The 72,089-nt window shown below is 35.7% G+C and overlaps 4 protein-coding genes and 2 long non-coding RNA genes across 6 annotated transcripts; 2 read left to right on the top strand and 4 right to left on the bottom strand.

Moving 5' to 3' along the window:
- The first annotated feature begins 7,817 nt into the window (after window positions 1-7,817).
- LOC109154696 lies at window positions 7,818-8,639 on the top strand. Its single transcript, XM_019302431.1, has one exon. It carries the CDS (start codon window positions 7,818-7,820, stop codon window positions 8,637-8,639), a length of 822 nt encoding a protein of 273 aa, XP_019157976.1.
- A 6,404-nt stretch (window positions 8,640-15,043) lies between these two features.
- LOC109154670 lies at window positions 15,044-19,968 on the bottom strand. Its single transcript, XR_002049766.1, has 4 exons — window positions 19,629-19,968; window positions 19,139-19,523; window positions 16,979-17,294; window positions 15,044-16,086 (listed from the first exon to the last, which is right to left on the bottom strand). It is a non-coding gene; the product is annotated as an uncharacterized LOC109154670 (long non-coding RNA).
- A 27-nt stretch (window positions 19,969-19,995) lies between these two features.
- LOC109154671 lies at window positions 19,996-21,074 on the bottom strand. Its single transcript, XR_002049767.1, has 3 exons — window positions 20,741-21,074; window positions 20,350-20,471; window positions 19,996-20,058 (listed from the first exon to the last, which is right to left on the bottom strand). It is a non-coding gene; the product is annotated as an uncharacterized LOC109154671 (long non-coding RNA).
- A 4,484-nt stretch (window positions 21,075-25,558) lies between these two features.
- On the top strand, window positions 25,559-31,540 carry LOC109154720 (WAT1-related protein At5g40230-like). The gene is made up of 7 exons (XM_019302452.1): window positions 25,559-25,872; window positions 26,644-26,706; window positions 26,830-26,943; window positions 27,854-28,091; window positions 28,188-28,346; window positions 29,111-29,262; window positions 31,123-31,540. The coding sequence occupies exons 1-7, from the start codon at window positions 25,694-25,696 to the stop codon at window positions 31,313-31,315; spliced, it is 1,098 nt and encodes a 365-aa protein (XP_019157997.1). The 5' UTR covers window positions 25,559-25,693; the 3' UTR covers window positions 31,316-31,540.
- Window positions 31,541-34,201: 2,661 nt separating this feature from the next.
- LOC109154640 (WAT1-related protein At3g28050-like) lies at window positions 34,202-44,788 on the bottom strand. Its single transcript, XM_019302375.1, has 7 exons — window positions 44,561-44,788; window positions 43,548-43,613; window positions 40,347-40,460; window positions 38,193-38,418; window positions 35,853-36,011; window positions 35,074-35,225; window positions 34,202-34,407 (listed from the first exon to the last, which is right to left on the bottom strand). Exons 1-7 carry the CDS (start codon window positions 44,734-44,736, stop codon window positions 34,260-34,262), a joined length of 1,041 nt encoding a protein of 346 aa, XP_019157920.1. The 5' UTR covers window positions 44,737-44,788; the 3' UTR covers window positions 34,202-34,259.
- Window positions 44,789-51,524: 6,736 nt separating this feature from the next.
- On the bottom strand, window positions 51,525-55,699 carry LOC109154641 (uncharacterized protein At1g04910). Its single transcript, XM_019302376.1, has 11 exons — window positions 55,614-55,699; window positions 55,091-55,399; window positions 54,903-55,001; window positions 54,609-54,705; window positions 54,422-54,510; window positions 54,238-54,326; window positions 53,887-54,007; window positions 53,672-53,815; window positions 52,685-53,016; window positions 52,344-52,587; window positions 51,525-51,990 (listed from the first exon to the last, which is right to left on the bottom strand). Exons 1-11 carry the CDS (start codon window positions 55,650-55,652, stop codon window positions 51,682-51,684), a joined length of 1,872 nt encoding a protein of 623 aa, XP_019157921.1. The 5' UTR covers window positions 55,653-55,699; the 3' UTR covers window positions 51,525-51,681.
- Between the last annotated feature and the right edge of the window lie 16,390 nt (window positions 55,700-72,089).

The raw sequence follows: 72,089 nt of genomic DNA, 5'->3' as shown, positions 1-72,089 counted from the left end.
TATTTAAATAAAACTTGTAAATAAAATAACAGGCGATATTCGTCGAAAATCTCCACAAAAAATTTATTCATTTGAAAAAAATTATTTATGTAAGAACTATATTTATTTTACTAATTTTACACACGCATTGCGCGAATTAGTTAATGCTCAATGTTTATAATTAAATAAATATTTGAAAGTATATCAACGCAAGATTATATATGAGAAGTTCATACATAAGTAATTTAATGTCGAATTTGTTTATTTAAATATGTAACTCATAGTATATGAATACAATGTAATATAGGAGATTCATTATAATTGTTACTAAACTTTTTTTAAATAGTAACCAATTATTTTTTGTTGCAAAGGGTTCTAATATATTTAATGAATGTACATATATACAAGATCAATGAATTAATCAATAATATAACTAACGAAATTATTTCTCTTATTTAATTTATTGATAATGAATAATTTTTTTGAATAAAGGCATTGTAAACACATAATTCTAAATTAAAGAACTACATATGTATTCTTTTTTTGTTGTAGCTACTATATTATTATTTTAATATAATAAGAGTAAAATAGAGTATTAATTATGACAACTTTGATTGGGATAGGTTCGAACCTAACACCTTTCTCATTGAAAAATGAGTAAGTTAACGTGAACTAACAGAAATTAACGAAACAATTAACGAATAATCATATTCATTAAGGATAAATTAGGAAATCTTAAAAGAAAAATTAAAATATGATCAATCTGAGCCATTCATTTGATTAAAAAATTGACCGTCATTTTTTTTACCCATTATAGGCCTAACTCTCTTTGGCTCTTATTAGTATATACTAGTTTTTTAGCGCGATTGGGATAATGCCCAATGTTTTTTTTAAGTACTTTAAAGTATATTAAGGCAAGATTATATTGGAATTGTTCATGCATAGATAATTGAATGTTGAATTTGCGTATTTAAATAGGTAATTCTAAGTTTACAAATGCAAGATAATATAGTCAAGATTGATTATAATTGTCAATATTATAATTGTATTGGTATACTTTCAAAAAAAATAATTGTATTGGTATGGTTGAAACGAACAAATAAAAATTATGTCCTAAAATATTAAATACTCCGTATATGCTAATATTGAAGAGCTAACCGCTGATTGCCAAACGAAGGACATTGCGAGGTAGTTTCCCACTTCAAATTGTGGTGTGATTTGAATACTCTTTTGTCAATAAATCCCCCAAGTAGTTAATATGATTGGCTTAATTATATTTTTCTATTTTTTCTATTTTTAATTTTTAAAAACAATTATTATTATTATTATTATTATTATTATTATTATTATTATTATTATTATTATTATTATTATTATTATTATTATTATTATTATTATTATTATTATTATTATTATTATTATTATGTATACCCTTAGGTCATTTTACATGTTAATCTAAACACCTAATTTTTTTAAATATCTTTTTATCAACCGTTGATATAATTCGCTGGTCAAATCCGCTAACGCTAACCGCTAACTGATGATTGTCAAACAAGGACATTGCGAGGTAGTTCTCACTTCGATCAATTTGTTGTGTGATTTAAATACTCTCTTTGTCAACAATCCCGTAGTTAATATGATTGACTTTATTAATTATATTTTTAAAATTTTTTCATGGTATTAATAAACTACTTGGTAAATAAATATATAGCATTATTTTGTATTATAACTTTGATATTTAATTAAAAATAGTGCACAAAAAAGATAATAGACTATGTAGTGAATAAAATCAATTGATGAATTTGAATGTAAAGTATTTTTACATTGGAGAAATATAAAGACAATATAACTAATAAAATTATTTCTCTTAATTAATTTATTGATAATGAATAGTTTTTTTTTTTTTTTTAATAAAGACATTGTAGGGACAATGCAGCGAATATAATCAATTGATAAATTTGAATGTAAAGAATTTTTATATTGGAGAAACTATTGAAAGTATTTCTCTTATTTAATTTATTGATAATGAATAATTTTTTTTGAATAAAGACATAGTAGACACATAATTCTAAATTAAAGAAATGCATATGTATTATTTTTTGTTGTAGCTACTAAATTATTATTTAATTTAATAAGAGTAAAATATAGTACTAATTATGCCAACTTTGATTGGGATGTGGTTCGAACCTAAGACCTTTTTTTTATTGAAATCAATGAGTAATTTAACGGTGAACTAACCGAAATTAACGGAAAAAATAATATTTAACGGAAAAGCTAACGGATCGGATAATCATATTCATTAAGGATAAATTAGAAAATTTTAAGGAAAAATTAAAATCTGATCAATTTGAGCCATTCATTTGATTAAAAACTTTGACCACCATTTTTTCTACCTATTATAGGCCTACCTCTCTTGGCTCTTATTAGTATATATATATATATATATATATATATATATATATATATATATATATATATATATATATATATAGTAGATGAATGACTCAATTTATAAACCTAGATGGGCTAAATTGATTAAAATGAATAAATTAGGACCAATAACACGCGTATTGCGCGATGGGATAATGCCCAATGTTTTTTATTATTATTTATAAGTACTTTAAAATATATCAAGGCAAGATTATATTGGAACTGTTCATGCATAAATAATTGAATGTTGAATTTGCGTATTTAAATAGGTAATTCTAAGTTTACAAATGCAAGATAATATAGTCAAGATTGATATAATTTTCAATAAAATAATTGTATGGGTATGGTTGAAACCAAATACGGGACATAAGGGAGAGCAAATAAAAATTAAGGCATAAAATATTAAATATATACTAATATTGAAAAGCTAATTGTTGATTGTCAAATAAGGACATTGCGAGATAGTTCTCACTTCAATTTGTTGTGTGAATTGAATACTCTTTTTGTCAATAAATCCCCCAAGTAGTTAATATGATTGACATAATTATATATTTTTTTATTTTTTTTAAAACAATTATTATTATTATTATTATTATTATTATTATTATTATTATTATTATTATTATTATTATTATTATTATTATTATTATTATTATTATTATTATTATTATTATTATTATTATTAAGTCATTTTACATGTTAATCTAAACAGCTAATTTTTTTAAATATCTTTTTACCAACCGTTGATATAATTCGCTGGTCAAATCCGCTAATATAATCCGCAAACGATAACCGCCAACTGTTGATTGTCAAACAAGGACATTGTGAGGTAGTTCTCACTTCAATTTGTTGTGTGATTTGAATACTCTCTTTGTCAACAAATCCTCAAGTAGTTAATATGATTGACTTTATTAATTATATATTTTTTAATTTTTTCATATTATTAATAAAAAAACTTGGTAAATAAATATATAGCATTATTTTGTATTATAACTTTGATATTTAATTAAAAACTAATGAACAAAAAAGATAATAGATAATGTAGTAAATACAATCAATTGATGAATTTGAATGTAAAAAATTTTTACATTTGGAGAAATATAAAGAGAATATAACTAATGAAATTATTTCTCTTAATTAATTTATTGATAATGAATAATTTTTTTTTTAATAAAGACATTGTAGGGATAATGTAGCGAATATAATCAATTTATGAATTTGAATTTGAATGTAAAGAATTTTTATATTGGTGAAAAATAAAGACAATATAACTAATGAAATTATTTCTCTTATTTAATTTATTGATAATGAATAATTTTTTTTTGAATAAAGACATTGTAGACACATAATTGTAAATTAAAGAAATGCATATGTATTATTTTTTGTTGTAGGTACTAAATTATTATTTATTTTAATAAGAGTAAAATAGAATACTAATTATGTCAACTTTGGGATGAGATTCGAACCTAAGACCTTTCATATTGAAATCAATGAGTAAGTTAACGGTGAACTAACAGAAATTAACGAAAAAGATAATATTTAACGGGAAAGTTAACGGATAATCATATTGATTAAGGATAAATTAGGAAATCTCAAGAAAAAAATTAAAATAATGATCAATCTGAGCTATTCATTTAATATATATAGAGATAAACATAGAGATAGAAATAGAGCTATAATAATAAAATATAATTTATAAAATATAAATACATATAATAACTTCAAAAAAAATATGTATAACTACATCTACCCACGCAATTAATGCATTCATACTTGCTAATCTTGTTTCTATCAAAATGTGCTAATCTTGTTTCTATCAAAATGCATTCACACTTTGGAGGGAAAATTTTGTGGCTAGATTATGCTTTATTATATATAAAGATATAAAGATAAAGATAAAGATAAAGATAAAGATAGTGATGTAACAAAACTAATTAGATTGTAAGGTTGATGAATGTCTAAAACAGTAAAATTAATGCTTTTTCCTCGCATATTTTGGTACTTTTTGCTTGTTATTCATTATATTATGGAGTCATTTTGGTCACTTATGGAATTATTGCGTGTGTTAGATGATTTGACAAAGAAATGATGTTTCGAGGCATTTAATGAAGTATTTGATCAAGTTTTTGGAGCCACATTAACATGAGAGCACAATTGGATGACCAAAGTAATGATTTTTGGAGTTTTGGGATGGACCATGTGAGACCCGCAGCCGAAGAAGGCACCGAAGCATTGCCGAAGACCTTGGAGGCCTCCCCTGCTAGCCACAGGCGTGCCCACTCCCGTGGCTAGAAGACAGTACACACTGTCTTGTAGGCACGGGTCTGGGCACGCCCTTGCCTGCACCCGTGCCCACAAGTCAGTGGGCATGGTTATGCTGGGCACAAGCGTGGCCAAACCCGTTCCCGTGCTTGTGCCCATCCTCTGTAACTTTTTAAAAAACACTCTTCCCTTGTTTTAAAGAACTATTTTCACCCCAAAACTCATCTTTCATTTCTCTAGTTTGGGTTAGCATAGTATAGCTTAGATAGGTGTACATTTTTCGTTCCTTTCCATTTCCAAGCTCAAGAACATTGCAACTCTTGGATTTCAAGCCATTAATAGAGAAGTTTTATTATTCATATTTTTCCTTTGATTTCCTTTTATGCTTTCAATTACTCCTTTAATATTGTATATATATTATTATATTATGAGTAGCTAAGTGTTTTAGGACTAGGATTTGATTTGATTTCTTGCTATTGATGCCTATATGAGTTCTATTGCATAAGGGGGATTATTTGAGTGTTCTAGGGTTAGTTGTGTGAATTGGGTTTGTTGAGAAATTGTGTAGAATTGTTGGATCCCAATTATATGCTTTATTTGGAGTGTTCCTGTTGCTACGAGAGTAGAGCTTGTACACTAGCCACACGTTCACACACTTGATGCCCAATACGAGAGTATTTCGGGTGTTAAGGAAAATTTATGCCTTGTGTTCTTGTTTGGACAACCTTGGGTTGATTTGCCATGAGAGTGGAGTTCAAGGTGAGGTTGCAAGTCCAATAGCTACGAGAGTGGTATTTGGACACTTTTGTGCATCTCACTTACCTTATGCATTGATTTAATTTCCTAATCTTTAGTACAATATTTGAAGCAAACGTCTGTTGTGACTTCATCAACCTTGTGGAATATTGAAGCAAACGTAGGGATGAGGGAGTGGCAACAATTGGTTGAGCCTCACCAACCAAGATTTTTTATTCTTAAGACATTTAATTGGCCTGTACTGCTTGCCTCTTCATCCGATTCCATCACGATAAGGGGTTGCTCCTACTTACTAACAATAATGTTTCTGGTTCAATCCCCCTTGTTCTGGCAAATGTAAAAAGTTTAGTACAATTGCAGCTTCATACAAACTAGATTTCAGGATTGAATCCACTAGAGTTGGGAATTATATTTGTTGAGCCTTCAAGTGTTTTTTTTTTTTGGGTGAATCATTGGCACCCTTTAGTTTAGCCCTCTCCTGGATATAAGTGAAAAAGATACGTTGATAATATGATTTTGCTCATTCTCTATAATTTCTTTTGATATATTTTCAGCATACAATTTGTGCAAGTAATCCATACTCATTCTTCTTACACAATTCATGTTTGCAATTCAAACAACAAATCCAACACCTTTAGATCCAATATAATTATGAAACTAAAAAACAATAACCAAAAATTAACAATAATATTCGTGATCTATTTTAGATTCAAATATGTTATTTTTGCAAACAATAGCACAAGTAACCCAATTAATTGCACACTACCAACAAAAAAAAAAAAAAAAAACAAAAACAAAAAAAGCAATGAAGACAGAGACAATGACAAACTTATCCAAAAGTGAATTAACAAAACTTAGAGTAATTCCAGCTAAAAATAATATCAACTACCTAATACCATACTTACTACAATAAATATTTAAATAATTATTTTTTAGAAAAGTACAAACATTAATTTTAATTTAGCGCCAACTATAATAAACTTTTCATATATAATCAAACTTTGAATTACTTATGCATAAAAAAATCATTGTCTTAATTACACCATAAAAAATAATAGCTCAGATTCTCATATCATATGCAAGTGCATATACCTTTTTTTTTGGAATAAGGGTCAAATAAGCCATCGAACTATACACGATAATGCAATTAGGCCACTGATGGGGTGTGGACCCCGGCCCAAGAAGAATAAGTACAAAAAGAGAAGCCCAAAAGGAAGGGGGAAGTCCAAGAATGACGAAGAAGCCCAAGAAGAATAAAAAACGGTCCAAGGGGTGGGGGTCTGAATAAATAACGAAGACGAAAGCCAGGAAGAGACTAGGGCCGAGTCCAAGAGTTGGCCCAAGTCCAAGGAAGAGGCAAGTACTCGGCCGGATCAGTAGAGAGCCGTTGCGCATCATTTATGACGGCATTGAAGAGCTCGGTCAAGGAGCCGTTGGGAGGCCCGGTAACAGCAGCCCAACGGCCCTACGACGTAATTAGCATTTAAGACCCTTTAATGTACTTAAAGTCGAAATAAAGGAGGGCACCTATAAAAAGGCTCCTTCGAGAGTGTGAAGGGAGGCGAGTCCATGCCCAGAGAATAGAGAAACACTTTTCCACTTTTGTTTATTCCTTTCCATTTTGTCAAAGCTTTGTTGAAAGGTGAATCCATCGACCAAGGTTGTGTTGGACCTCCTTGGGCCAAAAAACCTTAAAACCAACACTGACGCCGTCCGTGGGGATCGAAATGAAGGGTCACGTTTGCTCCTGAGCAACAGAGTTCACAAAGGAAGAGAGACGAACGGGCGAGAGAATGTCTGAAGAACGAAGTCGTGCCCCCGACCGCCACCGCGAGCCGGAAGCCGACTTGAAAGATCAGCTGAACCAACGAAACGTGTAAAGTCAAGAAAATGATTCGGCGCCCCGAAACCGACCCCCGTCGATGATATCTCTCACCCCGGAGCAGCTTAGGGCCATCAGACGAGCTATTGCTGCCGAAAATCGGGAGAGAGGAGAACCGTCGGTTTTGCGACCATCGCCGTGCAACCAGTAACCGCCCCAAAGGTCGGACGGGGATATAAGAGAATATCGGCGAGCGAAGGATCCGCCGGCATGATCAGTCCATTCGAGATTAGGCCCGAATGTGACGCGACAATCGGCGAGAGAACGGCTGGGGGAGAGAGAAGCCAGCCGCGCACCGGCAAACCAACGAAATCGAGAGGTCACTCGAGAGAAAACCCGCACCAGGAAGACTCGAACTCGGGCGCGACAGACCGAGCGAACTACTCGCAATGAAGAGCGGCATGCCGAGTCACAGGTCGGTGAAAGCACCGAGTCCACAGGAAATCACACCTGAAACGCCGAGGATGTGGCCCACTTGGCCCAGGAGCTACGGAATTTGAAGGAGCAAATGGAAGGTCGAACCAAGTCCCCGGGTCGGACGTTGCTCACCGCCTTGCCCTTCTCGGCCAAGATTATGGCGTATAAGATACCCGGCGACTTTAAGTTCCCCGAACAGGCCACCTTCGACGGATTCGACGACCCACGCGAGCATCTTTTGAGTTATCAAGCCAAAATGAAAGTGCTGGGGGTTCGAGATCCCGTCATGTGCCGCGCTTTCCTGCTGACGCTGAAGGGATCGACGCAAAGATGGCTCGTGAGCTTGCCCCCGGGCTCAATTCGCAGCTTCGAAGAGTTGGCCGACCGCTTCATGAGTCATTATGCGGCTAACATCAAGCCGCAAAAAGATTTAACACATCTCGGGGATATCCATCAAGAGGAGGGCGAATCTCTCAAAACTTACCTGGCCCGGTGGCAAAAGGAAATTCAGTCCATTGAGGAAGTAGAGGACCAGACTGCCCTCACCTTCTTCATCGAATCGCTGCGATCCGGCCAATTGTATCGCGACCTTCGGGACAACCGGCCCGCCACCTACGCGGAGGCTATTCACATGGCCAACAAGCGGGCCAATACGGAACAAGCCGTAAAACATAAACGACAACGAGAAGTCGGAGGATCTTCCGGGGGAAAGCGAACCCGGGCAGAGGTACGGGAAAGATGTCCGGACCCGGCCCGGCGACCCGAAGCTCGACGTGTATACGGCCGCCGAGTGCAAGTGAATGCCAATGCAACCCTCCGGCTGGTTGTAGATCGGCTGGCCTTCCGGCGGGAAGAGGGTGGCCGAAGGACCAAGAAGGAAGGCGGCCATATTGAGGTCCGCCTCAGAGACTAACGACGGAGACCCCGCCGGCCGGGATATGGGGTCAAACTTGACCCTCGGCCGTTGGGAACCATCGGGAAGTGCTGCCACCGTCGTGAGAGGAGCCGGGCTCAAAGGAGTAACCGCCCCCGAGGAAGAAGGGGCCGGCTGAGACGAAGACGCCGATGGAGGATCGGACGGGATCTCCATACGGCGAGGCGAAGAGGAAGAAGACGAAGTCGAGGAGGAAGAAGAAGAAGAAGAGGAATACATGAGCACCAACCTGGAAGGGCTCCGGTAAAAAGGGAAGGAGACGAAAGCTGAGTTCAATTTAGAGGATGTTGCAGAATTTCTGGGTGGAGTGCGTAAAAGAGGGAAGAAGATGTATTTAAACTTGGGAGAATCCCAAGGGGTGGCCACGTGTCGATCGCCTGTTGGAGGATAGAGAGGGTCGATGGAATGTGATGGGACGGCTGTAATAAATGCCCTTGGGAAGCGGAACGACAGTTGGACCTAGGGTTAGTCTAAGACGGCGTGTCTGTAAACCCTAGGCCTAGGACGGGTCGAGATGACCCGGTCAACGGACGTAAGGCCCATCCTTGGCCATGGCTTCTGGGCTGCCCGGGTATAGGCCAGGTCATCCGTAGATAAATCGTTGGTCCGAGCCCGTCATTCGACATAAAACGACTTTGGGCGAGTGAACAAGAAGGCTGAGTCCATCGGTCGACATAGGAGTCGACGCCGATTTCACGTTATAACGAAAGGCTAGTTTGGTGACAGTTTAAGATAAACAAGAAACAAAGCCAGACAATTTTATTGATCAAGGATAGATAAAAGCCTTCGACTCGGCCATGTTACAAAATAAAAGAGGAAGTTAAAGCGATAAGTTAAGAACTATTCTTCTCTTCCGCCGGGCGGACAGGAGGTGGACCCTTTAGGAACAGCTGAGGGCGGAAAGGAAGTGGACACGGATCTGGTTCCGGCGCATCGTCCAAGTAGATGGCAGGCTTCCCATCATAGATCATTTGGAGGGGCTTCTCGAGAGCGCTGGGAGACATGGCCACCCCGAAGAGAGGAGGAACCTCCCACACCTCTTCCTCGTCTAACGCCGATTCTTCCACTACTAGCTCCACTCGACGTTCAGTCAAGTCCACGGGAATCAAGTCCAACATATCTGGTGGCACGACAATGGGATCTGAGGAGGAGTCGCCCACCAAGCGGCCACCGTTGGCCAGCCTCTGTTGCCTTAGCCTTTCCAGTCGAGCATGTTCCTTCTGGCGGATGGAGAAACGGCGATCACCGATTCGATAACTCATGATCGAAGTTGCTGAATCAGAAAGCGTGAGGAGCATGAGCGAAAGTAAGCCCCTTTATATAGCCTAAAACGGGAGCGAATATCCAGGCAAAAATCACGGAAGGGAATCGTAACTGACCATCCCCGGCCGAGATTGGACAACGTTCAGGAATCTCTGTCAGAGAATAGTTCCGTCAAATCCACTTGGGAAGAACAAAGAATCACACTTTATCTGAAAATGTGAGATCTTTCAGGATATTGGGGGATCACAGTTGTCAGACATCAGGATAAGGCGTCAGGTCGACTCAGAGATGGGCTGACTATTGAACCCAGTCGAGTGAAAAGGAGAATTCTAAAAGGTGAAAGTTATGTAGATTATTATTATTCAAAGGGGCGGTACATTAAGAAAGGAACTTATTACATCAATAGAAATATACGTTCCTTTGGCGGCTCTCCCTTGAAAAAAACTTCACTCGACGTTACCAGTAGACCCCGGATGGCACAATCACTCGTCGGGGGAAGAAGGCTCGTTCTGAAAGGACATCTCCTCCGATGGTCCGGTAGGAGAAGGACATAACGCATTCCAAATGTCCGGCATAAGCAGCGGAACAATAGGCGGCTCGTCATCCGGATACAGCTCAAGGTAGCGGGCGAAGTCGGCATCAGTCATAAGATCAGTCGCCGGCCCGTCAAAGTCATAAAGGGGAATGGTGAAAGTCATTCTGAAGGCCAGTTGCTCTGGGACCACCACCTCCACGAATGATCCGTCCTGAGCAGTGACACGAGCTACAGTCGGAGGTGGGGGGTCGACTAAGGACGGAGTATTTGCCACAGGAGACGGAGCCTCAGTCGACGGTTGAGAGACAGAAGACGTGGCGCCGACGTGATGCCTACTGAGGAAAGGACGACGGACCTTCTTCTTGTCCTCCTTCTCCGATCTCGGCCTCTTAGAAGGAAGGGGGTGACGCGACGATCCGAAGTCAATCTTTTTCCCTTTCATAGGGGAACGACCCATGGTTGACCAAAGGGAGTGAGGAAAAGACACAAGGAGCAGGGCGCTATTTATAGGGTCTCGAGAGAGGATAAAGGAATCTAAACGGTTACGGCGAATCAGGAAAATCCCAAGGAATTTGGGCGTTACTCGGACAATTAAGGGCGATAGATCGAGAAGATTTGCGGATGGAAGAAATAAACGTTTCTACTTTCCGATATCCGCGTTAGAGGACCGGATACCGGAAAGTGAGGGACTAGTTGATGGGGTGTGGACCCCGGCCCAAGAAGAATAAGTACAAAAAGAGAAGCCCAAGAGGAAGGGGGAAGTCCAAGAATGACGAAGAAGCCCAGGAAGAATAAAAAATGGCCCAAGGGGTGGGGGTCTAAATAAATAACGAAGACGAAAGCCAGGAAGAGACTAGGGCCGAGTCCAGGAGTCGGCCCAAGTCCAAGGAAGAGACAAGTACTCGGCCGGATCAGTAGAGAGCCGTTGCGCGGCATTTATGACGCATTGAAGAGCTCGGTCAAGGATCCGTTGGGAGGCCCGGTAACGGCAGCCCAACGGCGTAATTAGCATTTAAGACCCTTTAATGTACTTAAAGTCGAAATAAAGGAGGACACCTATAAAAAGGCCCCTCCGAGAGTGTGAAGGGAAGCGAGTCCATGCCCGGAGAATAGAGAAACACTTTTCCACTTTTGTTTATTCCTTTCCATTTTGTCAAAGCTTTGTTGAAAGGTGAATCCACCGACCAAGGTTGTGTTGGACCCCCTTGGCCCAAAAACCCTAAAACCAACAACGACTTTTAAAACACATAACATATATTTACTAATACTAGATTAGTTTTGTCCCCAAAAAAAAAAAAAACTAATACTAGATTAGTTAATATAAAAATTTTATTTGTACAAAGTGTAGGAAATAATGAACCAAGTAGAGTTACCAAAAATAATATATATATATATATATATATATATATATATATATATATATATATATATATATATATATATCAACCAAAATGAAATTTATAATCCTCCAGATTATAATTCCAACCAAAGGAAACGAAGTAGGATTTATTGCTTAAAAGCATAATCCCAAAACCGAAAGAAGAGAAGAAGGGAAGAGGGTTAGTATGAGTCGAGCGAAACACTCTTTACTTAAAACCTTATTTGCTACCTTTCCAAAGTACTAGGAGCATTGTACCCTAGGTTTTTCAGGATAAAACGTACTACGGTTCAACGTTTGAGCACCCAAACGAATGAATCCGGTGAACTAGAGCAATGACAGAACACAATCCGCAAGAATGGAGTAGGAGCAGAGTTTAGAGAGAGAAAAAACCTGTTGTGTGTGTTGTGTCTCTTGTTCTTCACCTTTCCACTACTTGAAAACCTACTACCCCTACCACACTCTTATATAGGAGATGAAGTACTTAATAGCATTTCAATGGTGGCATTCAAAACACATTTGTAACTCTTGAAACAGCAAGCCATTACTTTGGGGGGGGGGGGGGGGGGGGGGGTGTTAACTTCAAAAGTTAAAATTGGAATTAATTAAAAATTAATTCCGTAAATGATGAATTTGATCCCAAAACCAAGAACGAATATGGTTACTAAACATGGCCAACCCCAATGATTCGTTGTGCTATTCCATGACTCGTTGTGCTATTCAATGGTGGTATTCAAAACACATTTGTAACTCCTGAAATAGCAAGCCATTACTTTTGGGGGAGGGGGGGGGGGGGTGGGGTTAACTTCAAAAGTTAAAATTGGAATTAATTGAAAATTAATTCCGTAAATGATGAATTTGATCCCAAAACCAAAAACGCTTATGGTTACTAAACATGGCCGACCCCAATGACTCGTTGTGCTATTCCATAATTAGAAAGACTCTTCCATAAATAGTGGTGCAAATCCTCTTCCCAAACCAATGTGGGATAAAAGCTCATCTTTTTCCCTTCGAATCAATATCTCGTTCACCCATTATCCGTTTTGAGCGTACAATATATCAATCTCTTCGTCTCAATACGAAGAACCCGAATCCACTTTGACCCAACCCAAATCGAAAGGGACCACACTGATAATTGTACCACAAAATAGCCACTTAAAATGCCATTTTAATACTATTTTTCCAACACAAAAATCGTAGTTAATTGTCATTAATTAAATCATATATTTAAAATGGAATGATTAGAATTATATAAGCATATAAGAGCATCAAAATATTATAATTAAACAATATAAAACTTATAGATTTAATTAAATTAGATGGTCACATATGAACCTGGAAAAATAGAAAGATGAAAACTAGACTGTTGTGAATTCCTTGATCTTTTGGTCAGACAACGAAGTATTATGATTCATGAGCAGACCCTTATCACACTCAGACTAATCTTCATTCACACCAGGCAGACCATTCTGGTTTTTCTATATGAGAGGGAGTCTCCTGACCTCTTTTAAATGACGAGAATGCACAACCACTCACGCGAACTAAGTTGGTTGGTTAGAACCCTTATGTTACACTATAATGACACGTTTGGTTCGCGGAATAGGTCTAGAATGGCATAACATTCCCAGTAATAGACCTATTCTTTTGTTTGGTAAAAGTTTTTATTCCCAGGAACATTGTTCCTGGTAGTGACCTATTCCCCTTACAGGGGGGAATAACTATTACTAGGGGGCCTCCTGGTATTAACCTATTCCTGAGAACTCGGAATAGATTTTATATTTTATTTCTTTTTTACCCTTTCTCTCTCTTTGCATTTCTTTCAACGCTTTGGATTCTTTCTCCGAACAGGGTCGAAGTTTTTCTCTCCGATCGGGCACCACCACTGCATTGGCCGGAGTCTCCAAACCATGTAAGGCCCTCTCGCAATCGCGCTCTCTCACAGGTCAGCAAGTTCATCGCCATTGCAATTATAACAACATTTCACTTTGCTTGGAAAAATTATAACAACATTGCATTTTGCTTTGAAAAATTATAACAACATTGCACTTTGCTTTGAAAAATGAAGTCCTCTGATTATATTTGCAACTTCATAAATGGAGGCCAATCTAAAGCTTTCAACATCCCCATCTGTAAGTGCAACAACGAAGAAAACATATAAGCTTACAATCCCTGCATCAATCAATTTATTATTTTCATCATCTCTGTGGACATAAGAAATCAGAATTTGATTAATTACCTTCATCACTAGGAAAAAAGCTTTTGGGAAGCTTAAGATCATAGCCAAAGAGGACATCTCTCTTGAATCTATATCAATTTATATCCTTGTATGACATAGCCCCTACTGGTATAGCCCACAGTGGATTACTCAAAAACTCAACATAACTCTGAGAAAGTGGCGATCCAACTTGAGAAATAGGAACCACTACCACCGTCTGTTCCATTGTTAATGGGCTGTCGAACAGAATTCGGGGGACGCCGATCCACCATCTGATCAGTGGGCCATGTTCGCGACACCTCCCCAACACCATCGCCACCCTCCGATCGTCCATGCAAAGACACCATCGCCGGAAAAGCCACCAACGACGAATATTGATTCGGGACACGCGACTTCGCAGACGACAGCCGATCCCCAATTTTACGATGGCGATCATGTTGCTGAGGCTTGGCGAAGGTTCTGGAAGGTCATGGAGGGCCGTCGCCGGCCTGGAGGCGTTTGACCGCTTCATCCACCAATTCTGGACGAGGTCGCCGGACTCCAGGGATGAGATCGCTTCTGGTGAGAAGACGAACAGAGGCTTGGAAGGGTTTTACTATTGATATTGAATAATAATAATAATAATAATAATAATAATAATAATAATAATAATAATAATAATATCTCTATCTCTTCTCTATATATATTAAAGCAAAATAAAGGGAGCAAAAAATTCCCGCCCAAACCCAACGACGCCGTTCCATAGATGGCCGAAAATTTATTAGGCTTTGTGTTAAAAAACGTGTTACCTTATCAGTTCCCTAGATTTTAGCCAATCTTTTTTATTTCTAAGCCAATGATATTAAAGCATTCTATTAAACCTATTATACTCTTCAGTTTCCCATACGAAATTTATTTACATAATTAAACCCATTAGCCGGATTCTTTTTTCCAAGATAATTAATTACAACTGATCGTTTGAAACCTTTTGTTAGTAAACGAAAGGGCAGAAATCAGATCTAAAGTCCTATATATACATCACATTCTCTTCAATACAAACACTAACAAGTCTCAATATTCAATACAAACTCTGCCAAGATTAAAGCCCTGCGTATACTGAAGAACAATGCTCATTCTTGCCACTTGGATTTCTCTAATGAACACAAGCATACGACATACCTGACAGTAAAAGCTTCATCGCAAATCAAACAGAAAAAGCTTCATTGCAAATCAAATCTAAATAGGTCGTTTCATGACCAGGAGGTGAGTTTTATGAATAAATACTATTCTACTATTTTGGTATTGAATCGTATACTATATCTCATATTCTAACATATACATGGCACCTTCTTGCACGCACACTGCCTATCACAATCACACCTAAACTGTAGTTGTAACACTGCCTATCACCATCTATAATAATCACCAATGGTCTGTATTCTTATACCAACAAACCGTGACCTTTTGAAGCTGGGGAGATCAAGATTTGTAGTTCCTATGATGCCCCACAACTTCTTTCCAACCACGAAACTCCGGAATTCTTTGAATTCAGAGAAAGGTATATTTTAAATCGTCTATTTGTTAACTAAATTATTTCTAAGTTTTCTAAATTACTCCCTAATCTGTGTTTTTATTTTTTGTCTCACAGTCTATGTCATGAGCACACTCCAAGAGGAGTATTATCTCACAATCAAGCTTTGGGGGTGTATGGAACTTCATGTTGTTTCTGAAGTCTATCAATTGAAGGGGGTAATCTTTCAACTCATTTACAATAAAAAGAGTTTTTTCCCAAAATGGCCCATCGACTATTGCTCATTCTCAATTTTGTATTTTGACTTTCAATTGCACCCAATGTGGTCCCTTGACTTTTAAAAACTACCCCAAATTGGTCCTCCGTTAGGTTTTCTGTCAACTAGGCGTTAAGTTTAGGGGTATTTCGGTCATTTCGTTGTGTTTTGAGGGTTTTTGTTCTCCAGACGATGCAGGAACACCAGACGAAGCCACGACCCCACCAAGAGGTGTCACACTGCCAACGCTTGCAAACAAATTAGGTAACCTGGGATTAATTCCAGTGTTAGGCAAAGCAGATATAGCCGAGAAAGAAGACTGACTAATACCATTAGATGAAATAACACAGTAGTTAATCCTCATAAAACATTGGCATTCTCACGAGCTGCACCAACACTAGAATTAAACACAGAATTGGCCAAAAGATTAGGAACATTTGCAGCAACTAGATCATTTTGTAAACCAAAACCAATTCTATTATTGAGTGTATGTCCACTTTCATTAGGATTGACAGTGGACACATTCAGAGTCTCAATATTAGAATCAGAATTAGTTTCTTGAACATACAAACCCATATATATTGTTACCAAATGTTGGATCAAGAGATTGAATATTTTGGACCTGAGACCCAACACTTAGCATGGCCGCCGAATTAGAAACTTCAGTAGCACTAATGATAGGGAGTCGAATGCTATCAGTAGGGAGAAAAGATGGGTTCACAACACCTCTACTCCCACTGTTAGCATTCGATGAAATAAAATTGAAATCCCTCCTCATTTAATCAAAAACATTAACATCAGCCACGGTTGAAACATCAAGATTTAGCCTTGGTCGAGAGATAGTGATACAGGGAGCAAATATACTCACACTACTAACACCTCCATCCAACGCCAAACCTCGATCAGTAGAATGAATGGTTGGTAATGTATGTCTAATAGAAGTTTGCACATGAGAAACCGCCACATTACCAACAATTAGAGGCGGCAAGCCTTCGTGAACCCGGCATTGGAAACCATCGGTATTATGGGAGCTATGACTAGCCAAGTTCGCATGAACCGGCCGATTAGCAACACCATGAGAGGACAAGCTCGCATTACCCGTACGTGGAGTCTCCAATCTACTATAAACTATCCCAGAAACTTGAGGAATAAAGAACTAACCTTGCACCATAGAGTCAGATGATGAACCTTGGCCAAGATCAGTCTGAACCCGAGAGTATGGAGCCTTGGTTTTGTGACGTCTCCGCCTGCCATCGTCGATGGCTAAACTCTAGACGATGGTGGCTTCCACACCAACAGAGACGACGAGACCACCAGTTGTGGCATTATGCCAGCCGAGACCTGGCCTGCATTGATGTTGACTGCTTTACGACTTGAGAGTTCGCAACAGGTGGGCGATCAACAAATTGGCGATGGCAATCAACATCCCTAGCATCCCTGACTCCAACGGTGGACTCCGATTGCCCATGTAATCAACCTTTGCAATCAGACATAAGTAAGGCATTTGATTTCGGTCCTAAATTAATGCTCACAAATTTTTATAACAGTAGTGACAGCTCCAATTACAAACACGGAAATAATATATCAAGTCCCCAAAGTGAAAATGATAAGTACTGAACAACGCCAACCAACGATTGACGCCAGCCATGAGAGGCCGATAACGGAACGATCACCACCGACATTACGACACGGTCGGCGTTACATAAAGCCAAAGCCAAGGCTAACATAGCCACCACTTTCACTCTCTCCTAAGTAATGAACTCTACGAAGCTGGGCACTCACACTCCCCCTCTGTCTCTGAACGAACCGCCAGCAACCGACCGAGCATCGATCGACGAAGCTTTAATTGCGGTCAATCGGAGATTCCGAGTCGAGAATTCGCGTCTAAGAATACTGTTTAGAGTCAACTCAGCCAAGAACTCAGAGAAGCTTCGGTAGTCCGGTTGGATAAGGCCGACAATAACTTTACGTTTGGGGTTAATTTATGATCGGAAGACAAAAGGAACGATGAACAACGAAGAACAGTTGTGATAGGCAGTAAATGGACAAAAATACCCTCACACTTAACACTCAGTTGACAGAAAACCTAACGGAGGACTAATTTGGGGTAGTTTTTAAAATTCAAGGGACAACATTGGGTGCAATTAAAAGTCGAAATGCAAAATTGAGAATAAGCAATAGTCGAGGGACCATTTTGGGAAAAAACTCCAATAAAAATGAAGCAGATCCACAGCAATAAAGGTTCCAGCAATGGTTTTCTGTTATTAATCTTTTTTAATCTTTAAATCTGTAAGGGATGAAGTCTTGATGTCTACCTATTGTTCAAAGTCAAACCTTAATGATAACCAAGACAAGGATCTTATATCTAGGATGATTGAAGAAGATGATGAAGGAACGGAAGATTCTGCAGAGGTATTAAACATGGATATGCTACTTTAATTGTAGCATATGCAAAACATCTTTTAAAACAGTATATGAAAGTTGACTGCTCTAATTATCTATGGTTTCAGGAAGGCTCTAATTATCTATGAAAGTTGACTGTTATCCATTCCCATATATCATGACTAGGTTTGGAAGAATGTTTTCTAAACTGTGTTTCTGGACCACAGTGGTCGAAAATGGGGTTTTTTCGATGAACAATTTTGCCTAATGGCCTGAAAATATTGAACTATGATTGTTTTCCTTTACAATGGACATTTGTGATATTTTTTGCTCTGCCTTTTTGCAGGAACCATATTTCATTAGCATGTTCACATTTCAATGCCATATCTATGAGGACTTCTTAATTTGGTGACACTTTGACATTGATTTACAAAGCCGTTTATACTCACTGTTATGGGTTTTCTTTTTCCTTTTGCAGGAAAATGACCATAGGTTTGTGCAAATGTAATAAAAAAGAAGTAATGTGTACACAAGAATGGAGGGCAGAATCAGACTACTTTTGCCCTAAGAAGTAGGTTTTTAAGCTTACTATTGTAACAGTTTGATTGGTCTATATGTTTGTGCAAATGTAATAAAAAAAATGTATGGGTTGAAAGAATCTCTATGCTCCCTCTATTAGATCATAGAGATGTCTAATAGAAATACAGATATCAATATCATTTTGATATCTCTAAGATCTTGTGCAAATGTAATAAAATAAATGTATGTATTAGAGCAATATACATTGATAAGTCATCAGAATCAATTGATGAAGCTTGACCTCCTACAACAATTTAACCACTAACTGCTGTGCAAACAAACTCATAACAGATTAAATCAATAATTCAAGCTTCAAAGATCAGTGACCTATAACTATTAAGTAAATAAAAAGTCACATACCTATCAGGAAGTGGAAACTGCAACCCTAGGGCAGGAAAACAGCACTGGTATTGTACGAACTTTATGTTTGACTTGGACACTGAAGCTTCTGTGCACTCATACACTATAGGTAGTCTTACTCAGTATGTATAACACTGCAAAGTTTAAAAAATGACAAGTTAGAAAGTATGTATAACACTGCAGAGTTTAAAAAATGACAAGGCAGAAATATACTTAGCTTTTCATATATTTACTCCATAACAATTGCCGGAGCACATGGAAGCCAATGGAACTATCAGTGGAGGAGAAGCATATACATAGATGGGAAAGTTATACACTTGATTGTATGCATTTTTACTTTCTTTGCTATTTCTGAAGATTGTGCAGGGTGCTGGATGCAGTCTGGCTGAAATTAAGGTTTAAATGAAGAGTTTCACAAGTACATGAAAGACTAAAAGCACATGAAGAGTAGCAATTCATCAAAGTGACAAAACAATAACAAGTATAGTACCTGCAAAGTAAACAAAGAAGGTCTGACCAGCAGTAGTTGCTGCTGCAAAATTTGGGCTGCAGATTTGGTAAAGCTTTGCAGCAGCTTTCACTTTTTCTAGAGCAGAAATTGTTTTTTTTTTCTTGGTAAGAAAGAAAAGCTTATGACATCGGGGAAGATAAAGGAATGGGCACAAGTTAGTATGGTCAAGGCAATGCTATCTGCAAGATTTAAAATTTAAAATAAAAAATAAAAATGGTATTGGCCATATGCCCAACTGGCACATGTAAAAATTCATTAAAGCTGGCAAGTGTATTAACAATTCATTTGGTCAAATGCAAGATGAGGTGCAGAAGAAAACACCGAGATATAATCAACATTAACAAACCTCCATTTTTAATCCATGCAGTAGTGACAGCAATTATATTCCTTAGGAGACATGCAAACAGCCCTGCTGACAACCAACATATTCTCAGAGCATGTACAAAAATAAATAATAAATAAGAGTAAACATTAAAAAACAGTTAAGCAGATCAAAGGAGCAATGAAAATAGCACAAAAATCTGTAATCCAGCAGGATAAATCTCTGTGACAATGCATAGTATTTTATTGTTTAAAGCAACTCAAGCAGCCTAATTAAAGAGAGTTGCATGAAAGGCAAAGGGAAAAAACAAACAAACAAACAAAGGAAGTAGATCCTCATTACTGAAACTCCCAGGTAGTACAATAAAATATGGCATACCTATGAAGGTTGTAAAAGCCAGTATTGCAGCCTCTACAGATGAATTGGTATTTCATTCGCAATATCATGATGGATTATTGGGAAGACCAGTGGCCAATTCTTTGCCTCAAGAACAATACCGGCTGCAAAGCAACAAGGATGTTTGGATTTGTTAGTCATTAAGCAAATAAATAAGAGACCTAGATTAATGCTTTATTATCTTACATTACAATCCTGCAGACATGTTATATAAGATAGAAAATACATGAGAAGAAAAATGGGAACAAGAAAATTGAAATAATGAAGTTGAGGAAATTAAAAAAGGAAATACTGAAATTTATTTAGATCTAACTGATATTAGCAATAAAAGGAGCACAAAGGGGAAAAGAATTCAAATAAGAGGATAGAGAACCTCTTGCAGCAGCATCTTCCTTCCGCTTCAACTCTTGCATAGTATTAATGAACCAAGAAAAAAACCAAGTAAATACTATAATTATCATAAGGTTGGAGAGAATGGAAATTTTCATTAACTCCAGCTGGAGACAAGTTGAAGATAGAATAATGGGATTTAGATACAACGATGTATAATATATCAATTGAAATTTTGACCATGCTGAAACATTTTTTTGCAAAATAACCAAACATTTGAGGTTCATTATATGTACCGTACTGCACTAAACTCCATCTAAGAATATGAGGGAGGCACACAGCTGAGTCTATCAAATGCAGTCTTGGTAGCAGTTTAAAAAAAAAAAAAAAGTAACAGGACAAAATTATATAGGAAGATGGAATTAATTTATAATCCTATCAATAAATACACTTATTTAAATAATTACATTATTTAGTCTAATCTTTAAGTAATACAAGTAATTACAGTATACGAAGATAGCATTAAAAAAAAACCAGTATACGAAGATAAGTTTTTTTTTTTTCAAAGGTAAAGTGTGAAAAGGATTTTTTTTTTTTAACTGTGCAAATGTAAAATATATATATATATATATATATATATATATATATATATATATATATGAACAGATACTACAATGTAATAGAACCAGTAACTTTCAAAATATATATATATATATATATATATATATATATATATATATATATGTATGTATGTATGTATGTATGTATGTATGTATGTATGTATTTTAATTTTGAAAAGTCATTCCTCCGAAGTCCGAACATAATGGCCCTGTTTGGTAAAAAATTGGCCTATAGTCCAATTTTAGCTTATTTGACCACTATTAATTGTTTGATTTAGTGGTTTCTGTTTGAATTAGCTGATTGTATAAGTGTTAATTAGAGTGTATACCACTATTTTAATTGGTAAAATGCCTTTGTTTCTGTTTCTATTTTGCAGTGTTCTGGACTAAACTAGAAGAATCTATCACACGTAACTAATGATAGAATCAATGCACAGAGCATGATTCAACCTATTAGGGAGTGACAGATATGAGCCATGAAGAAAGAAAAATAGTGTAGATTTTTCTGTTACGTTTCCAATTAAGAGGTATATCCTACAGGTATATCCAGTTAGAAAATATAACAGATTTACAGTAACAGGTATATCCTGTAGGTCATGTAATAACACACATGAATCTGTATAGAAATTATGTATACAAATCTTAGTTTTTAGCAAAATGTAATCTACCAAAACATATTGAGAACATATTAAGGAGAGAAATGTATATCAACATCACATCTAGGTGTAAATTAATTAACACTACCAATAAACCTTTTGGATGTTATGTGGACAGTATCATGCATGCTTAGAAATCAGTTTAATTACGAAAATAATCTACTAAATTGATACCAATCTGTATAAAAAAGTAAAAATGAAGTAGATTGAAAACTTAGCTCAAAAGTGAGGGTTTACTGAAACGATTTGAACTCAAGTCACCGATTGCCACTTCTACCATGGTTAGCGCCAAGGTTAGCATATATCTCTTTCCAGAATCGCAAATCGGACAAAGGATTCGCTAAAACCCTAGATTCAGATTCATTTTCCCCAAATTTTTTTGGGGAAAAAAACACTATCGCAAATATAGACCACATAAAAAACCAGATAGAGAACTGTTACACAGCTCAATCGGGAATCGGTAAGCATTTAAAGTAGTCGTGAAAGCTCTGCACTGAAATTGCGACATTACCTGTTTGCATGTCGCAATCCGGTGTTCAAGACTTAGTCATCTTCATAGTGAAGGTGTTTTTAGCCAATCCTTGTCCGATTGAAAGCAAGAACCTAAACATGGCTTTCTCAGAAATGAAAGAACAACAAAAAATAGGATGAAATTACCAGAAATTGCCTCAGATTCCCATATTAACAACAGGATCTGTAACCTCTCTATAGAAAGATAGGGTTTCTTCACCGTGCCATAGTTTAGAGAGGGAGTACAGAACCATTCCTGAGAAGAGAGAGAGAGTAGCTCACGGAAAGATAAGCTGAGGAGCAGAGAGTGAGATAGCGATTAGATTAGGCAACCAAAGTCGTAAAAAAGGCGCACTGAACTGGAGTATCACAGTCAACCAAAACACTAAACCAGATTAGGCAACCAAATTAGGAAATGAAATAGCAAATAACTCACATATTTGTCAACTTAATAATGTTTGTATAATAATATTTATAATTTACTATGATTCTTTGCTCAAACTAATCATAAAATAATTATTAGCCCTCTATAAAATGTAGACATTTATATAACAAGTAGTACCTTACATGAATATAACAAGTAGTACTTATTTTTGTACATGGTCAGTTGTACGTAGCTGCATCTCGGGTTAACAATCCAGATGGTCTCAAAATATTGATAGTAAAAGACTCAAGTTCAACTACTACATCAACCACTAATGTTGTATATCATGAAGTTTTCAATAATTTGTAATTTTGTAAACTTTTCTTTTTTTAGTACCATATCATTAATTGCAACTATTTGTAATATACCATTTACATATTGTTTTTGTTGAATTCCTAAACATATTTCATTTATATGTTATAAATTATAACGCATTAGTTCATACAATGTATAACATAACATCCACACAATTAATACTTTTTAATTTACATACCGTGCATCGCACGGGACAAATACTAGTAATAATAATAATAATAATAATAATAATAATAATAATAATAATTATTATTATTATTATTATTATTATTATTATTATTATTATTATTATTATTATTATTATTATTATTATTATTATTATTATTATAAGGGTAGTTATGTCTTTTACACATATATTCTATTTCTATTCCTTCAACAAACCAAACATGAAAATAACATTCATAAATCTATTCCTTCACCGAACCAAACAATAGAATACAATTTTTATTCTATTCCGTACCTATTCTATTCCCTACGAAATACTATTCCTATTCCCCCAAAATTCATTCCGCAAACCAAACGTGCGGTAAATGATAGAGCAGAACGGGGGTTCATTCATCGACTGAATAGTTTCATACAAATATATATATATAATAGAGTTAATACCCAAAATAGTCCCTCGACTATGTCGTAATTACCAATTTGGTCCTCGACTATCATTCTTACCCAATTAAGTCCTCAACTATATAATTTTTACCCAATTTAGTCCTTTGTCAATTTGACTGTTTGTTGACTGTCAAAAGTGGAAATAAAGTTGTAATTTTACAAGTTTTCTCCTTCCTCCTCATTTAGGAGCGCCAAACCATGTAGCAATAAGCTCCGGTTGGGTTCTAAACCTGTCAGTATCGAAGTAGTGGTTATGCATCGGATAGCCAATGAATTTGATTTCCAACGATTTTTTGACGATCGAAATCTGATCGGAGTGTATTGCTGCATGATTTGGCGCTGCTAAATGGAGAGGAAGGAGAAATCTTGTAAAATTATAATTTTATCCTGACTTTTGACAGTCAACAAACAGTCAAATTAATACAGAGGACTAAATTGGGTAAGAATTGTATAGTTGAGGACTTAATTGAGTAAAAGTTACATAGTTGAGGACTTAATTAGGTAATAATGATAGTTGAGGACCAAATTGGTAATTATGGCATAATCGAGGGACCATTTTGGGTATTAACTCTATATAATATATCCCTAAATAATAGGAAATAACTAACCACTAAGCTAAAATAATAGCCATACACCAGAATAATTATAACATATACAATTTTTTTCTCAAAGTTGAATGGGGTATCATGGATACCCAATTGGAAGCCCATGATTATGGAGGGCAAATTATTGTATGGATCATGATCCATATAATGTTACGTGGACCATAATAAAATGTACATTTTTAATATATTGAATGTACATTATTTTTGTAATGAATGTACATTATACAATATAATGTACACTTCAAACAAAAATAATGTACTTTCCCTGAATATAATGTACATCGTTTTTGTACTGAATGTACATTATTTTTGTACTAAATGTACATTATTTTACAGTAGACAAAATATGGTCCACACAACTTGTATGGACCATGGTCCATATAATAATGATTGATTATGGAGGCCTAAAATGGGTTAAGCCCATGTCTTGCCAGAATTGGACACCCAATATATATAACTAAGAAGTTGTGTCGTAGTACTGCCATCGGTAATTTATATGTGGACTAAGGTCCACAGTGTCAAATACACATAATTTGACTTTATAATGTACATAATTCATATTTATAATGGGCATAATTTATGTTCACAATACCCTTACATATAAACAAGAAATAATGAAGCCTTATAAACACTTAATATAATACACAAAATTCATATTCATAATATTCAGAATTCATGTTCATAATGCACAGAATTCATGTTCATTATATTATGTGTATATATATGTGTATTATTAAACATAAATTCTATACATTATGAAGTCAAATTATGTGTATTGAATCAGAGTCCACAATACACTATGGACCCTTATTGACTATATAACGATTGACTGCCATCAGTACCATGTTCTCCCCCATCACTCCCACTTGTCTCATGAAAAAACAAAATCTCAATAAAATAACAGTCTAATTAAAAGATTTCTTTATAGATTGTAAATTCCTATGGCCATGATGGCATCCCATGTTAATGTCAATGCCGTTCCTTTTAAAACAAATAATAATAAATAAATAAATAAAATTGTACTGCGGTAGCCGATAAGAAAAAAGAGGAAAATGATATCTACGCACTGAGACATTTCATTATTTTATGCAATTATAATAATACCCACAGAGATCTCTAGAGATTCCAATTAGATCCCAATTGCAAAAAAACAAAAAAAAAATGAAAAATGTTTTGTTTCTCAGAGTTTGAGGTGGTAATATATGGAGGAGTGTGATAGTCAAATATAGAGAGAGAGAAAGAGAGAGAGAGAGGGGCAGAATGGGGATGGAGAGTGCAATTCCATTTTTAGCCATGGTGGTGACGAAGCTAGCACAGGTGGGACTAATGGTTGCAGCTGAAGCAGCCATGGCTACTGGGATGACTGCTTTCACCTTCATCACTTACTCAAATCTTCTTGCTTGCCTCATTCTTATTCCATCTTCTCTTTTAATGAACAGGTATGTTATTATTTGATGTCGATACTATTGAACAGACACTACTTCTAGTAAATACTAAGTTTCACTGGTAGGATTCCTTATTGGCTCCACAAGTGATTATGGTACGGTCGGACCAAATCTCCGTTCATGAGTTAACTTTTGTAGTGGAATTAATGTCTTAGTTTGAGTGCTGTATCATTTGGCTGGTGCTTTCATTGAGAAGCCAGAGTGTGATGGGAAAGGGCTACCTAGGAGAGAGTTACCCGCTACTTGATATATAAGATTCAAAGGGAACCGAGAAGAGTTTAGAGTATGAACTGTCTAGAGTAAGTTGGTGTGGACCTTGGCTTCTCAAGGGGTGGACATTGATATGATCTCACATTGGGTCTACGAGATTGTAGAGTGGTACTTAAGCTGCAGTGAAACCTTCACTCATAAACTAACTTTTGTGGTGGAGTTAGGGTCTTGGCTTGAATGCCTTTGATGCTTTCATTGAGAGGTCGAATTATGGTGGGAAATGGCTAGTCGGTGCTTGATAAGGTTCAAAGGGAAATGAGAAGAGTTCAGAGTAAGCCGCTGCGTAAGTCAACTTCTCAAGGGGTGGGCAATGATACGATCTCACATTGGCTCCATTGGAGATTGTGGATTGGTACTTAAGTGAAGCCAAACTTTCGCTCATGTGCTAACTTTTGTAGTCGATCAGAGTTAGGGTCTTAGCTTGAGTGCTGAATTACTTGCACTAAAATTATTTTTTTATTTCTTCTTTAATTTTGCTTTTATTGTTCAATGTAGATCGTCACATCCCCCGCTATTGCCTACATTCGTGTGTGGGTTTTTCTTGCTTGGCCTAATTGGGTATGTGTAACATATGCATTATTTTTAATTTCTTCTATTTATAAACTTTTAGGGATTTAATTATTTTAAATTCCTTAAGCTTTACTAATTCTTGAAAAAAATGTTGATTTTTTTTTTCTTCAGATTTTTTATACAATCAATTGGATATATGGGGCTGCAGTACTCCTCTCCATTGCTGGCTTCATCCCTGCTCAATCTCAGTCCTGGTTTCACCTTCATTCTAGCCATCATTCTCAGGTTAATTACAACTATTTTTCATTACACCTCTTACATAAATTAACATTACAAGAAAAATCAAATTTATCTAAAGAAAAATTCATAGGTATTTAATGAGTTAATACCCAAAATGGTCATCGACTATAGTGGTTGATTTCAATTTCGTCCTAAACGACTTTGGTGACCTAATGTAGTCCCAGATTTTTGTGTTTTTGCCAATTTAGTTCTCACTTTGGTATTTCGTCAAATTGGTGTTAAATAAAAGGGACAATTCAGTAATTTCAATATTGACCTCTCTATACTCTCAGTCCTGCAAAGTGCGAAATCTCTCTTTCTGTTACAAATTACTCCTAGACCTGCTAATCAAATTTTATATTCGCAAGTTTGTGAGTAATTCGTAAAATTAAGAAAGGGGGACTTTGCACTTTGCATGCATATCTAAGAGTAAAGAGATGCCAATATTGAAATTACTGAATTGTTCCTCTATTTAACACCAAATGGACGGAATAACAAACGAATGACTAAATTGAGAAAAACACAAAAGTATGAGACTACATTAGGTCACCAAAGTCGTTTAGGACGAAATTGAAAAAAAAAAAAAAACATTATAGTTGTGGACCATTTTAAATATTAACTCGGTATTTAATTTACCAATGAATTTCTCTAGACAGATCATTAAAATCTGTTGACATTTGTTGTTGAGCATATAATATATAAACATAATATGTAATCCACCTATTAATTTAGATTTCTAATTGAGATAAAAAACTTTTCAATTTGGTATCAAAGCTATGTAATTTATCTACTAATTTAAATTTTTAATTGAGATGAAACCCTTTTTATTAGAATCTCTACTCAATCCGATAAAAAAGTTTCTTGTACTGTAATAGGTTTCGTAAAAGTTAATGTATTATATTATTTTGGTTTTCAGGATGGAAAATTTCAAATGTGGAAGTTTTACCACACTGGCTAAGTTAGTGGGGACTGTGGTCTCAATAATTGGTGCTCTTATTGCAACTCTTTATAAAGGACCGCCAATTGTGACAGCCCCCTTTCAGTCATCAACCTTAATTCTTAATAATGTTCTCAACCAATCTTCTACTTGGGTACTAGGAGGCTTTCTTATGACAATTGATACTATGATAGCTTCTATATTCATCATCGCGCAGGTAGAGATGTCAATGAGACGAGTACTTTTTTTTTTTTTTTTTTTGAGTTTAAATTGTATAAAGTAAATTATAGTATCCTTGTTTCTATTTGTTTAGGCATTTGTGTTGAAGAAATACCCTGCAGAGTTGATTCTAATGTTGTTTTATAGTTGTTGTGTGGCCATTTTATGCGCTGCGGTCGCTTTGATTATAGAAAGGGACCTTAGCGCTTGGAGCTTAAGCAATCGGACGAGACTCTTTGCTATTTTGTACTCGGTAAGTAGATAAAATACCATTCACCTAATCGGGATATAGTTGAACAATCGACTGTAACTATAATGTTGGAGGATCAACTCTTGTATGTGTGCACCATATTTAATTATGAGCTTTACTAGGCTAGGTCTTATCTCAATAAGAGCATCAATCTCCAAAAGTTGAGTTTTTTGGAGAGTTTTTCAAAACCACGTAGGAAAGAGAGTGAAGAAAGAGAGAAGAGGGAAAAAAGCAAAAAATAATAATAATAATAATAATAATAATAATAATAAAAGTTTATATGCTTTTATACTTGTCTAGTGGCATGCGCTAGTTGGGTGAGGGTGAGTCAGTTTTGTTTTGTTTTGTTTTTTTTTTTTTTTTTTTTTTTTTTTTTTTTGGTAACAGTAGGCCTCACAAAAAACTAACATTTGCAGGAATATAAATTTATTCTCTCTCCTTCTTCACATAAGACTAAATGTAAATAAATAAATAAAATAAAATCACCAAAAATGCATTGTTGGGATGTTCTAAGAATCAAACTCTATTAGTGCTACTCAAGTCAAATACAAATTAGTCTTACCGTGGTCGAATTTTAAGTGTTTTACATTCATATTGATTTTAGATGGTCTAGCTAGCTTAGCTAGGACCAATAACATGGTACAAGAAGTAGGACTATTATTAAAAGACATTTAACATTGGTTAGTCCTAAGTAATAGATTAAAGTAAGCTGTGAAAGAGAAGCAAATGAACCCATGAAACTGATGACTGTCTGAAAAATAATGCAGGGTTTTTTTGGCAATGTTTTCCAAGTGACTATATGCTCTTGGTGTGTAAGGAGGAAAGGACCTGTTTTTGTTGGCATGTTTGAGCCCCTGGGTGTTGTGATCTCCATGGTTATTGGTGTGCTCTTCTTGGGGGAAACTTTCTATTTAGGAAGGTATGTAATTGCTATTTTCCACGCAAATTTAAAAAGAGTAAGTCCTCTGTGAGACTGTCACACGTGAAGCATATAATACTTTATAATTAAAATGTATATAACCAGTATATGATGTTGGTGATAATGAACCAAAATCAATTTAATATCCCTAAAATAATATTTATATATACACACGAAAATATATATAAAATATTATTGGATATAATATCCGAAATATATATATACACACAAATATATATATAAAACGGATTCAAAGGTTATATATACATATATATCTATGAGAAGATATACCAATATATATCAACCAAAATGGAACTTATAATCCTCAGATTATAACTCCAATCAACAAGAAAGTAGAAGGATTTTTGTTTAGAGCATAATCCAAAACAAGAAAGAATGAGAATGAAGAAAGAAGAAAGTACGAGTTAGACGAGGTGCCTTTCTTTCCTTAAAACCTTACCTCGTTTGGGTACTCAAACGTCGAACCGTTTGAGTGCATTTCTTTCCTTAAAACCTTATTTGCCACTTTTGAAACAGCAAGGCCATTATGTTGAGATTTAATTCAAAATCAGAATTGGAATTGAGATTTAATTCAAAATCAGAATTGGAATTAATACAAAAATTAATTCCGTAACGAATGAATTAAATCTCCAATAGTCAAATCGTTGGCTCAACTTAGCCCCTGCAAGGCCAGTCGTACCCGCACACACGAGCTCGAGCTTAAATCAAGCCTTTTCAATCTCGTTTCTAGTTGGAATTTGATTTACACCTCCCCTCCCCACCCCCGCACGAGAGAGCCTCTATGTTATACAATTCTACAAGCTCCAAAAGAGCTCTTGCATGTATAAAAGGGGGGCAAATCCTCTTTCCAAACCAATGTGGGACAAAGCTCACTTTTTCCCTTCATTTTTCCAACTCAATGGGTCTACTTTGAGAATCAATATCTCATTCACCCATTATCCATTTTGAGCGTACAATATATCAATCTCTTCGTCTCACTACGAAGAATCCGAATCCACTTTGACCCGACCCAAATCATAAGTGGACCCCACTGATAATTGTACCACAAAATAACCACTTAACATGTTATTTTATGCCATTTTAATGCTATTTTTCCAACATATGAAAAGTCCTTGTTTCTACCAGAGAGGGTTGTAACGTAACCGCGCTATACTAGCACAATCTGATTGGAGTAGTATAGTGGAAAGGCCTCGTGCTCTAAGACACGAGAGAGCCTCCCTACATGCCATGACTTCAGCCATATGCGAGTCTAGTGCTCCACTGATCTTACCGTTCTTGGCTGCAATGAACTATCCTTGGTTTGATAGTAGAACCGCCCCATATGATGATGAAGTGTTATGCGGGAAGATAAGTGCATATTTGTTCATATTCATACCATATATATACCCCATTCTTAGGCTTATTTTGCTTACTCTCTCCGTCTTGATCGTTTTATGTGTGGGGTTCTATTAACGAGGTTTGATTGGAGTTATTTACAATTTAATTTTTCATAATATAATTAAGTTTAGTAGTATATAAAATTTATTTATTTAGAGACTACATTACAAGTACTATTAAACACAAAATAATAAATTTAAAAATTATAAGTAAATAAGCAAACAAGAAAAAGTTAGTTTAATTGACTAATGAATAGTTAGTAGGACAGATAAAATAAGATAGAGACCGCCGAAAGTATTTGTTTTTTTTTATGAATTCATAGGAAAGTATTATATATATTTCAGTTAAAAAAATATTATACGTTTCATATGAGACGGTCTTACACAAGATTTATTTAGTTGTAATTTAATTTGTTACTAAGTTCTAAATTGCTGTGAATTTATTTATTTTATTTTTTTGCAGTTTGGTGGGATCAATAATTGTGGTTGTGGGGTTTTACTTTGTGATTTGGGGGAAAGCCAGAGATGGAAAGATGATTGAGAGAAATGGAGTTGATAATGGGTCTGAGTCAGCCACCAAAAATATTCCACTCTTGCAAGATAATGATGATGATGTTGAGAATAATAGAGAAACCACCTCAGTTCAATCATTGTAGAAGATGGTACCTGCAAATTTAATTTGTAAAAACAATTCAATTAAATCTTAGAATGCGCTAAACACCTTGTGTTTAGATGGTATGTAGTGACTTCTCTCATGTAGAAAATCATGAGATTAAGCATCAGTGGAGGTATTGTTGACTTTGTGTGCTTCATTTGGTTTGAAAAAGTATGTTTGAATAGATACTACAATTTAATAGACTTAGTAACAATGATTCTAACTAGGTAAACTCCACATTATTAATATATCTTGGTTCCTTTATTTTATTGTGTTTTTTTGTGTCTACCACAGAGCTTAACACATATAATTAATTTGTTTATCGAATTTAACAATTATTTTATACTTGCTCATAATATTTATTCTATCTACATCTACAATCTACAATTTTAATAAGAGCCAATAATGTTAGGCCCTTAACTGGAATAAAAAAAAATGTCGGTATTTTAAAATTAATGGTTAATATTATTTTGATTTTAGTAATTTTTAATGATTTTCCTTATTTACCTTCTATTACATTATTTTCTTCCCTAAAATAACTCTAAATTCCGTTAGTATAAACTTTAATAACGGAATATTCCGTTAACTATTTATTATTCTTAATATACTCATTAATTTATATAAGAAAAGTCTTAAGTTCGAACCACATCCCAATTAGAGTTGGCATAATTGTTAAACATATATTATGAATATGTTAAAATGTATTAAAAATATATATATAATATAAAATTTAACATAAACTTTGGTCAAATAATTAGTCCGAATAAATACATAGCATTCAAAGTTGAGCATCAAAGATTATAAATCGGAAACTTTAAAAATCATTTGGTTTTCTTGATTTTTTTTTTTTTTAAAATAAATTTAGGTTACGTTTTTTTTTTTTTTTTAATGTTTACTTAATATTCTTTTGATTATTTAGAACAGACTTAATATTTCAATTATGCTTTTTTATTATTCGAATGATTTAGATAATTATGGTATTAATATTTTTTGTATTTTTTTATAGTGGTACAATTGTACATTACTTTACAAATATTATACAATTATTTTTTTATCGGACAAAATTGTTCTTACATCATTATTGTCCATATTACAACTAAAATCTCAGTCATATACGCAGCAATGCAAATCTAAAGCTTCCTACACCATAATCTCATTGCATGATGAATCTCTCTATGCTGCCACCAGTAACCTAATGGCACATGACACACTACCAACAAAAAATAAAAAAAGAAAAGACATGTACTGAAGATGAAAACAATGACAATGTTACCCAAAAGAGAATTACTAATAATTAGAGAAATTTAAACTAAAAATAGTATTTATTTAGACTATCGCTTTAAGACTAAGTATTTAGACTAGAGTTACTACAATGTTGCAAACATTTATTTTAGTGACAATTATAATCAATCCCTCATATATTATCTTCAATTTATATACTTTAAATTACCGATTTAAATAAACAAATTTAACATTTATTTACCTATGCATAAACATCTCCTATATAATATTGCATTGATATACTTTGAAATACTTATTTAAAAATAATCATTGGGCATTATCCCATTCGTGCAAAGCGCATAAAAAAACTAGTATGTTAATAAATCTAAATCTTACTGTACATAAACACTAAATTACTAGTACATCACATTTATTTCAATTCAGTTTGTAGTAAGTTCATAATATTAATAAAAATAAAATTTAATGTATATAAAATTACATTACATATGCATCATGTTATAATAACACTACGTTCATAATATTTGTTCTATATGATCATACACCTAAACTTAATGTATATAAATGAAATTGTACTGTGAGTCTTGAATGCAAGCTAATACTTATAGTTCTACTTGGTTTTAATTAAAGAATTAACGTACCATTAATTATGTTAATTTTTGAATTAACAAAAACAAATTAAAGGTAAGAAAGTAGAATCAGGAATATAGTAATTGTTCACGCAGTTCGGAGCAAAACTTCCTACGTCTGTGGGGCAACTCACGTCAGCCCAATCCACTAGATGTTCATCAAGATTACAAGGGAGTTTGTATACAAAAGTCCTTAGTCACAACAACCAACTTTAATCTTCTCAACATCTAATTTAGGAAAGGTGTATGCATGCCGATTTCTGCTTCAGGCGTTGATACTGCTGACCCAGCTTCCGGGAGTCTAATCCAATGAGATCATCACTTCAAAATAATATAATAAACTGATAAAAGTGTTTTAATATAAAGACAATAATCCTCTGAATGTTATTCAGAAATCCGTGAAGTGAAATGATAGAAAATCCTCCTTTTTATATTCAATTTCATGTAAATATCTTTCCCCAAAGTGTGATGACCACAACTTACTGATAAATGACATCCACTTAATTTAAATAATGCCGATTAATAATTTTGACCAGCTGAAATTAGTAAGAAGATCACTAATGATATTTGCTAAATCCAGAAGCTATGCCAGAGACTGATATTATAACTTGATAGGAGTCGATCCAAACATTATAACTAAATTAAATTCTAACATTTTAACAAATAAATTAGTCAATTTATAATAAAATTTAACGTGTATCATTTGTACACTTACAATAATTAAACATCAAACTATGAGTACATTATATATCTATTTTTATAAGACTCATAATATTCTTTCCATATATTCATAAAAACAAAACTTAATGTACATAAATATTACTACTTTAAAGTAATGACTTTATATATACCTAAAGATTTATTTTAATTTTTTTTAATCCCCATGTATATTCATTTACAACAAGTCTAACCTCATATTCATGGAACTAAAGTTGATATTAATTTTATTTCAAATCTTTTAAGTGGTAACTACCAAAAAAATAAATAAATAAATAAATAAAAATAAAAAAAATAAAAAATTAATACTCTGGTAGAGAGTAGACCTATATGGAAACATTAAAATATTTTAGGAAAGTTTTATACACTATCCCCTTTATTAGGGGGCAAAAGAGGCACTTTCTCATTGCTATTGTCTATATTGGTTTCAATGTTTTCTTTCACTTCCATTGCCTTCCCCCACATCACGGTATAGAATCCCAGAGCTATAATGCTTGCTCCTATCACACTGCATATATTCCAAATATATATGTACATGATTTAGTGAAAAAGAAGTAATACTCCGTAATAAATTATGCAAAAAAAAAAAAAAAAAAAAAAAAAAAAACCATAACATAACACCTTGATTTAATGGTGGAAAATAAAAGAAAAATAAAAAGAATAGTGCTATTTTCGTAATATTATAGTGCATTGAACAATTTTTAGTAGTGCATCCGCTAATAAATGTATGTAGTATGTATGCGTTTTGAAAATGTGATACTTAAGCATGCGTTTTGGAAAGCAACAAATATGCTGATTTCCTTGCTAACCTCGGTCAGACTAAGGATGGTCGCAAACCAGTTTTAGAGTAAGGGTTGTTGGATCTTCTTTTAGTTGATGCTAGAGTCAGATAGTACCCGCTTGGTACGGTGTAGGGCAGATACACAAAAAACATGTAGTATATATGTATGCCTAGATGGAGAAAATATACCACTTGAATGTGGGAATGGAGTGGTGCGAGGGTCAGTGTGAGACATCACGTTTGAAGGTGATGAATATAACCCCACATACTTTTCACCAGTAAGGCAGTAACCATTCCTAATCTTATATTGTGTTTTCCAATAAAAAATAACCTATTTAATTAAAGTATGTGAAAATTGTGACAATAATGTTACTAAAAAGATAAGGAGCTAACCTTCCAGTATAAAGATCATCTCTAAGAAAAGTCACCCCCATGATAACAGCAGCCACCATTCCCAGAGGAATGAACATTGCAACAAAAACCGGTCCCTTCTTCCTCACAGCCCACGCATACACAACACTCCGAAACCCAACCATTATAATTGCCTGCATGCCATTATCACTTCAAGTTAATCAATCTAAGTAACACACAAAAGTATAAGAAATGCTAACAACGATGTTGATGGTCCTATAGTATGTTTGTTTATGTCGAATATATATATTATATATATTTAGTAAAATCTATATGGTGTCAATCGACACCTTAAAATTCTTAACAAATTAAAATCATATATACTACTATTAGGCGGAGGGAGGTAAAGGGTCAAGTCCAGCACCAGCTGATGACGCTTAAGGGGTTTGTCGGGCTGAAGCTGAAGGGTCAAGTCCAACACCATGCCTCTCGAAAATGTCCGGTATAAGAAAATAAAGTTGCTCGATCGTATGCTACAAGTTATAGCTTTTGGCGGTGCAATGTTAAACACTTGATCCTAACAATTGGTATCAGAGCCAGATTAAGGGTTCGAGTCATCATGACAGATGTTGGAAGGGGGAATTGTTGTTCAGACTAGTGAAAGGTCAAGTCCAACACATTGTTGGGCAAAGACCTGAAGGGCCAAGTCCAACACCATAGTTCTCGAAAATGTGACAGTATATGAAAAATAAAGTTACGCCTTCGCTACGAGTTATAATCTTTGACATAATAATAAGCACTTGATCCTAACAGATACTCACGTTGTAACAAATAGCTATCAACTCCATATCTGGTCTTAGCTTCCAAGCATTTACATTCCTTTCAGCAATCATGGCAGCTATAGCTGATAGTATAGTGACAAGGGCACAAGTGATTACGGTTAACATTAACTCCCCGGGGTAGTCCTTCAAGATCCATGCCTGATATGTTCAAAAACATAACACTTCAACTACAAATTAAGCAACTATTAGAAAATTCACATTTGTTACACATTATGCAAGTAAGACCTCTCATTTAATTTTTTTGCAATGTAATTCCAGATTTCTTTAATAAGTTATCGATTTCGTCACTCCTAGTAGTAAAGGTGTCAATGCGGGTTAACTTACCCCATCACAAGTTATAATTTTTGTGGGCCGATTAGTGAAGCTTGCGAGCTAGAATTCTTTAATCCTAGCCCGCCTCATGCGAGCTCCCGAGCCAATTTTAAAAGTTAAAAAATTTATTATTATAAAATATTATTCTATATTCTAATAATTTAACCTAAATAATATTAGATTTTTTTTTTGTGTTTAGAAATTAAAATATTTTAGATTTTAATTTGTTTAATGTTTAGTAATATATACACACACACCAGGCATCAACTAAAAGAGTAGTTATGCTGTGCATCCGTATGCACCATGCATGCTGCATACGGATGCAAAAACGACGTCGTTTTAGTAAAAACGCGCGTCTCCTCTTTAAAAAAAAATTTAGGTTCGACTCCCAGCAACAACATTATGTTGTTCATTCATTCTAGAATTTTAATTCATAGATTATGAAATTATAGTTCATCGATTCGGGAATGGTAGTTCATCGATTCTGAAATTGTAGTTCATCGATTCTGAAATTTTAGTTCAAAGATTCTGAAATTTTAGTTCATTCATTCTGGAATTTATAGTTCATAGATCAAATTCTGAAATTTTAGTTCATAGATTCTGGAATTATAGTTCATCGATTATGAAATTATAGTTCATCGATTCTGAAATTTTAGTTCATATGTTGTTGGTGGGAATCGAACCTGATTTTTTTTTTAAGGGGAGACACGCGTTTTTAATAAAACGATGTCATTTTTGCGTCCGTATGCACCATGTGCATACGGATGCACAGCATAATTTGCCCAAATCAAAACCACCAACTCACATATGCCAAGCCCGTGAGCCCATATTTTTACAAGAAAATTTTTTTAGACCCTAATCCGCCTAACTGCTAGACGATTTAAAACAGATCCGGGAGTTTCGGCCCATTTTGACATTCCAACTAGTAAGAAAATTGTTGGAAGATCAGACTTTTTTTCATGGCAAATTATACCGTGCACAGGGCACACAATGCATTGTACATCATGGCCCAAAACGATATCATTTTGTATCTTTCTTTTTCGCGTGTTTGCTAACTCTTTAAAAAAATTCATATTTCGAATGTACAGAATTGTATAATAGAAAACACAAAATTATATACCTGAAAACACAGAATATTTATAACTCAAAATCCCCATGTTTCGAATGTACAGAATTATATAATAGAAAACACAGAATTTTATACCTGAAAACACATCATGTTTCGAATGTATAGAATTATATAATAGAAAACACAGAATTTTATACCAGAAAATACATAATTTTATTTAAAATGATAAAAATCCCCTGTTCCGAATGTACAAAATTTTATACCTAAAAACACATAATTTTATATCTAAAAACACAGAATTTTATAATTGAATACACATACATTTTCGTCGTGTTAATTCCCATACAACATAACAAAACGATGTCATTTTGGGAGACACGGTATAACGATTGCTTTTTCATAGTTTCTCATTTCTTTCCTAAATTTCTCTTCATACATGACCTATTTGAGTTTCGTTTTTTTTTTCCCCTTAAACCCAAAATGATGAGATTCTCCCAAAAAATCACTTATTTTATTCCTCAATTTATAAATAATCCTGGTTTCACATCTTATTACTAGAAAATATATTTTTAAATAGTAGTAATTTTCTTGAATGGATGAAAATTGAAGGAGGATATGAGAAATTGTGAAAAGATCCACAAAAACCACTACGTCTACCCCACTCATTTTCTTATGCCGCTACATTTTTTATAGACAGGGTGCTGGATTTGGCACTTCTAGCCTCCACTTGGCAATCTTTTTAACCACCTGGTGGCTGGTAATGGACTTGGCCTTTCACCAACCCAACGACCTCCGTCCAACACTACCAAAAAGACTAAATTAACAATTTGCTAATAAGAGAGGTCTTACATTGCATAAGGTAATATAATTTCTGAATGACCAAAAACACAATTTTCTCTATACACCGTGATAAAAGAACTATTCCGACAAGGATTTACCTGGACAAGGAACAACATCGAGATGAAGAGGCTAGAAGTGACGAGGATAAAGCTTCCGAGGATCCAGTTTGATTGCTGGGGGAGTAGAGAGTTATAATATGCGTGTTGAAACAGCAATAATGGAGGGCCCTTATAGAAGGTAATCACAAAAGCCCCTGTGATCAAAACGATCGTCCCAATAGACTTGGCTAAGCTACTCCGTTCCTTCAATGATAATATTTCCATCCTAATCATCAATTAAACATCAATCACCCCAAATTATTCTGTGGACCCGGATTTAACGTTCACAATTTACCTTTTAAAAATTCAGAATTTGAATACCACGAATACATAATGTTAACATATATGTAGAGGCGGAGCCAAGATTTAAGAATGCGAGGGGGCCAATCACGATAATTGTCAAAAAAGCAAAACAATTACTGCAATCACACAATATTAACATACCCTGTATTGTATTCACAAATTCCCTTCTAAAGTTGTTATATATTTTGACTTAGAAACACAATTTATATTTTAGAAGTTCACAATTCTAATACTAAAAAATATAAATTTTTACGTCATTTAAGAGCAAAGTCCACCTTGCAAAGTGGACCTCCTGATCCATGGTATAACAACTCATCAATCACCATTAATATCTTTGAATACTTTCATTGCAACTCATATTACAATTTGCTTTTATGTGTAAGCCCAAAAATTGAAGCCTGGTACAAATCAATTAGCTTGAAATTGACAGGCCCTATGGGTCAATAGCCTAAGCTGTTCAAGATTAGGTACTCCGTACTATTTGTTATATAAGTGATGTAGAATAAAATATACATGTGAGATTGTGTGTAATCTCCTCTTTAGTATTGTTTTCTTGACTTAAACAATATAGTATGTTGTTAACTTTATAAGTTCAAAACCGAAAATTAAAGCCCAATAAGTCAATAGAGCTGACCTGAAACCAGGGCCGGATTTTAGGCTGTGCAAGCTGGGCTACCGCACAGGGCCCCCAATTTTAGAGGGGCCCCAAATTTTAGAGGTTCAATATTTAATTTTTACACAGTTAGTTTCGAAATAAAAATTAAAAGTTTTCAATTGAATATAAAAGGTTTTATGAAGAGGTGGTGAGAATATGTATTTATTGTATTTTAACTTGTAGGTCAAAGGTTCGAAACTTACATGTATTGGTTTTCAAAATTGTAATTTTGTAGGGCCACATTTATTTACTAGAACAGGGCCACAAAAACTTAAAATACGGCCCTGCCTGAAACCAAGTGGCTAGTTCAATTGACATCTCATGTGTAGTAGACAATTTATGCCGTTTTAAAGCTGGTTAATTAGTGCTAATTTTTACTATTTTTATGTACATATTAGACATAAAAATCGTATGATTTTGTGTTAATTAGAAGCTAAATATATGCTTATTTGATTCTTGATTCTTTAGTCCATTAAGGTGATTTGGAAGCATTATATTGATTGTAAAATCATATAAATTGAAATTCAATTGAATGTGTTTTAAAGTCATATTGGTACAAAGAGTGTGTTCGAAGAGTCATGGAAGATCAAGAAAATAAAAAAGAGCGAGTCAGAAGTACCATGACATGACCTTAGGCCTCAAAAGAACCAAGAAAATGCAGAAAAATACAATTTGAAGTGATTATCAAGACTCACGATGTGACATGACCTTAGGCCTCAAAAGAACAAAGAAAATGCAGAAAAATACATTTTGAAATGATTATCAAGACTCACGCTGACATCGTGAGTATCAGCGTGGCACATTATGCTCTGTTTTTCATCTTGAGGAGAGATTCACTTTTATGAATTAGAGAGAGATTCACTTTCTCATCGTGTGAGAGCGTTATTATTGTTTTATTATTATTATTATTATTATTATTATTATTATTATTATTATTATTATTATTCCGATAGTCGGGCTGGCATTGATTTTTTGGGCTGAAAATTTTAAAAAAGTATAAAATAGATATTATATACCTTGTAAAGAATCATGAATGTTTCTAAAAAAATCATAGTCTCTCAAATTGCAAACAATTATCAATCATGTTCTCTCAAATTTAATAGTTGAAATAGTTGTAACGCAATAAAAAAAATTATATTAAAATTAAACATTTTCAATATTATGTATACACTTATCGTATGGAGAGAAATATTTACCCGGCGACGACCGCAAATATGAATGTGAAGGCGGGAATAAGGTCAGCCATTGCGGATGCCAAAGTTGGAGAGCTATACTCGATGCCTATGTATTGCAAAGTTTGGCCAGCATAGCTGAGACCAAAAAATATATAAGGTCAGGAATACATGAAAATTAGGTTCTATGTGCAAACGGCACAATTCAATAGTAGTGATTATTACACAATCATACATTACAAGTTATATAATCATATAATCATATGTATGTTCAAATTAATTAAGAAACTTCCACCGTGTTTTTTTATTTGGAAAATACTTTATAGTATGTTTCGATAGTTTTTTAAGAGCACAATCAGTTATTACAAATTACACAATCAGGTAATAATAGTTACACAATCTAACATTACAGATTGCACAAAGTAGTTCACACATTCTTAACATTCTTATGTCCATTTTATATGGAGTTAATTACCAAAATGGTCCCTCGACTATAGCGAAATTATCAATTTGGTCCTTGACTATTTTTCTTGACCAATTGAGTCCCTCAACTTTAAAAATTTTAATCAATTTAGTCGTCCGTTTGTTTTGCCATTAGACATCCGTTAACTCAGGACCAAATTGATAATTTCTCTATAGTCAAGGGACCATTTCAGTAACTAACTTTTAGAGAAAATGGTGCAAATGATGATCAAAATGGTGCCAAGTTAACGGATGTCTAACGGCAAAATAAACGGATGACCAAATTGGTTAAGATTTTTAAAATTGAGGGACTTAATTGGTCAAGAAAAATAGTCAATGACTAAATTAATAACTTCGCTATAGTCAAGAGACCATTTCGGTAATTAACTCAATTTTATATGTCTTATTTCCTATTTATTAGTCAAACTAACTATTTCTATTTTGCTTGTTGTCATTAGTATTTAGTTATAATATTTAATTTTTGTTTTTTTTTTGTTTTGTTTTGTTTTTTGTGTGTGTGTGTGTGTGTTCAATAATACTTTTAATGTAGTTTCTAAATACATAAATTTCACATAAACTTAATATTATGGTAAATTAAATTGTAAATTAAATAACCAGGACTATGTGGTCTAATGGTATCCGGGTTGGACTTCCATTTGGAAGGTTGTAAATTCGAGCCTCAGTGGAGGCGTTATTGGCTCTTTGTGTTTCAGTAGGTTGAGAAAGTATATGAACAGATACTACAATGTAATAGAGCTAGTAGCATTCAAAAAAAAAATTGTAAATTAAATAACTTCAGTTACTCATGAAATATAACTTTAAAATTTATTATAATTACAAAATTGACCTCATGTTTTTTTTTTTTTTTAAATACTAAAACTCTTAACCATTGATAAGATATAATGAGAGATTATAATCGGTGATCACATTTTTATAAGAGGACCTTATTTTCATTTGGTAATACCCATATTAGTGTTTTATAGGAGAAAATTTCAATTTTGGTCATATGACTATAAGGCTTTGTTAATTTGAGCACCTGACTTTTAAAAGTGTCAATTTAGTACCTTGACTATGTAATTTTTATCAATTTTGATCACTACAGTTAAATTGCTGGTCAAATTTCGCCAGAAAAACTTAATCCTTCATTTAGTCTATAATCTGAGGGGCAAAATCGTCTTTTGAAGTCTGGTAAAATTGTCTTTTTTTTTCGGCGAAATTTGACCGCTAATTTGATTGGAGTAACCAAAATTGACAAAATGTACATACTTAAGATATTAAATTGACACTTTTAAAAGTCAAGTGCTAAAATTAACAAAGCCCCTATAGTCCCCTATAGTCATATGACCTGAAATTTTCTCTGTTTTTTAGGTTTCCATCCAAATAGCTAAATCTATCATAACAAAAACTAAATATGATTATTAGGATTTAGGAGTATGTACTATTGCAATTATATGTTATTTAGAGACAAAAATTACATACATATGCTTTTATAACTCGTGGACAAACTACAATTTTCTCTTTGAAAAATATTCCACTTTAGTTAGTTTTTTTTTTTAAAAAAAAAAAACTAAAATACACTTTTCATTTGTGAAAATTTGACCAAATTAAACTTTTCCATGTACCAAGATTATGTGGTCTAATGGTATTCGGATTGAATTTTTATTTAGAAGGTTGTGAGTTCAAGCTTTAGTGGAGGCCAACAGATACTACATTGTAATAGAACCAGCAGCATTCAAAAAAAAAAAAAAAAAAAACTTTTCCATATCATATTCACTAACATTTTAAATAAAAAAAAGATTTTTTTAAGAAGTCAAGTACTAAAACTGAATAAATCAAAATCGAGATTAAAAGTGAAAATTTTATTATAATTGAAGAACCAAGATCAAGATTAAAAGTGAAAATTTTATTATAATGGGAAAATGGTACTTTTTACCCCTGAGTTATATACTTATAGCACTTTTTCCCCCTCAATTATTTAGGTAAGCACATTAGCCCCCTCAATTATTCTAAAAGTGGTGCTTTTTCCTCTAATATATTAAATTGACATTTATACCCTTAAAGTAAACATTTTATTTATTTTATTACTCCAACAAATTATTGCGTATACGTAGGGATGAACACGGTTCGGTTTGAATTGAACCGTTACTAAAGCAATTGAATTAATAGTTTATGGTTATGATTCAGATCTAGAACCCAATATTTAAATGTCAATTTATTAAAATTATGTATCAAAAAAGTTGAATCTTGAACCATGAACCGGCGGTTCCGGATCTGATTTGCGATTTTGAACTGTCTTTATTTTAAAATTTTATTTTTTATTTTAAAATAGTCTAAATTCAATAATAAATGTATTTTATTTTTTCAGTTCGAAACATGAACCGTCCGTTCCGGTTCACGATTTTAATAAACTCTAAATATCGAATTTCGATTCTAAATTGTAATTGGAATATTTCGGTTTGGTTGCTATAGTGTTTGTTTAGTTTGAACCAAATTATGGTCATAATTTTTTGGAGAAAAAATAAATTAAATATTTAGTTTAAGGGTAAATATGTCTATTTAACTTTTCAGGGAAAAAATAACCACTTCAATAATTTAGGGGGAAAAAAATGCTATAGGTATATAACTCAGGGGGAAAAAGTGTCATTTTCCCTATTATAATTGAAGAACCAAGAGTGGATGGAATATAATAAATTAATTTTATAATTACAGTGCACAAAAATTTCAAAATAATGGAAAATAATAGTAAATAAATGAATCAATTACCTTAGCAGAGCTGTTATACAAATTCTACCGAAAATACCAAACGTCAATACAGGTGGAGGCATCAGTCTGCATAAGTAGAAGAAATATATATGGATATTGAAATTAAAATCAGAATAAAATATTAAGAAACTGAAGTATACAAACGGTGTGATTAGTTGTTAACTTGAAGTCCGTTGCAATTAACTATTTAAAATATTAAATGTCAGGTGAGAACATTTCTCCCTGTAAAAAATATGAATATATCTATATTCTCAATCTTAAGAAATTAAAGGTTAGAATTTTGTCATTACTTAACTTTCAAATTTGCAATAATTATAAAATGAATCACATTCTTAAAAGATTTCAATAAAATTGATTCCATATTTTTTTTTTTACAGAACCTTCACCCATTGATGAATCATAATAGACGGTTAAAATCAATCTTCACTTTGATTAATGTAAAACCGTGCAAACAACTACATGAATAAACATATTCTATTATATGAATGCACATTAACTACTCCCATTCATGCAGGCCTAAATGATAGTCGAGATTCTGGGAGTAGTTATTGCCCATGTTTGGTAACATATATAGTTAGTTTATCAATTAATTTTAGCTTGTTTGACCACTATTAACTGTTTGATTTTGTTAAACATTCAATATTAATATTTGATCAATTAATTTTTTTGTAACAACTTATACTCCAAAACACTAAATTTAAAAAGTTATTCAAAACAATTTGTTCTGATTAACTATTTGAAAAAATCATCTTGTATGTAATTAACTATTAACTAACAACTAATTTAATAAACATCTCTTTAAAATCAGCTAATGCTATCAACTAATCAAACTCATTTTTCAATAAGCTAAAAGTTATTTAACTAACATCCTCATTGTAAACTCATTTATTAGATTTTGTGTACTCATGCACTTCTCACGGTCTTACGGTCTTAAGTTAAACATAGTTCTCTTTTGTTATACATATATATATATATATATATATATAAAGTTAGAGAAGATATACCATAGCTACCTGTGATAGAGAATAGTTGAAGGAAGAAGGAAAAGTAAAGCCAAGGCATTAGAATACAGAACAAAGATGAAGTTACTCATCCCTCTTGTGGTGGCAACTTTGTTGAGTGTATTCATTCCTACTTCCAAACACACCACTACCATTAACACCACCATCATCCCCAACCTCTCCTTCATCTTTCTTCTTTCTTCTCCACTCTGCTCTCATCACTCACTCACCCACTTTCTGCATTATTATTTGACTCATTCTCCCTAGCTATATTAATTATTGTTTTGTCATGTTTATCATTTTGATAGATGCGAATGAATAAAGAAACATTATTTTTTGTTTCCTATATATCTAGGTGCATGTTGAATTGTGTTGGCACTTGGCAATGCAAATGGCAACTACGTAGCATGACACATGCACCTCCTATGATGAGTCACGTGGGTGATGAAACTTAACCATATCAGGAAGATATATCAAACTGCTAGAAGATTATTATGGTGGCCAGTTTGATAATATAGCTCATAAGTTAATTTTGGCCGGTTTAATCAAGTTTGGTTAGTTTAATTGGTCCATACGTTACTTTAAGTATTTGATAAAATGGTTTATTATATTATCTTAATCAACTAATAAGTCAAAATTTGAGAAACTAAGAACAGTAGAATTTTTGGTTGTCCAATTGATCTTAATTATAAAATAATCATTTTACAATTGTCATGCATCCTTAATATTTATATCTTTCTTGTTGTTTTTCATCTGCTTTGCCATTTTTTCTTTTTGTTTCCGTAATAACAATAATAATTTTCTTTTTAATTTCACTCAAAATAATAATAATATAAATAAATAAATAAAAATTATTAAAATAATTTTAAGTGTTAATAAATTAGCACAAGAGAAATGTCACTTTCCGCCCGAACTGGGACCCTTAAGGAGTGGGGCTTTGTTAATGGAGTCATTCACAACAAAAAAATCACGGTGAAATTCAAAAAAGACACTATTATCACATGTGAACCGATTAATAGACAAAAGTGGTATAGATAATTGGGGAACATGCAATATATTTGACAATTTTAGATTTCTAGACACAGAAGGTAACGACGCATGGCCTACACAAGAAATTCCCAAACCTATACCGTTGCCGACTCGTAGCATGTCACCACCAACGTACGGCTCAGATTGAGCCATCATAGAAGCGCCCGGAGTCGCGTGGGAAGAGGCCTCGGTGTCCGGAAACCACATATCACCTCCTGCGGTAGTGGTGTCATCGCCGGCGACCACCATATGCGCCTGAGCTGGCAGCTGGCTGGTGTAGCGTTTGAAGTAATATACGGCGGAGTGATTGTGGGACCTGCATATCTGACATCGGGGTGTGCCGCCACGGCCACGACCTTGTCCACCGCGTCCTCGTCCACCATTTTGGCCACAGTTTTGTCCACCTTGCTGCTTGGGTCCGGAGCCACCATCGTGGTTCTGCCTACGGCCACGTCTAGCCACCATCGCCGTTGGAGGACCACCAACTGCTCTAGCGCCACTCGCCGGGAAATCCTCACCGTAGATAAACTCCTGGGCATGGAGAAAATATGATAATTGAGGGATTGACACCAGAGTACCTGTGACGGCAAGTGAGGCGGCCAAGGCGCGGAACTCCGGGCGGAGGCCTCTGAACACGTAGGGGTTCTGTTCGTCCAGGCTCATCGGCCGGCCAGCCAACGCGAGGTTCTCCATGATCAACTGTGCCCGCCCGAGGTATTCCGCCGGCGAGTTGTCACCCTGTCGGAGATTCTCAAATTGTCCGAGGAGATTTAGGCATCGTGCTCGAGTGGATGATCCCAATGCCGCCGTGACGGAGAGCCAGACTTCGCGGGACGTATTGCGGCCTACGGCGAGATACATCACCTCGTCGGAGAGAGACGAGAGAGGAGGGAGAGAATTGACTGGTCCCGTTGGACCCAGAAGGTATACGTCGGATTCGGGGAAGTGGTGGACGTCGTTCTGCCGGAGGCTTCATCGCTGGCAGGGGCGGTGGTGAGAACCGCCAGTGGGCACGGTAGCTCCCCGTCGACGTACCCAAGCAATCCCTGGCCGCGGAGGAAAGGGATCAGCTGCGCTCGCCAAAAGAGGAAGTTCCTCGACGTTAACTTCAGCCACACGAAATGGTGTGCCGCCGATAGAGACATCGGGGTGGCCGGAGGTGCGGTGGTGGCAGCGATGACAGTGCGTTCACTGGAGTTTGTCGACATTTTTGGGAGAGGGAGAACCTATCGCTATCTAGTACCAGATGATGAAGTGATAAGTCTATCGATTGATTCTCTCAACAGTACAAATATATGAGGAATAGTAGTCCTAAACTATGCCTATACACCAGGCTATTAGTTGTAGACTAAATCCAATACAATAGTTACAATAATAATAATAATAATAATAATAATAATAATAATAATAATAATAATAATAATAATATCACTAACAGTTGGGAGTGTGGACCCATCAAGTGCAGTCAACTACACTCTCCCTTCTGGGTCTGGTGTATCGGGGTCAGTATCTGCTTCTAGTCTTCTACAACTCCTCTCTTAGCTTAGTTTAGTTAGCCATTTTTCTTTCCATGCCTTTACATACACTTGATTTTTGTTGTCACATTAGACTGGATTGTTTGGATGTTTTACTAGCCTTCATTGCCTTATTTCAAATCACGCATGCATCTGTACTTGTACTTTAGCATTCTTTTGCATCTGCATCTGTACCTGTACACTTTTTTTTTTTTTCTAGTGGAGGTCGCTTATCATGTACACCCATTATGGTGTGCGCATGTGGATTGCCTTTAGAGCAACGCAATCCACATAGTTACGTGTGTACGCGGACCGCCTACCCCACCTTGCAAGCCCATCTTCGTACACGCATTGCAAAGCCACACGACTTTATGTGTACGCGGGCCGCCAACCTTGCCTTGCAGGCCCAACTTGATGTGCACATGTGGGTTGCCTCTAGAACATTGCGAACCCACACGACTTGGTATAACATGTTGCCTACCCTGCTCTGCAGGCCCAGTTTGCCTCTAGAGCATCGCAAACCCACATGGCTTGGTATACGCGGTCCGCCTACCTTGCCCTGCGGGCTCGATTTGGAACTCGCATGTCAGTTAGTTGCCTCCAAAGCATTACAAACCCACATGGCTTGGTATACACGGGACCGCATACCTTGCCCGACAGGACCGCTTTGGAACGCACATGTGGGTTGCCTCCAGAACATAGCAAACCTACATGGCTATGTGTATAGGACAGTATGCGGGCCGCCTACCCTGCAAACCTGGTACGTTGCGCGCATGTGGGTTGCCTCCAGAGCATTGTAAACTCACATGGCTTGGTGCACATAGCAAGCATAATCAGATAACTTTGGGGAAATAAAAAGCTTTATTATGCAAATTCTTAGCATACTTATGATAGAGAGGAGGCCATGCTTGTGAATGTCAGCCATGATACCTCATAGGATAGTTGCTTTCGTCAATACTTCAGTTCTCTACTTGAAGAATTGTTAGGTGGTGCGCATTCCATACACGATCGATAAGATTTCCTTGCATTGTCTATAGCTTATAAGTGTCTTTCTGTACAGCTTTAGATATTCTATAGGGTCTATCCCAGTTGTTGGCCAACTTCCATCCCTGTAAGGGTTTACTGTCTTCTCTCCGGCGTAGCACCAAATCACCTACTTAAAATTGCCTTAGGCGGGCTTGTGCATCGTGGTAGCGTTTCACAGTGCGCTGATACTCAACAATGTTTCTGCGGGCTAGTTATCTTCTTTCCTCTAGGAAGTTCAATTCCACCCTTAAGTCCTCCCCGTTCTAATCTGGTTGAAGCGCATGACCCTCTCCGTGGGTATGAATACCTCTACAAGCGTTTAGGCCTTATAACCATATGCCATGGCAAGGGGGGTTTCACTAGTGGCCTTTCACAGAGTCGTTTTATACGCCCATATGATAAAAGGTAATTCTTTATACTAGGCGGAGCTCGCGGCTTCCACTTTTTTTTTTTTTTTTTTTACAATCCAAAATGGTACGGTTGGTGTTTTCAACTTGGCCATTTGCCTATGGATAGGCTATTGCTATCATGACGTGTTCTACGTCATAGTAGGCGTAGAAACCACCGAAGTCTTGGTTGTCAAATTGCTTGCAATTGTCCGACACGATCTACTGTGGTAATCCAAACCTCGTGAAAATGTTTTTCCAAACGAATTTTCAACATTGATATTCTATGATGGAGGCTAGGGATTCGGCTTCCACCCACTTGGTGAAGTAATCGATTAAGAACTTTAGACTGTCGACTCCTTTAGTAAATGTACTTTATAATATACTTTAGAATAATGTACTTTATGTGTTAAAATAATATATTTTATGAGTTAGAATAATGTACATTATGTATTTTTGGACCATGGTCCACACAACTATGTGGACCACGATCCACATAACAACGATTGGGAGGCAACCTAGGATTTCTATTCCTTATAGAGCTCCTATACTAGCCCAAAATATGCACAAATAAACTCCATACAGGGGAGTAGGACAAGCAATTATGAGCAATAGAGCATATTTATTCTCTCCATATATTTTCTCTATATTTTTCCCATGCATATACTCGTTATTTTAACGGTTGTGTTGGCCAGTTCTTGATCGCTCGAAAGTTATAAAACCAATATTGGCGCGGGGATCAAAATGAAAGGTTTACGTTCGTTCCTCAAACCTAAGATACAAATCCCAAAAACCTAGATCATGGTGACCGCACAATGACATACTCAGATTGATGAGTCGGTCCAAGACCCGCGGGAACCCCTTCAATAGTATTATTTTTTAATTGAGGGTAATTTAATAACTTCAAATATTGCAGATACTATTTTTCGGCCGTGAAAATTATTTGTAGTGGAAACTTGTTGAGTGTTGTTTAGCATTATGTCCAAAAATTTAAAATCAATGTGTCAATGATTTTGTGGTCTAGTAGCACAAAGTCGGTCTCTCGTATTAAAGGTCATGGGTTCAAATTTTGGTGGAGGTGATATTTATTTTTGGAAAAATGGCACTTTTTCCCCCTATGTTGTTTATTAATAGCATATTTTCCCCTTGTGTTGTTTATGTAACCACTTTATCCCCTTCAATTGTTTTTGAAGTGGCTATTTTTTCCCCTCTCCGTTAAATCAGTGTTAGGGATGTTAAATATGAGGGTAAAAATGGCATTTCACTTATTATTATTATTATTATTATTATTATTATTATTATTATTATTATTATTATTATTATTATTATTATTATTATTATTATTATTATTATTACTACTAGTATTTGTCCCGTGCGATGCACGGAAAATATGTTATAAAAATATACCCTATATGAGGTTTATTCATATATAAAATTTTTGTTATTTAATAATTATTATGTGTGAATTCCTATGATAAAATTATGAACATAAATATATTTACAATTAAAATAATATTTAAGGTGGGTGATTACTACAAATCTTAAACTATATTAAAAATTTAGTACATAGTATTTAATATTACAAATTTTTAAGAACTTAGTAAACTACAATAGTAATTGAATTACAATTTTAGAGTCACCACGGATCAAAATTTTTAGACCTTTGAGATTTCTAACTCTAGATGTAGCAACATACAATTGACCTTTAAAGACCAAAATCACAATCTTAGTTCGAACATTGATTTTTTCTTCCAAATACTATCGAATTAAGCGTGTAATCAATAAAAGATGAGAACTAATAATTCGAGAATATAATCTTAATGTTACTAAGCCACTTCACGTCAATTAAGTTGGAGAGTGTTGTTGGATAGTATCCGATGAATCCACGAATAACGCATCTTTGTCTCCGTAGTTCTCAATATGCACATCAACAATCTTAAATATTAGGCCGCCTAGCTATGCCATATATTAATTTCAAACTTATGAACTTTGGGGTTGCATGCAATAAAAAGTATATTTTAAATATACTAAGGGTACATTATATATGTATGTAAGGTACTTTCAATATAAAAATAATATATTTTTAATATATTAAAAATGTATTTAATATTCATGATCCATACAATTATGTGGACCATCGTTCCTCACAATAATTTGCCAGTAGAAATTGAAATATATATATATATATATATATATATATATATATATATATATATATATAAAAGATAGAAACTGTCCGTGTAAATTATTATCATTATAATTATTATTGCAATTATTATTATTATTATTATTATTATTGTTATTATAATTAACAATATTATTATGGTTTTGTGAAAATTAAATGTTGATTATCAACATTTAATTTTCACAATAACAATATTATTATAGTCTTGTGAAAATTAAATGTTGATTATCACCATTTAATTTTCACAAGACCATATGGTTTTATTATATATAGGATAGGATAGGATTATTATTATTATTATTATTATTATTATTATTATTATTATTAATGAATTTGGTTTGCAATATAACTGTGCATTTTAGACGTGGAGTACTGCAGTATATTAGGGCGTTGGGTGAGACTTATTATTATTATTATTATTATTATTATTATTATTATTATTAGCAATGAATTTGGTTTGCAAACTGCAGTATATTAGGGCGTTGAGTGAGGTCGTTCATTAATAATAATAATAATAATAATAATAATAATAATAATAATAATAAGTGAAATGTTATTTTTACCTTCATATTTAATAGCCCTAACACTTACTTAACGGAGAGGGGGGAAAATAGCCACTTCAAAAACAATTGAGGGGGATAAAGTGATTACATAAATAACATAGGGGGAAAATGTGCTATTAGTAAACAACACAAGGGGAAAAGTGCCATTTTCCCTTCATTTCTCAAAATAATGACCAAATATACCACTAGGGTACTATTGTAATTTCATCTTAATTAGGGACACAAAATTACACCCGCTCTAAAGTGTAATTTTTCAAAGTTAGTTCTTGAGAGTTTATAAACTTGAAAAAACCGACTAAATATATATGATTGAAAAGAATGATTCTTTGATCAACTGATATATGCAATACAAATTTTCAAAAAAAGATATATGCAATACAAGGTTGGCATTGATGAAAGAATTAGATGGAGAATATAACAAGTAAGTGTACTAGTGAAGTTTGCACATGCAGTGTTTGCATCTTGGATGCCGATAAATGCTTCGACCAACACCCCTGGAGTGCACTTTTTGTCCTTCATCAATCATCTTTCTTATTCTTTCCTCAATACTGCTCCAACCTATGGTCTTGTTCTCCGACAACATTGTTGCCAGCCTCTTCTTGCTTGGCCGGAGCGTGGGAGCACGGCCGCCACCGTAGTATGTTCGGAACCCTGAAACCAGAGATGATAGCTGGCTGCCTGAGTCTGTTAGGGCGAACACATCCGCCGTTGCGCAGGCGATGAAGTCCAATGCTGCAAGCTGCAAATTAAACCAAGCATGTTAATGAAAAACAAAAAAGGGTTTTTAGCTTCCCTTCACATTACATCACCTAAAACCAGTATGTTACGAGGTTGGAAACTGCCCGCCAGGCTTGGAATCCTGGTCAGGGGGTGTGCACGCTGATAGTTCTTCGATACCTGATTCCACAGAGTTTGAGCATAGAACCAAGAGAGTGGTTCAGTGGACGAGCAGAGTATTAGGCCGGCTAAACGCCGTGCCCGGATAGGTTCGTTCACGATACGGTGAAGTTCCTACCTCGTCCATTTGTAATGTGCATACATATTTGGTTGGAAAATGTTTAGCAAATGGCTGGCAAAGCATATATATTTTACCTGAGAAGAATAATTTCTGAAAGGAGCAAGTTCAATTGGTGAAAGAAGATCTTCCTTGGTGACTAGATTGGGATAAAGGGTGGTTAAAGGTTGCATCCTATATTCACCTCCATAAATCTCTGAGCCAGCAAGGTAGATATAAGTTTCATGCTTATAACCAAGGCTAGCTAGAACCAGTGCAGCTTCTTCTGGTGTTAATGGACACCTTCCACTTCTCCTTAGTTCCTCTGGAGAAATTATAGTCCTGCAAACCATCAATACATACTCATAATCTATTCGCGAGACACAAAAATATAATGGTGAGAGCTATATATAGGCAGAAGGGGTTGTGAAAAACATGCTTTGATTTGTTTAGTCTTTCAAGAACCAGAGGGAAATGGACTTCTCTGTAAGCTTGGAGCTCGTTTCTTTCGCTTTCTCCACCACCGAATTCGCACATGGAGTAAGCCACCATGTCGATTTCAAATCTCAAGTGCAACGCAAGGTACCGGGTGGAGGTGTTCATAGGAAGAAGTTCATTATGGTTGTGGGAAATGAAGTTTCCAAGGAGTTGCTTGTCCAGCATGCTCCTACTGCCACCATGATTGCGTATACGTTTAACCAGTAGAGAAGCAGTTTCTTGGATCTTTGGTACAAACTTTAGGGCATGGAAGTTGCACTTGCACCTTAGTCTCTGTCATTCAATCAAAGGATTGTTAGGATTAAGCGATTACCGCTACGCCAAAAGTTATTTCTTGTAGTAGAGGTGTAATTTTATTTTCTTATAGTGTCACATTTTCAAGAGGCAGGATACAAGACTGGACTTGGCCCTTCAGGCCTCTGCCCAACAATTCCCTAACTACCTAGTGCTGGACTTGACCTTTCAAGTCTTTGTCCAAAAATCTCCTTAGCCACCTAGTGCTGGACTTGCCCCTTTAGACTTCCGCCCAAAAAACCCTTAGCCACCTGGTGGGACTTCCTTCAGGCCCCTGCCTAATAATCCCCTAGCCATCTAATGTATGCTGGACTTGGCCTTTCAAGCCTCTACCCAACAATCCCCTTAGTCACCTGATGCTGGACTTGGCCCTTTAGACCTCCGCCCAATAATCCATTAGCCACCGGGTGGTACTTAGACTTGACCCTTCAGGCCTTCATCCAACAATCCCCTAGCCACCCGGTGCTGTATTAAGCCTTTCAGGCCTCTGCCCAACAATTCCCTAACCAACTGGTGCTGGACTTGTCCTTTAGCGGATTCCACCCAACAACAATAACAAAATCAGTCACACTTCATCTGATGTGAACAAAGAATGAGGAATAACATAAGAACTAAGAAGCTTAGAAAGAAAAACCTGCAAGTGAGAGGGCAGTGGGTCAAAACCAAGCCTGTTCCCAAATCCAAGAAAATGAACAACTCCATTGTGTAAGAGGATGGGCAGTACAGTCTTGATGTATTCATCAGGCGTTGCTTCCTTCGACATATCTGCATCAGTTACCTGAAAAATTAAAGCTCGATAAGTCTTTTCGTTCCTTGACACCATGAAATTAAAGCAAAGTCGTCACTTACTATGCTCCCAGCTGTTTCCAAATCCAGTAGTTTGAGATGGGGAGGTAGATCTTTCACAATATTCACTTCATCCTTCAGTGTTTCCATGAAATGCTCCTCCTCATATATGTCCTCAAACTGGCTGTGCTCCACCCGAACAAACATAAGGCGAATGTAACTCACAAGTTTATTTTCAGAAAAATTCGACATTTTCTCGAGGAAGAGTACTGGACTTGGCCCTTCAGGCCTCTGCCCAACAATCCCCTAGCTACCTGGTGCTGGACTTGGCCCTTCACCGGCCGGCCATTGCCCAATTGCTAAAGAAATTTTAGAGGCAAATAATCCATGAGTTGCAGTCTAGTCTGAACGAACCTCGGGTCCTGCCAAACATTGCTGTAAAGAAATTTGGGTATGACCAATGTTGCATTCAGTAAAGAAGCTACTGCAACAGCATTGCAGACCTATGGCAATAAGCAAGAAGGAACATAACATGTCTGCAATGAAATCTCTTAAAGAATATATATCGGAATTGTGAATGCATTGTGTGTATACTTACAGCAACTCTCTGTTGATTTAAGCCTCCATTTGCACTGACCAATATATACCCAGTGTCGTTTAGTTTCACTGCCCTGACAAATTTAAATACTTACACCACAGTTCATAGCAATTGTTTACAACAATATCAGATATATGATGGCCTTAAAGTAGCAAGCTAGGGTGATCATTAACACCACAAATAATACCTTCTGCACTTTTTCTATCTGCACAAGGTTTCCATTTGGAGGCGGCCCGAGAATATGGCTCTTGCCATAGCCTCAATGCATCTTGCTTAAACTCCCTCTGTTGTAACAAAAGAAGACATTATTGTATTGAAAAATGTTAGGATCACTGCGCCAAAAACTATAGCTAGTAGCGAAGGTGTTAGACTGGGCCCTTCAGGCCTCCCCGCCCAATAATCCCCTAACCACTTACGTACTGCTGAACTTGACCCTTCACCGGCTTCCGCCCAATAGAAAAGGAATACGAGGCATACCTACCTCTGCAAGAGAGCTGGCAGCCATGTTTAGAAGCCGATCGTACATCTTAACCGGGCTTCTTCTTTCCTCTTTATTATTCACAAGGCCAATTCTCCCACCCTGAAGAAGCAATAATGGTGAATATATCAAAGTGCCTCAAGCTGTAGTGGGGCAGTAAATGGTGAGAAAAAAAAACAAGGCAAATATACCTCTGATTGTGTTGATGAAGCAGTGAGATGATGAAGAGAATGAAAAATGGAAAACATGAAAGAATCCAAAAGAAAAAGAAAACCCAATAACAAGATTGTTAAGATAATGGACCTAACATGCCTAAAGAGCCACCATAATGGCCTCTTCCTCCCACTGTAAACTCCTTTACTGCCATTCAATTGCAATCTCCCTTGAACCAAATCTCCTGCTGATAATACTCTTCTGCCTAAACACTTTTTATCATTCCCATTTTGCATTTCTGAAGTGTTATCTTTCCCCATTGTTAATGTTTCAGAAGCCTGCAAACCCTGCACTCACTCTTCAATGTTTACATTACATAGATGGAATTGAAGAAGAAAGTTTGGTGGGAAAGAAAGATACATGAAAATTGAATAGCAGAGAGTAACATCTAAAACATTGATTGGAAGCTAAGCTAAAGAATTTGCTGACAATGACATAAACACCAGAAAAAAAAAAAAAAGAATGGAGTAAAATTGAAGCTATATATCATCAAAAGCTGACCGAGCGACCATGCATAAAATACAGGAGAAGAATCAACATCTGCAAACCAAGTCTATAGCTACTTCCCACCTAATTCAGCTAAATCTTCTTTTAAAAAAACAAGAATTGGTCTTAAGGGTTTGGAAGAAGAAGATGAAAGCTAAACCAACGCCTGGAATTAAATTCAGTCAGAGGATTATTCTCAACTGCCTTTCACACCAAACCGTTTTTTACGATCAATTTTTATTTATTCATTATTCTTCCTTAAAGTGTAATTAAATAATTAATAATACTTTGGGATATATATTGTTCCCAAAAGATTGAATCTCCAGTGCCAATGGCCCTCCACATCCCGACCGGATAGAGCATATGGGAGGATGTAACCATGCTAACTCAGCTGAACACATAGGTTAGACATTTGCTTACTCCTCACTCTGAGAGGTTGCTCCACACTGACGGTGAGATATATATACTAAGACTAAAACATGTGAGTTTACCATCATAGCTTACTAGTAATTCACCTGTGCGATGCACGAAAAAAATGATGTTATTATAAATATAAATAAAAAAATAGAAAAAATAAAAATATTTTAAATTGTTTAATATAATAATATTTTTGAGCTTCCATCGGTCAAGTACTCGAGTATTTATTATTTTTAGGAATAAGGGTCAAATAGGTCATCCAACTGCACACGATAATGCAATTAGACCACTGAACTCCAAAAAATTACAATTGAGTTCCTAAACTAACCCATTTCAAGCAATTTGTCCAATTTACAAGTTTTTCCTTTTTCTAACAGGTCACCCAATTTAAAGTATTTTTAAAAATAATTTTTTTTAAAAAATAATTAATTAAAATAAACTAAATTAAAAAAAAATAAAGAAAGTGATGAGAGTAGTTTGGTTAATTTTAAAAGATATTTTAAATTTGGATGACCTGTTATTAAGGGGAAAAACCTGCAAATTAAACAAATTGCTTGAAATGAGTTTGTTTAAGGACTCAATTGTAGCTTTGTTGAGTTCAGTGGCCTAATTGCATTATCGTGTGCAGTTTGATGGCCTATTTGACCCTTATTTCTTATTTTTATAGAATACAAAATTACCATTAAAATTAAAATTAAAATTTTGTATGGTTAATATAATCTCTAATTATGTACATATTCAAATAAACTTACAGAGAGAATTTACATAATTACATTGATTTATTCTTAATTGTATTTCATCAATATTATAATTTTCACAATACGAATAATAAATAAGATATTACATTTAGAAAGCAAATTTCAAATTTTGTATGAGTAATTTAAAATAAATGTAATCCTTTGTTATGGGGAGAAAAAAATAGCTATTTTATTTTTCAAATGTTGTGTTTTTTTTTTTTTTTTAATAGTAAAGGATGTTGTGGCAATTTTATAATAATAATAATAATAAGGATAGAGATAATAATTGTAACAATAATTACTCACCAAAATAATAATTGTAACATTAATTACTTTCCAAACCATATGACTTTATTATAGTTAAGATTTTGAAACAGTACTAAGTAGCGTTTCAAAATAAGTTATTGACTTTTTAAAACTTTTTTTTTAATCTTTATTAATTTATAAAAATGACATCATCTACCCTTCATTAATCAAAATCATAATATCTTAGTTTATCCTTTTTTGGTCATGTTTGATAACACAATTAGCTTATTAGTCAATTTTGACTTATTTGACCACTATTAGTTGTTTGATTTGGTTAAGTAATCAATTTGAGTGTTTGATTAATTGCCTTTTTGTAACAACTTATTGCTCCAAAATGCTAAAATTTAAAAAGCTGCTCAAAATAGTTTTTTCGATCAGCTTTTTGAGAAAGTCATTTTGAATGTAATAAGTTATTAAATAATAGCTAATTTACCAAACACTTTTCTACAATCATCTAATGCTATCAACTAATCAAAATCACTAATCCAATCAGACAACAGTTATTTACCAAACACCCCCTATGTCTTTTTACACTTATCAACTAATTCAACAATTAATTTTACCAAACACTTTAATTTCAATTAGTTAGCTTAATAGCTCATGACTTTTTAACTTTTAGCTTTCAGCTAGCTTTTCAAATAGACGTGACAAACAAAGACTAAACATTTTTCATGAAGCACAAATACTCTGAAGATCAAAAATTGAAAAATAATGAAACTAAAAGGTAAGCGAGAATCAACACAAGATTCCCACTGCCAAAGCTAGCTAGGATAACACTTGTAGTAATTCCTAAAGCGATCAAAATATATATCGAAGAATTCTATTTTGGTTTAGACCTTTGAACTATACTTTTATGGCAAGGTGGAACACCAAACCTATGATCTCTGCACAATGTTTCATTGGATAGAAAGGATAAGCTTGTGGAGTTTTTGAAAGAATCGTTTGATGGAATTACACCAATTAAGCTATTGAAAAAGACATTCAAATAATGCAGATATCTAATGTGGGAATTGAACCATTAAGATTTTTATGTGACAAATTTAATGATTCCAAGTTTAGCATCATATCTATTGACTCTGAATTTGTCCTTATATATAGTTTTGTGCCAAAGAAATGTGTATCAAAATTTGTAAGCTTCCTATTGTAAGATCTAGAATATACAAAACCTTCTCCAAAGGTTTTATACATTCTAGATCTTACAAAAGGAAGCTTACAAAAAAACCTTTAGTGCCCCATTTGGAAGAAGAGTAAAATATATAATTAAAACTTTTAGATTTTCAATTTCAGAATGAAGTGCCCTACTAAAGGAATTAGAAGACAAGTTGAGTGTCGAGGTTTTCCAGATTCTAAAGGTTTGAAGTAAAGTACAACAAACGCCGATCTAACTAATATACACGACAATTATGTTGTTTCAAGTCAAATGATGATTAATTGCACAATTATAACTAACACCAAATCATTGACTCAAAGGTAATATATATTCCTCATGAGATTTGTTGAATTGTTTGTTAGTCACCTTTCAGTGAACTTATTCTACTAACAAATGCTCACTTACCCACTCTTCGCAGCTCATACAAAATGATATGTGAGTTGAGACTCACCACATCTAAAAATGATAAGTCCAACAACAATGTACTAATCCTGACAAAATTTTAATGCCCAATTAGAATTTCAACAACCAACTAACTAGGAACACTTTAAAATGTTTAATAACAAATTCATAGTTGTTGATATTCTTAACTCGATCTTAAGAATGAGAAACTACTAAACATATGAATAAATTAAATTAAAAATAACATATTAAGTTGAAATAATATAATAAATAAACACTATTTAAATTTGTTATATTATTTATATTAAATAAAATGTACAAATTAAAATATACAATATATTAACTCTTAGGTCATAAACATCCAACATATATACAGAAACATTTTTGGATGAAAGTTTTATACATTATCTCTTTTGTAGGGAGGCAAAAGAGCTACTTTCTCATTGTTGTTATCTATAATGGGTTCATTACCTTCTTTGACTTCACTAGCCTTCCCCCATATCACCGTATAGAATCCCATGGGTATAATGCTTGCTCCTACCACACTGCATATTCCAAGTATATATATACTTATTGTGTGAACTTGTGCACCATCATGGTGCGGTGATTCTTGTTGATCTGATGGCTCACAATTACAGTGCACCTTTCGGGATGTACCTGCGGAACACATAGGCATAGTGCAAATGCGGAAATTTTTCTTTTTGAATTTTGAATTGTCGACTCCCTACACCTACCTTCACGTGCATGTTTATCGGAGGAAGTTTGGGATTGACGGAAACACACGCGTGGAGTTCCGGCGAGTGGAGCGGTGTACGGACGTCCGGTGATTGCAACTCCATTGGTCAGCCCCCCATCGCAGTGCACGTCCACCGGTGATTGTGTTCTGCAACGGCCGGGCGAATGGGCGAGTGGAGTGCAGTAGGCATAGTTGCGATGAGTGTCACGGGGTCTCTAGCGATATCAGGTTTGCATTCCTGCGCATGCATGTCCCCCTGTTTTTATTTACTACATAGCGTACGATGAAATTAGTGGTGTGGGTTGTATTAGGAAGTTCTTGTAATTACATTATAATGAATGCATTTTTTCTCACCTCCTACTCCCATACTACCCAGTACATTCACTTTACAGAATGCAATGTGCCACTTGTTCTATTAAGAATGCATGCCATTGTATTCTTATCAATGTTTGGCATCATAGTCAAAACTGATTCTTAGTTTTGAATGTCGTTTTGGTCTTCAGCACTCCTTGTTGATTTGAGTCTGATTCTTGAATTCATAGTTATTCTATTTTGTTGGACTGCATCTGAACTGTTAGTTTATAAGATTGCAAGAGAAATGATTAGACATAGGAACCTTTGGTAAACATGACACTGCATCTCAAGTATGAATGGCACCGGTCTGATTAACAGTGACCTCTACCGATATCTCCAATCCAGACCTCATGTTACGGCATTGTTGTGGAGTGATTTGTGTTGTGGTTTTTATAAAAATGTCGTAGATTTTATGGACTACAATTGATATAGGCTGGGATATATGTAGGATAGTTTCTGTGACGTGTGCAGGACACTGCCTTAAAAGCTTATATCCGGAGACTGTGCAGTCTTAACCCGGGAGCTTTCGACTGGCTCACACAGAAGTACTCACGTAACTCTGTTGCACTTATAGAGATACGCAATCACAGTATTTATAGCTTGAGAGCTTATTTTTCAGGTGTAAAATACAGGTCTGGGAAGACAGGTATTTATAGTAGTGAGAATACCTGTCTCCCCTGTACCAGCCACAAGAAGTCGAGAAAAAAGGGGAGGGAACGCAAGTTGCGTTCAGATGTGCCCACTAACGCACTAGAATGCCTCTTGTCCACAAGAATAATTCTGACCGCGTAGAATTATTCTGTATGTGTAAATTAGCTGAAAAGTCGGACAAAAAATTATAATGCCGCGTAAAACTTCAACCCCCCGAGCGGGCGAGCGGCGGCGGCGCACGCGGGAATTCCCCCCTTTTCCCTCCCTTGAAAACATTTCAAAGATTCCAAAAGGAGTGGCATTTAAATGATGGGAAAAGAGTCTCTAGGAAAGCAATGTGGGACAAGTAGCAAGGCAAAACACAAACATTACTCCTCTTGAATGTTATTCCCAACAATCCCCCACACATTCAAGGGGTGTGGTAACAGGGCGTTTGAGTATACCACCTAGTCTGACCTTAATGCCAGTGTGTAACCTTGAACTGGCACGTAGTGACCTGAGTAACTTACTTCTCAGGAGTGAACTAAGTCTTGAACTCTTTGAGAAGTGGGTAGTTTTGAACTCTGGTTCACATATCAGTACTTTAGTATACCTTTCAACTTTCTTACGTAAGTCTTTCCATGGCTTCGTTTGACCACTACAGTGGTATCCACCTTGAATTCCTTACCTCTCATTTTAAGCCCATTTCCTTTGACGTATCAAGGATAGCTTTCCGATTCAGTCCTTTTGTTAGAGGATCTGCAATATTCCTCTCGGACTTCACATACTCTAATGTGAGTACTCAGTTCACAATTAACTGCCTTACAGACTCGTGTCTGACTCTTATGTGTCTTCTCTTTCCATTGTAGGAACTATTTTTTGCTACACATATGGCAGTTTGTGAGTCACAATGAATGGGCACTGATGGAGTAGAATTCCCCCACAACGGCATGTCTGCCAGTAGGTTTCTCAGCCATTCAGCTTCTTGCCCAGCCAGATCAAGAGCTATGAACTCAGCCTCCATTGTTGATCTGGCTATGCACGATTGTTTTGTGGATTTCCACGACACAGCTGCTCCGCCCATGGTAAACACATACCCACTGGTGGAGCTTACATCATCGCTGTCATTGACCCAGTTTGCATTGCAATATCCCTCTAGGATATTTGGGAAACCAGTGTACTGCAGGCCCCACTCGATGGTGCCTCTCAGATAACGTAGTACACGTTTTAATGCATGCCAGTGGACCTCACTTGGATTATGAGTGTACCGAATGAGTCTGTTGACTGCAAGAGCAATGTCAGGTCTGGTATAGTTCATTAGGAACATCAGACTCCCTATTAACTTTGCATAGTCCTCTTGCGCCACTCCTGCTCCAGTGTGTTTTATCAGTTTGACACTAGAGTCATACGGAGTTGGAGCCGGGTTCACTTCATAACTGTCAAATTTCCTTAACAGTTTTTCTGTATAGTGGCTTTGTGACAACTTGTAGTCATTTCCACTTTGAATGACTTTTACTCCAAGTATCACATCCGCCTTCCCCAAGTCCTTCATGTCAAATCTTTCAGAAAGAGACCTTTTGGTCTCTATTATTGTTTCGACATTGGGACTAAAGATTAGCATGTCATCTACATAGATGCAGATGAGCACTATACTTGACTCAACTTCTTTTGAGTATAGACAAGCATCTGATCTGTTTACCACGTAACCCAGATCCAACAGTGTTTTGTGAATTTTTTCATACCACTGTTTTGGAGCTTGTTTTAGCCCGTATAGGGACTTCACTAGTCTACAGACCTTCCCTTCTTGTCCAGGTTCTACACACCCAGGAGGTTGGTCCATGTAAATTTCTTCCTCTAGGTCTCCATTTAGGAAGGCCGTTTTGACATCCATTTGATGGACTGTCCACTTTAGCGCTGCGGCTAATGCAAATAGCACTCTTATAGTTGCTATTTTTGTCACAGGCGAGTAAGTACAGAAGTAGTCTTCCCCAAACTTCTGTCTGTAGCCTTTGGCTACTAACCTCGCTTTAAATCTTTCTATTGACCCATCGGGTCTAAGTTTTCTTTTGAATATCCACTTGCACCCAATAGGCTTGGCCCCTTTGGGAAGTTCTACTATTTCCCATGTGTGATTAGACTTTATTGAGTCTAGTTCACTTTGAACGGCTTCTTTCTAGAACACCGCATCAACTGAGCGCATAGCCGCATCGAAAGTCTTTGGTTCGTCTTCTAAGACTAGTTGACATACGAACTGCTCAGAAAGTTCATTTAAGTCTTCTAGCTCAGATATATATGTTATAAAGTCTAAACCAAAGGTAGTTTCAGTTTGTTGTCTCTTGCTTCTCCTGAGTTGTTCAGGCTCACTCTCAAATTGTGAGTCTGGAACCGGAGCCGACTCGGTCCTATTAGGGGTTTTCAAGGGGAAGATGGTTTCAAAGAACTCAGCTTCCCTGGCTTCACATATGGACCGGTTTTCTAATAGCATGAACCGGTAGGCTGCACTCTTTTCTGCATACCCAACAAAGACTGCATCCACAGTCTTAGACCCAAGGTTAGGTCTTTTGAACGAGGGAAGCCCAACTTTCGCTAGGCACCCCCACACTCTGAAGTATTTCAGATTTGGGGAGTATCCTTTCCACATCTCATAAGGTGTGTTATCGTACCCCTTGTGGGGTATTCTATTTAGGATATGGTTCGCTGTAAGTGCAGCTTCTCCCCAAAGTGTATTGGGAGCTCCCGAACTTAACAAGAAAGCGTTTATCATTTCTTTGAGAGTTCGGTTTTTTCTCTCGGCTACGCCATTCTGTTGAGGGGTGTAAGGGGCAGTCACTTCATGGATAATTCCATGTTTTTTACATAATGACTTAAAGGATGCAGATTCATATTCACCCCCCCCCCTATCTGAACGTAACCTTTTTATTTTCATACTTAGTTGGTTTTCAACTTCATTTTTGAAAATAACAAATTTATCTTCGGCTTCATCCTTAGTTCTTAGCAGATATATTTTACAAAAGCGAGTAAAATCATCAATAAAGGATATGTAATACCTTTTTCCACCTTTAGATTCTGTGTTTCTAAAGTCTGCTAAGTCAGAATGAATTAACTCTAAAGCACATGTTGTTTTATGCTTAGCTAAAGTAAACGGTTTCTTAATGAACTTTGCTTCAGCACAAGTCTCACATTGTGTTATAATGTCATTTGTTACATTAGTTAGCAAGTTCATGTTCTTTAGTCTATTCATGCATTTGACACCAATATGTCCTAATCTAGCATGCCACATGTCAAACGAAACAGCAATATAAGCAGAACTGCCAGTGCCACTGGCCACATTATTCATGTTGATTGCATTTTTTTGGTTTGAAATGAAAGGTAACACAAAAAGCCCCCCACGCATGTAACCTTTCCCCAGATAATCCCCCCTACGAGTCATTATCATTCTATCAGATTCAAACACTAACTTAATCCCGGCCCTCACTAATAAAGGCCCCGAGATCAAGTTTCTACGCAGAGAGGGAACGTACATTACATTGTTTAAAAACAATTTTTTTCCTGAACATAGTTTTATTTCTATGGTACCACTACCTCTTACCTCGGCCACGCTATCATTGCCCATAAAAACTTGTTCACCTTGCCCTCGAGCAATTGCTTGAAAATTCTTGAAAAGACTCTTGTTTGAACAGAAATGGCGTGACGCTCCAGTGTCCACGATCCATTCTTCAGAGTCTTCTATAACGTTGGCTTCTAGTGTTATGACTGCTGCCACAACTTCAGAATCTTCCACCACATTTGCTTGGCTTTTTTGTCCTCCTTGGTTCCCTTTTTGATAAAATCCACCTTTCTTGTGATAGCACTGCGCTGCTTTATGTCCATGTTTGCCACAGACATAGCAAGCACCTCCTTTCCCTGACTTTTGGTTTCTGTTCGCCTTGAAACTTTTAGAGTTGTTTGCTTTCATGCCTTTCTGCCAACCTTTATTTTTACCATTGTTTGCAGTTTTTGACCTGTCACTTGTTTCTATAATGTTAGCCTTTAAATTTTCAGGATAGGAAACTGACCTTTGCCTTAGGCGAAACGCCTCTTCGATGTTTATGTGATTCACCATTTCTTCCCATGTACTTAACTTTGGTTCATGTTTCATTTTATTTTGAAATTCAGACCACGAGTCAGGTAATTTTTCAACCAAAGCATAAGTTTGCAATGTGTCGCTTACCGGAACCCCTTCGGTTATTATATCCCCAACTAAATTTTCGAATTCATGAACTTGATCAATTATAGGCTTACCGTCAACCATTTTGTAGTTTAACCAACTTGCAACCGCATACTTTTTCTGGCCTGCATCGTCTGACCCGTATTTCTTTTGAAGCAAATCCCAGATTGCCTTCGCGGACTTGTGAGGCGCATAAATATCAAGAAGAGAATCGGTCATGTATTGAAGCAGTATGCCTCTTACCATTTTATTTTCACGTTCGAACTTGTTTCGAACATCTTGAGTAGTTGAAGACGATTTTGCGGGCGCAGACGTCTTTGGATCTGGTGTCACCGGATCTGGAACCGTTTCTTCGGTCGAAGCAATCTCGATCTCGTCTCCGACCGGGGTTGGTGTTGTTGGAGTTGTTGCTGCAGCGGTTTGACCGAAAGGACAGCCGGTGAGCACATAATCGACCTCGTGCGTCTCGAAGTGCACCATCATCTTCACAGCCCACCTTCGGTAATTTATACCGTTCAGCGGCTCGATCTTTGTCAATTCAGCGGCGGGCTTGGAAAGGAGGGACGACATCTTCATTTTTATATGTATAAGCTTTTAACTGTTGTGGTTTTTATAAAAAATGTCGTAGATTTTATGGACTACAATTGATATAGGCTGGGATATATGTAGGATAGTTTCTGTGACGTGTGCAGGACACTGCCTTAAAAGCTTATATCCGGAGACTGTGCAGTCTTAACCCGGGAGCTTTCGACTGGCTCACTGATGTTATCACATCTTTGCTTGTTTTTATAGTTATTTTGAATCATCTCAGTATTTAAGTTCTTTAATTTTGCTTGTTTAATACATATTTTCCTTGCTATTATCATTTAATTATGGTTCACACTTGTTTTGAATGTTTTACGGTGTTTGTTAGTGTTTTTGAACCATTGTAGGTCAATTCTATGAGCAAGGGAAGTTCAAGGATGAGTTTGGAGCAATTTTGGACAAGTCCGGGACCCAGAGGACTCGACGCGTCGAAAATTTCCAGTAGCATCACAAAACTGAGCCAAAGAGGCTCGACGCATCGAGAATGACGCGACATGCAAAGTGATTAGCGGCTGCAATGTTTCCCAATTCAACTTCAATTCCAAATTCCAATTCCAACTTCAATTCTTTATTTAAAATATAGGAATTATAAGTTGAGTCCAATTTTGTACAAGATTTCTATTTTATCTCAACTTTGTACCCACTATAAAATCCCTCCTTCCTCAACCCTAATGAGAGACCGGAGAGAATTCAGAGATTCTTGGAGACAAGAAGGAGAGAAATCAAGAGCCACAAGTTGTCTTGGAAAGCAAGAAGAAGACTAGGGAGATTTGGGAAAATCGTCTGGTTAATTCTTGTACTCTTTTGATGATTTGTAATTCTTTATTTATATTTGCTATGTATAATTTAGTCATGCTTGGCTAAATTCTTTAGAGATTCTTGGGTAAAAGTGTTTATGAACCTATGTGCCTGAGCTCTCAGTTTCTTTAATATATTATTATTTGGGTTTAATACTTGTGTTGCAATCGTGATAATATTGTTTGATGCTTGTAATTAATGGCCATAGTTACTAGCTTCATAGCCATGTTTGTGTCACCAATGGGAGTTGGGGCATAAATTAGGGTACACACAATTGCACCTAATGGTTGGACCTTGGGAAAGGGGAACTTATTAGGGGAAGTTTATTCTAGATTATTGCCAATCGGGAGATGGTAGTAATTAGGAATAATTGAATGCTGATCTTCGATCTTATTGGGTGTTTAAGCCATGTGAGTGGAAATTCACTAGGAATAGAGATTACGGGAGTAATTCGATTCCACTTTGCATTCCCACACAAATCTTAATTCCAAACTAAATATTGCAAACGATAATTGGCACTAGGTGATTAAATACTTGAATCCCATGAATCTCAACTTCTCTCTAATTGTTTTCAAAATCCTGAACCTCTGTTTTATTTTATTTATTTTATGCCAATCAATCATCTAAGTAATTGTTAGGATTAGCTCTAATGAATAAGTTAGTAACTAGTGCTTGATACAACCACTTCCCTGTGGATCGATAACTCGTACTCCGAGAATTATTTGTTTGCAAATATACTACGCATCAAATTGGCGCCGTTGCTGGGGATCCCAAGAATCCTATTTTGCTCTATTGTCTACAAAACCTTGCTACTTATTTTATTCTGCTTGTTATTTTATGCAATCAATCAACCTTCAAGTTTTGTTCGGACTAGTTTCATATGAGTAACCTAGTAGCTAGTGATTAGTACCCCACCTCTCTGTGGTTCGACAACCCGAATACTCCGGGTATTATTTGTTTGCCCCAAATTACAGCAATCAAATTGGCGCCGTTGCCGGGGAGGTGGCGTTACGTACTGACATTAGTGAAAGTTTTACTTTAGGAGTCTAGTCCATTTTTATTTATTTATTTATTTATTTTATTTGCTAATCCATAACAAGTTCCTTGTTCTTGAGTGTGATTTTGCTTTGAATCTAAGAACTTGGCTTTTTATGCATACACGATCTCTTGGGAAAGAAGGATTATTACCTTTGAATCTTGAGATTGAGAAAAGAGCCAAATTTCTTAGGAAACAAACTAGGATGGCACAGGTACAAGAAAACCAAGCTGAAGGGAGATCAATGTCTGACTACCTTGCTCCGGATGTTGAGGAGCATGGTAGCATCAATATTCCAAATGTGGAGGCTAATAACTTTGCGATCAATCCGGCCATACTCAGCATGGCTGCGGCAGATCGATTTGGAGGGATGCCCACGGAAGATCCCAATGCTCACGCCACCAAGTTCCTACGACTTTGTGGCACTTTCAAGATAAATGGAGTCACTCAAGATGCTGTCAGACTTAGGCTTTTTCCCTTTACACTGAAGGACAGGGCTGAAGATTGGTTATCCTCACATCCAGATAACCATTTTGACACTTGGGACAAATTACATGGAGAATTTTTGAAGAAGTTCTATCCTATCTCCAAAACGCAAAGGATGAGAAGGGCAATTCAAAACTTTAAGCAACTGGCAACTGAGTCCCTCACTGAGTCTTGGGAGAGATTTAAGGAATTGAAGAGGCAATGTCCACACCATGGATTTCAAAGTTGGGATTTGATGATGTCTTTCTATGAAGGATTGCTTGATAATTCTAGGATTTTGGTGGATGTTTCTTCGGGTGGTTCGTTCACGATTCTAGAGCCAACACAAGCCGAGGAACTATTGGAGAAAATTGCTATGAATGGATCTACTTGGTACACGGAGAGGTCTCCACAAAAGCTTGTAGGAGGAATTCATGATGCGGGGCAATTGGCCGATTTGTCAACAAAGTTGGATAATGTGGTCTCCTTGGTTCAAAAACTTGCCCAAATCACCATCCAAAATCACAATGTGAGTCATGTTTCTAACCCTCCTACTCTTGGACGAGTTTTGATGTGTGAACTTTGTGGTGGGGGACACAAGTCAGGGGATTGTATCGACGAGTTAAATTCCCAAACCTCTATGGAGCAAGTTAATATGTTGGGATATAATAGGCCTCATCAACAGTCTTTCCAACCTCAAGGGACCTACCATCCTAATAATTCAAGGAACCATCCCGGCTTTTCATGGAGCAACCCAATGGGAGCTGCCAACCCTCAACACTTTGTTAATAGAGGTCCTCTGGGTTTTCAAGGTACTCAAGTTCAATCTAAATTTCCCGTTTCAGAGGCCCCACCACAATCGAATACGGAAGTTTTGTTGGAAAAATTGATTAAAGGTCAGTTAGAGATTACAGAAAGGATGGATAAAATGGATGCTCGCCAAAATATGGTTGAAAAGCAATTAGCAAATCAACCTTCTATATCAAGTACTAAAGTCACAGGGAAGTTGCCAGCTATGCCTGAAAATCCAAGGGAGCATGTAAATGCAATTGTTACAAGGAGTGGCAAAGTACTTGAAGAGCCACCTCTTCCAATCAAAGCATCAATTCCTAAAAAGACAGTTGAGGAGAAGATTGAAGAGATACTTGGTGGTATAGAAGATGAGCCAATTGCTATGCAAAATAATCCACAAGTTCAAAAGGAAGTAGAGAAACCTGTGAGAAGGTATGTACCCCCATTGCCTTTTCCTCAAAATCTTGAAACAACAAAAGAAAGTAGGTGGAAAAAGTTTTTGGAGATTGTTGAGAGTTTGAAAGTTTCAGTTCCCTTACTTGATTTGCTTTCACAAGTTCCCTCTTATGGAAAATTTTTGAAAGAGATTCTAGCTAAGAAAAAGAAATATGGGGAACGAGAGATGGTAGCTGTGGCACAAGAGTATCAAGCGTTGACCCCGGGAATTGGGAGGAATATACCTAAGCATAGAGATCCGGGGAAGTTCACAATTCCTTGTGTGATTGGAGGCCGACCTTTAAAGGGATCCCTTTGTGATTTAGGAGCCAGTGTGAGTGTTATGCCTCTTACTCTTTGTCAAGGGTTAGGGTTGGGAGAACCAAAACCAATCCAATTCACCTTAGAAATGGCGGATAGATCCATCGTAAAGCCTATTGGAATTCTTGAAGATGTCCCAGTTCGTGTGGACAAGTATTTTGTGCCTTGTGATTTTATTGTGATAGATGTCCGAAGGAACCTAGACGTTCCACTCATTTTGGGGATGCCCTTCCTAGCCACTATTGGAGCAATGATTGATGCAAGGAAAGGGTCCATGATTTTTGACTTTGGGGAGGAAAATGTGGAATTTAATGTTCTTGATGAGCCAAAAATCATTGAATGCAAGTCAATTTTGCACATCGACCCTACTCTCAAGGTGACACATGATGAGTATTTGCATTTGAAGAGTCTATGGGGTGATGAGATCAAACTCGCGGATCAACCAGGATGAGCACTTCATAACCAGGTTAGGTCGAGCTAGCGACGTTAAACTTAGCGCTTCATGGGAGGCACCCCATGTTATCTGTTATTTTTTTTCATATTTATTGCTTTCTAGTTTAATTTTATTGCTTTCTAGATTCGTTTTTGCTTTCTAGTTCGTGATTATTTTATTGCTTTTTAGTTTTCTCTTTTCTCTTGTTCTACTTTTCTTTTATGTTGCATCAGGGACGATGCAAGGTTTTAAGTGTGAGGGGGAGGAATCATTAATTTGGGGATATTTCTAAATTTTAAAATTTTTTGCTTTTGCTTGGATGACTCATATGCTATTTTTGGTGAATAAGTTACTTGTCTTAGCATGCAGTTACAATTATTCTCTCTTGTTGGTTTGTGGTTTGTTTTAGTGGTGCTTGCTGCATCTCAATTTGTGATGGATGATTTGAGGTGTAACACATATTTGATCTATTCCCTTGCCAATAGCTTTGTTTACCACTTAATAATTGGATTAATTCTTGATCTTGTGTTTTGCATTGCTAGTGAAGGCTTATGTGAGATTCCGGTCATGGGTGTTTTGCTAGAACTTGCCTCATTACTCCCTAAGTGATGTCTAAGTTTTGCATGTTTTGAAGTGATTTAGGCCATTTTTGTTTAGCCATAGCCTTTAAACCTGTCCCTATATATATTTTTATCCTTCATATCCCCATTGTGCCTTTTGTTTGTTTAAATAAGTGCTAAGCACTTATCCCCTCTTCGTGATTATTTTTCTTTGATTTACCCCATTATTATAACCCTTAGCCCGTGGCCAAATATTTCCCTTCCACCCTTGAGAGAATGAAACTTTTATCTTTATCTTTTCCGTAAGAAGAGTTTTATGGAGTTGTGCTACGAAAAAAAAGCAGCTAGTGTTACAAATGTTCAAGTGTGGAGGTCATGAAAGTTTGGATTAAAATTATCTTGCTATATCCAAAAGAAGTCCAAAGACAAAGAAAAGAATGAGAAAAAAAAAAGATTGAAAGTTTTTGAGTTTGGATCCCCACTTTACCAAAGAGTTGCTAAGTTCTTAAAAGAAATTTGCTCCTTGGAATTATGATTATCTCATCTCTTCCAAATTTTGAAAAGTTTAGATAAATTGTGACATTCTCTCTTTTTTATTAATTTTTCCATACCACTTCTTTGTTAGCTATCACCCGTAGCCCCATTACAAGCTAAATAAAGTCCTATTTGATCTTAGCATGAATTCTTAGATTTGATCTAGGGGAGTATGAAAGGCAAGCCTATGAGATCTCATTCATGAGCCGTGTCTTGCATAATCTCAACTGAGTACTTGTACACACTTGATCCTCACACACTTTAAATTCTTGGTACTCGGTTATTGGCTTGGAAATGGGTCTCTTATGTGCCAAACTAATTTGATTCTTGAAGCTTGTTGTTTTGTAGCAAGTGGGTTGGTGGTTTGAAAGGTTGTGCAAGAGAGAGCATGAGTAATTTGTATGTTTTGACTTGTGATTTTATTCCTTGGTTTTGCTTGAGGACAAGCAAAAGCTTAAGTGTTAGGGGGTGATGTTATCACATCTTTGCTTGTTATTATAGTTATTTTGAATCATCTCAGTATTTAAGTTCTTTAATTTTGCTTATTTAATACATATTTTCCTTGCTATTATCATTTAATTATGGTTCACACTTGTTTTGAATGTTTTACGGTGTTTGTTAGTGTTTTTGAACCATTGTAGGTCAATTCTATGAGCAAGGGAAGTTCAAGGATGAGTTTGGAGCAATTTTGGACAAGTTCGGGGACCAGAAGGCTCGACGCGTCGAAAATTTCCAGAATGTTTTGTGATCGAGACCCGCTGGTCTCGACGCGTCGAGACTTGGCTCGACGCGTCGAGCGACGCACGAAGTCGCCAGCTTAATACAAAAGGGCGTTGGCTTCAGCATCCCAATTCAACTTCAATTCCAAATTCCAATTCCAACTTCAATTTTAAATTAAATACGGCAATTTCTTTATTTAAATATAGGAATTATAATTTGAGTCCAATTTTGTACAAGATTCCTATTTCATCTCAACTTTGTACCCACTATAAAATCCCTCCTTCCTCAACCCTAATAACAGACCGGGAGAATTCAGAGATTCTTGGAGACAAGAAGGAGAGAAATCAAGAGCCACAAGTTGTCTTGGAAAGCAAGAGGAAGACTAGGGAGATTTGGGAAAATCGTCTGGTTAATTCTTGTACTCTTTTGATGATTTGTAATTCTTTATTTATATTTGCTATGTATAATTTAGTCATGCTTGGCTAAATTCTTTAGAGATTCTTGGGTAAAAGTGTTTATGAACCTATGTGCCTGAGCTCTCAGTTTCTTTAATATATTATTATTTGGGTTTAATACTTGTGTTGCAATCGTGATAATATTGTTTGATGCTTGTAATTAATGGCCATAGTTACTAGCTTCATAGCCATGTTTGTGTCACCAATGGGAGTTGGGGCATAAATTAGGGCACACACGATTGCACCTAATGGTTGGTCCTTGGGAAAGGGGAACTTATTAGGGGAAGTTTATTCTAGATTATTGCTCATCGGGAGATGGTAGTAATTAGGAATAATTGAATGCTGATCTTTGATCTTATTGGGTGTTTAAGCCATGGGAGTGGAAATTCACTAGGAATAGAGATTACGGGAGTAATTC

Source organism: Ipomoea nil, unplaced genomic scaffold (genome assembly GCF_001879475.1).
Source record: "Ipomoea nil cultivar Tokyo-kokei standard unplaced genomic scaffold, Asagao_1.1 scaffold2653, whole genome shotgun sequence".
Classification (NCBI taxonomy): Eukaryota; Viridiplantae; Streptophyta; class Magnoliopsida; order Solanales; family Convolvulaceae; genus Ipomoea; species Ipomoea nil.
Note: the sequence above shows the minus strand (reverse complement) of the source record. Positions and strands in the feature narration are given on the sequence as shown.

Excerpts from the sequence above, each read along its gene's own strand:
- LOC109154640 (XM_019302375.1), bottom strand. The coding sequence starts at position 44,736 with ATGAAGGAGAGGTTGGGGATGATGGTGGTGTTAATGGTAGTGGTGTGT. Across the intron at positions 40,461-43,547 it reads TGTATAACAGCTCTGCTAAG|CTATGCTGGCCAAACTTTGC; the intron begins GTAATTGATTCA and ends TTTTGGTCTCAG. Across the intron at positions 36,012-38,192 it reads CGATGTTGTTCCTTGTCCAG|GCATGGATCTTGAAGGACTA; the intron begins GTAAATCCTTGT and ends TGAACATATCAG.
- LOC109154696 (XM_019302431.1), top strand. The coding sequence starts at position 7,818 with ATGGAAGGTCGAACCAAGTCCCCGGGTCGGACGTTGCTCACCGCCTTG.
- LOC109154641 (XM_019302376.1), bottom strand. The coding sequence starts at position 55,652 with ATGTTGATTCTTCTCCTGTATTTTATGCATGGTCGCTCG. Across the intron at positions 54,706-54,902 it reads CTGCCAGCTCTCTTGCAGAG|AGGGAGTTTAAGCAAGATGC; the intron begins GTAGGTATGCCT and ends TTGTTACAACAG. Across the intron at positions 54,008-54,237 it reads AATGTTTGGCAGGACCCGAG|CCAGTTTGAGGACATATATG; the intron begins GTTCGTTCAGAC and ends GGTGGAGCACAG.
- LOC109154720 (XM_019302452.1), top strand. The coding sequence starts at position 25,694 with ATGGGGATGGAGAGTGCAATTCCATTTTTAGCCATGGTGGTGACGAAG. Across the intron at positions 25,873-26,643 it reads TCTTCTCTTTTAATGAACAG|ATCGTCACATCCCCCGCTAT; the intron begins GTATGTTATTAT and ends TGTTCAATGTAG. Across the intron at positions 26,944-27,853 it reads ATTCTAGCCATCATTCTCAG|GATGGAAAATTTCAAATGTG; the intron begins GTTAATTACAAC and ends TTTGGTTTTCAG.